The sequence below is a fragment of the Bactrocera neohumeralis genome, chromosome 4 (assembly GCF_024586455.1).
Source record: "Bactrocera neohumeralis isolate Rockhampton chromosome 4, APGP_CSIRO_Bneo_wtdbg2-racon-allhic-juicebox.fasta_v2, whole genome shotgun sequence".
Lineage (NCBI taxonomy): Eukaryota > Metazoa > Arthropoda > Insecta > Diptera > Tephritidae > Bactrocera > Bactrocera neohumeralis.
This window is the reverse complement of record NC_065921.1, coordinates 60,607,058-60,669,296: the sequence shown is the minus strand read 5'-3', so window position 1 is coordinate 60,669,296 and position 62,239 is coordinate 60,607,058. Positions and strand designations below refer to the sequence as shown.

General features: G+C 37.2%; 2 protein-coding genes across 2 annotated transcripts; one reads left to right on the top strand and one right to left on the bottom strand.

Annotated features, from left to right (window-relative positions):
- Window positions 1-1,691: 1,691 nt before the first annotated feature.
- On the top strand, window positions 1,692-22,560 carry LOC126755811 (uncharacterized). Its single transcript, XM_050468536.1, has 5 exons — window positions 1,692-2,161; window positions 2,554-3,271; window positions 6,172-6,686; window positions 7,079-7,796; window positions 22,314-22,560. The coding sequence occupies exons 1-5, from the start codon at window positions 1,807-1,809 to the stop codon at window positions 22,558-22,560; spliced, it is 2,553 nt and encodes an 850-aa protein (XP_050324493.1). The 5' UTR covers window positions 1,692-1,806.
- Window positions 22,561-25,395: 2,835 nt separating this feature from the next.
- Window positions 25,396-27,870, bottom strand: LOC126755810 (uncharacterized). The gene has a single exon (XM_050468535.1). The coding sequence runs from the start codon at window positions 27,868-27,870 to the stop codon at window positions 25,396-25,398; it is 2,475 nt and encodes an 824-aa protein (XP_050324492.1).
- Window positions 27,871-62,239: the final 34,369 nt, after the last annotated feature.

Below are 62,239 nucleotides of genomic sequence, written 5' to 3'. Positions count from 1 at the left end.
CAGATACTCCAGTATATACAAAATACTATCCCTACCCACTAGCGATGAGAGATTTTGTAACTAAAGAAATAGAAGATCTACTTAAAAACGGAATTATCAGACCATCTCGTTCTCCTTATAACTCACCTGTTTGGGTTGTACCTAAAAAACTAGATGCCTCAGGACAAAAGAAATATAGGCTTGTAATTGATTACAGAAAATTAAATACATTGACAATAGCAGATAGATACCCCATCCCAGAAATAAATGAAGTAATTTCACAACTTGGAAACAACAAATATTTTTCTGTTCTTGATCTAAAGAGTGGCTTCCACCAGATTCCCTTAAAGGAATCGGACATTGAGAATACAGCTTTTTCGATTAATAATGGCAAATATGAGTTCACTCGACTTCCGTTTGGACTTAAGAACGCACCCGCTATTTTCCAACGAGCGCTAGACGACATACTGAAGGAGCACATAAGCAAAATATGTTATGTCTACATAGATGACATAATAGTATTTGGCAAAGATGAGCAAGATCACCTTCATAATGTCGAAACAATATTCCATGCGCTACAAAATGCAAACATGAAGGTCCAATTAGACAAGTGCGAGTTTTTCCGCAAGGAAGTCGAATTTCTAGGCTTCATCATTTCACCCACAGGAATAAAAACCAATCCCGCCAAAGTAAAGGCAATCCAAGAATTTCCGTGCCCATAAACACTGAAAGACTTGAGGTCTTTCCTTGGCCTATCAGGCTATTACCGACGCTTCATCAGAGATTACGCCAAGTTAGCGAAACCTCTGACCTCGCTTTTAAGGGGGAAGATGGACGCGTGTCCAAAACCGCCTCCAGTAAAAAGCCAATAGTGTTTGATAAATACGCCTTAGAATCCTTCAGCAAAATTAAATCTTCCCTAATATCAAAAGAAGTTATCCTATCATATCCAGATTTCACACAAGAATTTACTACCGACGCATCCAACTATGCCATAGGAGCCGTCCTCGAGCAAGCAGGTAAACCTATCACCTTTATATCCCGATCATTAAACAAAACCGAAGAGAGCTATGCCGCAAACGTAAAAGAAATGCTGGCTATTATTTGGGCTCTTACATCACTCCGAAACTATTTATACAGATCAGCGAAAGTTGTAATCGTCAAAGATCATCAACCACTCACCTTTGCGTTGAGCAACAAAAACCACAACGGCAAAATGAAGAGATGGAAGTGTATCCTTGAGGAATACAACTACGAAATGAAGTATAAGCCAGGAAGAACAAACGTCGTAGCCGATGCCTTATCGAGACCTCCACAGACTGACATTAATGTTCTTACAACCACTGACCACAGTAACGACAGCTCTTCTCATCTCCTTATTCCAGCTACAGAAGCCCCTATTAATGCTTTTAAAAATCAACTCTTCCTACTATTTGGCAACGAGAACAGTTACACCTTTCAAATACCATTCCCTACTTTTCATAGACACATAATTACAAAACAAAACTATTCTACACAAGACATCATTGACATATTCAAACGGTACTTAGACCCAGCACTTATCAACGGACTACACACGACAGAAACTCTAATGGGCAAGATACAGGAAATATACCCACTTCACTTCAGTAACACTAAAATCCGCTATACGCAAACGTTTCTCAAAGATATCGCATCCGCAACAACAACAAGAGCAAATTGTCATTCAAGAACATAAAAGAGCACATAGAAACAGTAGAGAGAATAAATCTCAAATTTTACGAAAATACTATTTTCCAAGTATGCATTCCAAAATTGAAAAAATCGCCAAACAGTGTTCTACCTGTCATGAGCAGAAATATGACAGACATCCACCGAAACCCCAAATCCAAGAAACATCTCATCCTCACAGCTTTAGATAAATTTTCAAAGTATGCACAGGTTAAAATCATTTCATCAAGAGCAATAGAACATATAAAGGACCCAATAAGAGAATTAATGATTGCTTTCGGAATACCAAAACTCGTTGTAATAGACAATGAGAAATCACTAAATTCTGCTTCTATATCTACCCTTCTCAAAGACCAAATGTCTATAAATGTCTACACCACACCTCCTTACAGCAGCACCAGTAATGGACAAGTAGAAAGGTTTCACAGCACTCTTTCCGAAATAATGAGATGTATCAAAGCTAACTCCACAGGTATGCCATTTGAAGAATTATTATTTAAATCAGTTCAAGAATACAATTCATCCATTCACTCAACGACAAAAAACAAACCCGTAGACATATTTTTCTCGAACAGGATACGCTCTGACCCACAACAAATAGAAAAAGAACGACAAAAAAATATTACTCTTCTGAAGGAAAAACAAGAAAGAGATCTTTCATACCATAATAAAAATAGATCAGAACACAAGGACTATAGCCCAGGAGAAATTATTTATGTTAAAATAAATAACAGATTAGGATGAAAATTAACTTCAAAATATAAAAAAGAACAGTTTCCGAAAATATGAGAACCATAGTTAAAACAGCATCAGGAAGAATAGTTCATAAAGGACTAATAAATAATAACTAATATCTACTTTCAGGAAAAATGGACACCATTAGATGCATACTCCTCTTGACTACTATTACGACCAGTCTCGCTAGCATAGAGATTTTGGACTACACAAACTCTTACCTAGTGACGATAAATAACGGACTAGCTAAAATTCAGGACGGAACATTTAGACTAATCCATATAATTGACATCAACAAGTACGAACAACTTTTGACAGACATACAGGACCATATAACGGACAAAATTCCCAAAGACACTTTCCTTCGCCCAATCCTTAAACATGAAATAAATCAAACCCTTGAAATCCTCGATACACTTAAACCCACTAAAACATCCCGAATTAGAAAGTCAATAAACATATTAGGCACCGCATGGAAATATCTGGCAGGATCACCAGACCATGACGACCTCGAAATCATTAATAAGAATCTTTTGAACCTAAACCAAAATAATAACAAACAAGTAATAATAAATGAACTATTTACTAACAGAATTAACAATATATCAAATGTAATGAATTTAATTTCAAATTCAATAAGAAAAGACGATAGTATAATAAATGAAATTGTAATTGATTTACAAAGTAAGATTAGGTTAATAAAAGAAGAATTAGTTAATATAAAGTATGCCATTCAATGGGCGAAAACAAATGTTTTAAATACATTATTACTAAATAAAGAAGAAATAAAAACTGCATTAGAAAAATTAAGAGAAGAACAAATGCCATTTAACAACACAGAAGAAGCGTTAGAATTTTCAAAAATAAATGTACTAAGTAAAGAAATGTTAATAATTTATGTGATAAAAATACCGCTTACAAATAGCGAAATATTTAGAAGAATAATTATAAGGCCAGTTAAAAAGCCAAAAAACATTGCAATAAATATTAAATATAAAGAAATAATTAAAGGAAAAAATTCAATATATGGAGTTAAGAAACTATGTGAAAAATATAATAATGTAACAATTTGTGAAAAAAAAATGTTTAGTATATTTAAGTGAAGATACATGTTTACCTAAAATAATAAATAGTTTAAATTCTACCTGCACCACAATCACGAGTCACGCTATTCCTACAATCGAAGAAATACAACCAGGAATACTACTATTAAACAATTTCAATGGTATAATAAATATAAACAGAACGCCTCAGATGATAAATGGGACACACGTTATTAAATTCTATAATGCTATGATAGAAGTCAAAAACCAGACATATAGAAATTTTGAAACAATACCTTTCGAAGCCATACCCACAGTCTTACAACTTACGCCAGACGAAAAGAATCACATAAAGCGTTTATCACTAGAAATGCTAAACGAATTGCACATCAACAACACCAGACGAATTGATTTCCTAAGAATCACAACGCTTTCTATTGGAACTCTTACAACAACAGTTATGGTAGTTTTTTCATGCATGTGCATTGCACTTTATAAACGTAGATCAATAAAGATTGAATATGTCGGAAAAGAAGTCACAATTGAAACCCCTCCAGTAAGTCCACCAAACGACATAATCAACAAGCCAACTTACGTAAACTTCAACGACTTGCCATTCTATTGATGATCGAGGACGATCATGCTTAAAGGGGGAAGAGTTAACACAACAGCTCGTAAAAGCTATGCCAATTGACAAAACCAAATTGGCTAAAATAGTTACCCAACTTTGCACGCGCATCCGCATAAACTGCTGACACCAAATAAATTTGGAGCGCTTCGGTCAACGAACCTTACTACTGCAATTCGGCAATTCTTGGGAAAGCTGAGATCGCTGGGAACAATAAATAATAAACAGGGTAATTCGGCAAATCAACAAATATTGCACATGCAAGTGCAACGTGACTTGTGTGCAGAAATAGGTTTCATTAAAGTTAAGAATATTATTGTAATTTAGATTTCATTCGTTTGTAAAAGAAGACGGTCAATAAAGAATAAAGACAGTAAAAGTATACTACTACCGTACTAGGAGAAATCAGGACTTCTTCAGATACTCCAGTATATACAAAATACTATCCCTACCCACTAGCGATGAGAGATTTTGTAACTAAAGAAATAGAAGATCTACTTAAAAACGGAATTATCAGACCATCTCGTTCTCCTTATAACTCACCTGTTTGGGTTGTACCTAAAAAACTAGATGCCTCAGGACAAAAGAAATATAGGCTTGTAATTGATTACAGAAAATTAAATACATTGACAATAGCAGATAGATACCCCATCCCAGAAATAAATGAAGTAATTTCACAACTTGGAAACAACAAATATTTTTCTGTTCTTGATCTAAAGAGTGGCTTCCACCAGATTCCCTTAAAGGAATCGGACATTGAGAATACAGCTTTTTCGATTAATAATGGCAAATATGAGTTCACTCGACTTCCGTTTGGACTTAAGAACGCACCCGCTATTTTCCAACGAGCGCTAGACGACATACTGAAGGAGCACATAAGCAAAATATGTTATGTCTACATAGATGACATAATAGTATTTGGCAAAGATGAGCAAGATCACCTTCATAATGTCGAAACAATATTCCATGCGCTACAAAATGCAAACATGAAGGTCCAATTAGACAAGTGCGAGTTTTTCCGCAAGGAAGTCGAATTTCTAGGCTTCATCATTTCACCCACAGGAATAAAAACCAATCCCGCCAAAGTAAAGGCAATCCAAGAATTTCCGTGCCCATAAACACTGAAAGACTTGAGGTCTTTCCTTGGCCTATCAGGCTATTACCGACGCTTCATCAGAGATTACGCCAAGTTAGCGAAACCTCTGACCTCGCTTTTAAGGGGGAAGATGGACGCGTGTCCAAAACCGCCTCCAGTAAAAAGCCAATAGTGTTTGATAAATACGCCTTAGAATCCTTCAGCAAAATTAAATCTTCCCTAATATCAAAAGAAGTTATCCTATCATATCCAGATTTCACACAAGAATTTACTACCGACGCATCCAACTATGCCATAGGAGCCGTCCAAAATTGGAAAAATCGAGCAAGCAGGTAAACCTATCACCTTTATATCCCGATCATTAAACAAAACCGAAGAGAGCTATGCCGCAAACGTAAAAGAAATGCTGGCTATTATTTGGGCTCTTACATCACTCCGAAACTATTTATACAGATCAGCGAAAGTTGTAATCTTCACAGATCATCAACCACTCACCTTTGCGTTGAGCAACAAAAACCACAACGGCAAAATGAAGAGATGGAAGTGTATCCTTGAGGAATACAACTACGAAATGAAGTATAAGCCAGGAAGAACAAACGTCGTAGCCGATGCCTTATCGAGACCTCCACAGACTGACATTAATGTTCTTACAACCACTGACCACAGTAACGACAGCTCTTCTCATCTCCTTATTCCAGCTACAGAAGCCCCTATTAATGCTTTTAAAAATCAACTCTTCCTACTATTTGGCAACGAGAACAGTTACACCTTTCAAATACCATTCCCTACTTTTCATAGACACATAATTACAAAACAAAACTATTCTACACAAGACATCATTGACATATTCAAACGGTACTTAGACCCAGCACTTATCAACGGACTACACACGACAGAAACTCTAATGGGCAAGATACAGGAAATATACCCACTTCACTTCAGTAACACTAAAATCCGCTATACGCAAACGTTTCTCAAAGATATCGCATCCGCAACAACAACAAGAGCAAATTGTCATTCAAGAACATAAAAGAGCACATAGAAACAGTAGAGAGAATAAATCTCAAATTTTACGAAAATACTATTTTCCAAGTATGCATTCCAAAATTGAAAAAATCGCCAAACAGTGTTCTACCTGTCATGAGCAGAAATATGACAGACATCCACCGAAACCCCAAATCCAAGAAACATCTCATCCTCACAGCTTTAGATAAATTTTCAAAGTATGCACAGGTTAAAATCATTTCATCAAGAGCAATAGAACATATAAAGGACCCAATAAGAGAATTAATGATTGCTTTCGGAATACCAAAACTCGTTGTAATAGACAATGAGAAATCACTAAATTCTGCTTCTATATCTACCCTTCTCAAAGACCAAATGTCTATAAATGTCTACACCACACCTCCTTACAGCAGCACCAGTAATGGACAAGTAGAAAGGTTTCACAGCACTCTTTCCGAAATAATGAGATGTATCAAAGCTAACTCCACAGGTATGCCATTTGAAGAATTATTATTTAAATCAGTTCAAGAATACAATTCATCCATTCACTCAACGACAAAAAACAAACCCGTAGACATATTTTTCTCGAACAGGATACGCTCTGACCCACAACAAATAGAAAAAGAACGACAAAAAAATATTACTCTTCTGAAGGAAAAACAAGAAAGAGATCTTTCATACCATAATAAAAATAGATCAGAACACAAGGACTATAGCCCAGGAGAAATTATTTATGTTAAAATAAATAACAGATTAGGATGAAAATTAACTTCAAAATATAAAAAAGAACAGTTTCCGAAAATATGAGAACCATAGTTAAAACAGCATCAGGAAGAATAGTTCATAAAGGACTAATAAATAATAACTAATATCTACTTTCAGGAAAAATGGACACCATTAGATGCATACTCCTCTTGACTACTATTACGACCAGTCTCGCTAGCATAGAGATTTTGGACTACACAAACTCTTACCTAGTGACGATAAATAACGGACTAGCTAAAATTCAGGACGGAACATTTAGACTAATCCATATAATTGACATCAACAAGTACGAACAACTTTTGACAGACATACAGGACCATATAACGGACAAAATTCCCAAAGACACTTTCCTTCGCCCAATCCTTAAACATGAAATAAATCAAACCCTTGAAATCCTCGATACACTTAAACCCACTAAAACATCCCGAATTAGAAAGTCAATAAACATATTAGGCACCGCATGGAAATATCTGGCAGGATCACCAGACCATGACGACCTCGAAATCATTAATAAGAATCTTTTGAACCTAAACCAAAATAATAACAAACAAGTAATAATAAATGAACTATTTACTAACAGAATTAACAATATATCAAATGTAATGAATTTAATTTCAAATTCAATAAGAAAAGACGATAGTATAATAAATGAAATTGTAATTGATTTACAAAGTAAGATTAGGTTAATAAAAGAAGAATTAGTTAATATAAAGTATGCCATTCAATGGTCGAAAACAAATGTTTTAAATACATTATTACTAAATAAAGAAGAAATAAAAACTGCATTAGAAAAATTAAGAGAAGAACAAATGCCATTTAACAACACAGAAGAAGCGTTAGAATTTTCAAAAATAAATGTACTAAGTAAAGAAATGTTAATAATTTATGTGATAAAAATACCGCTTACAAATAGCGAAATATTTAGAAGAATAATTATAAGGCCAGTTAAAAAGCCAAAAAACATTGCAATAAATATTAAATATAAAGAAATAATTAAAGGAAAAAATTCAATATATGGAGTTAAGAAACTATGTGAAAAAATATAATAATGTAACAATTTGTGAAAAAAAATGTTTAGTATATTTAAGTGAAGATACATGTTTACCTAAAATAATAAATAGTTTAAATTCTACCTGCACCACAATCACGAGTCACGCTATTCCTACAATCGAAGAAATACAACCAGGAATACTACTATTAAACAATTTCAATGGTATAATAAATATAAACAGAACGCCTCAGATGACAAATGGGACACACGTTATTAAATTCTATAATGCTATGATAGAAGTCAAAAACCAGACATATAGAAATTTTGAAACAATACCTTTCGAAGCCATACCCACAGTCTTACAACTTACGCCAGACGAAAAGAATCACATAAAGCTTTTATCACTAGAAATGCTAAACGAATTGCACATCAACAACACCAGACGAATTGATTTCCTAAGAATCACAACGCTTTCTATTGGAACTCTTACAACAACAGTTATGGTAGTTTTTTCATGCATGTGCATTGCACTTTATAAACGTAGATCAATAAAGATTGAATATGTCGGAAAAGAAGTCACAATTGAAAACCCTCCAGTAAGTCCACCAAACGACATAATCAACAAGCCAACTTACGTAAACTTCAACGACTTGCCATTCTATTGATGATCGAGGACGATCATGCTTAAAGGGGGAAGAGTTAACACAACAGCTCGTAAAAGCTATGCCAATTGACAAAAACAAATTGGCTAAAATAGTTACCCAACTTTGCACGCGCATCCGCATAAACTGCTGACACCAAATAAATTTGGAGCGCTTCGGTCAACGAACCTTACTACTGCAATTCGACAATTCTTGGGAAAGCTGAGATCGCTGGGAACAATAAATAATAAACAGGGTAATTCGGCAAATCAACAAATATTGCACATGCAAGTGCAACGTGACTTGTGTGCAGAAATAGGTTTCATTAAAGTTAAGAATATTATTGTAATTTAGATTTCATTCGTTTGTAAAAGAAGACGGTCAATAAAGAATAAAGACAGTGGACGCGAGTCCACTTGTTTTTTAAAAAATAAAAATTATAAAAATATAATTTAACTTATACAAGTATTTCGAAACTAGTATAAATTCAACCAATAATCTAAGCCTGGAGATCAGGCGCAAAATAACTCTACATGTGTTACTTTGGGATCGGCAGGCAATTGTGAAGCAGTTCCCTTTCTCGACGAACAAAAATTACGCTCTATTAGTCTCTCATCATTCCAATCCTATTACACGCCGCAGAAACATGGACGATGTCGAACCAAGATGAGAAAGCAATTGAAGTAGTTTTAATTTTATAATAATTGAAGAGTTTCACTCAAAGTTTACTTAGTGACTCAACAAGGACATAATTACTTTCTAAAACCTTGAAATTTGGAGTTATTTTGAGTTTTCTTCCTTATTTGTTTTCGAGTATATTATGAGTAGTATTTTTTTAGAGATTTTCTAAGCCAACATTGACGAATTTCGATTTTCAATAACCTATGTTTATTGAGTGACTTAACAGGTATTCTTTTACTACTTCATCAATATATTGAGTATAAGTACGTAGGGAGCCTAATTAGATTAAACCACGGTGCGAAAGCTTTTTTCCACTTATGGCTTATACAATACGATCCCTGTTATTTTGGAGTGAAGAAAAATATTGGCTAATCTTCTATACAGCTGCCATTCCCCAGCAGGTTCGGATTGAGACAACTCAGAGCTATCAAATGTACGAATTTCTGACTTTGTAAGAAGTAGTTCTTGATTCCTATTTATGTTCGGAGTAGCAGATAGAAAAGTCCGTTCTATTATATCAAAAATTGGTTGAATTCTTTTAGAATTCTATATATCTTTGAGTAATAAACGTTCTTTTGTTGATAGGTACCCAGAGATTATATTACTAACGGATGAGGATGGAATGAGTCGGAGTCTCTTCAGCATAACTGGGAGTTAGATGAGCATAAGGCATGTCTGACTAAGCGTTAAAATCCCAAGAAGAAAAAACCTTTATATCTGAAAATTTTCTAACTCTAATAAGATATTATCAATCTTTGGGTAAATATTCTTAGAATCCATCACATGCAGAATTCACCATTTAGTGAATAATAACAAGTTGAGGATCAAAGTCATCAAGCTCCGCATTCCAATCTACATTACTGGGACATTAATGCCCGGTTTCACAGTCCATACTTATGTTGTACTTAAGATAAAACAGGAAAATATTGTTTTACAGTTCATACTTATGTAATGCTTAAGTACTGAAAAGGGGAGACTTAAGCAGTGCTTAAATAACAGCTGATTTTTGTTTTGAATTTGCTTTGAATTTTCAGCGACATCTTTCGTAGCGTAGGGCAAGTGTCCGTTCGTTTGCACTCAATAACAGCTTATATCGGGTGATTTTTTAAGAGCTTGATAATTTTTTAAAAAAAAAACGCATAAAATTTGCAAAATCTCATCGGTTCTTTATTTGAAACGTTAGATTGGTTCATGACATTTACTTTTTGAAGATAATTTCATTTAAATGTTGACCGCGGCTGCGTCTTAGGTGGTCCATTCGGAAAGTCCAATTTTGGGTAACTTTTTCGAGCATTTCGGCCGGAATAGCCCGAATTTCTTCGGAAATGTTGTCTTCCAAAGCTGGAATAGTTGTTGGCTTATTTCTGTAGACTTTAGACTTGACGTAGCCCCACAAAAAATAGTCTAAAGGCGTTAAATCGCATGATCTTGGTGGCCAACTTACGGGTCCATTTCTTGAGATGAATTGTTCTCCGAAGTTTTCCCTCAAAATGGCCATAGAATCGCGAGCTGTGTGGCATGTAGCGCCATCTTGTTGAAACCACATGTCAACCAAGTTCAGTTCTTCCATTTTTGGCAACAAAAAGTTTGTTAGCATCGAACGATAGCGATCGCCATTCACCGTAACGTTGCGTCCAACAGCATCTTTGAAAAAATACGGTCCAATGATTCCACCAGCGTACAAACCACACCAAACAGTGCATTTTTCGGGATGCATGGGCAGTTGGCCACCAAGATCATGCGATTTAACGCCTTTAGACTATTTTTTGTGGGGCTACGTCAAGTCTAAAGTCTACAGAAATAAGCCAGCAACTATTCCAGCTTTAGAAGACAACATTTCCGAAGAAATTCGGGCTATTCCGGCCGAAATGCTCGAAAAAGTTGCCCAAAATTGGACTTTCCGAATTAAGACGCAGCCGCGGTCAACATTTAAATGAAATTATCTTCAAAAAGTAAATGTCATGAACCAATCTAACGTTTCAAATAAAGAACCGATGAGATTTTGCAAATTTTATGCGTTTTTTTTTTTTAAAAAGTTATCAAGCTCTTAAAAAATCACCCGATACTTTTCCTTCAGTTCCCATAGGTGCTCCGACTCGCTAGTGATGAAATTTGGGGTTCTTTTGTTGTTTTAATCAATTTTTGATATAATTTTCCTCGCAAATTTATGTATTGTCTGTTATAATTTAAATATTTCAAACATATTTTTATGAATGACATTTGTAAAACATATGTTGCCCATAACGTTGCCATATATCATAATAAAATTTTATAGAAATTGAGCATTGACTGTGAAACGCAAACGACCACTCAGTTTGCAACAATACTTAGCTAAGATTTTATTTAGACTCAACTTAAGTATGGACTGTGAAACCGGGCATAAGTCTCCAGTCCTATGATGATGAAAGTAAATGTATGTGTTTAAATGTATCAAAACAAACGAATATTTTTGTGTTGTGTATGTGTGGGTATCCCAACTTGTTGTTTTAAGAGCCACTTATCTGAAGCGATTTTTCTTTGTCCAAATGAGTGTAATAACAAGTAAGGAAGGGCTAAGTTCGGGTGTCACCGAACATTTTATACTCTCGCATGGTAAAGTGATAATCGAGATTTCATTATTCGTCATTTAAATATTTTTCAAATACCGTATTTTTGTAAAGTTTTATTCCGCTATCATCATTGGTTCCTAATGTTTATACTCGTATTATACAGAGAAGGCATCAGATGGAATTCAAAATAGCTTTATATTAGAAGAAGGCGTGGTTGTAAACCGATTTCACCCATATTTCGTACATGTCATCAGGGTGTTAAGAAAACATTATATACCGAATTTCATTGAAATCGGTCTAGTAGTTCCTGAGATATGGTTCTTGGTCCATAAGTGGGCGGCGCCACGCCCATTTTCAATTTTTAAAAAAAGCCTGGATGCAGCTTCCTTCTGCCACTTCTTCCGTAAAATTTAGTGTTTCTGACGTTTTTTATGAGTCGGTTAACGCACTTTTAGTGATTTTGAACATAACCTTTGTATGGGAGGTGGGCGTGGTTATTATCCGATTTCTTCCATTTTTGAACTGTATATGGAAATGCCTTAAAAAACGGCTCTGTAGAGTTTGGTTGACATAGCTATAGTAGTTACTGAGATATGTACAAAAAACTTAGTAGGGGGCGGGGCCACGCCCACTTTTCCAAAACAATTGGATCCAAATATGCCCCTCCCTAATGCGATCCTTTGTGCCAAATTTCACTTTAATATCTTTATTTATGGCTTAGTTATGACAGTTTATATGTTTTCGGTTTCCGCCATTTTGTGGGCGTGGCAGTGGGCCGATTTTGCCCATCTTCGAACTTAACCTTCTTATAGAGCCAAGGAATACGTGTACCAAGTTTCATCATGATATCTCAATTTTTACTCAAGTTACAGCTTGCACGGACGGACGGACGGACAGACGGACGGACAGACAGACATCCGGATTTCGACTCTACTCGTCGCCCTGATCACTTTGGTATATATAACCCTATATCTGACTCTTTTAGTTTTAGGACTTACAAACAACCGTTATGTGAACAAAACTAGATATAATACTCTCCTTAGCAACATTGTTGCGAGAGTATAAAAATGGCGAATACCCGCTAGCAATCAACAGCCAACAGCCGTCAAGTAACTAACCGAGTAGCTAGGCAACCAAACGACGAAACAGTCAAGCTTCCAAGCTAAAGTAATTTGCTCATAGTCAAGGCATTCAGCCAGTTGCATTTTTTCGATCTAATAAACGAGCAACAACAACTGCAAACATTTTAGAATTTTCCTATTGCATTACTTTCAGCAGGGGTAATAATTAAACGCGAGCTTCACAGAGCTTCCAACGCTTGCAGACTGTAATGTGCACGCAAGTGATTTTGGAGAGGGAGTGTGCGGGCTAAAATATAATTTTGGGATACCTATTCTGATAGATGGATCCAAGGACCTTAATCCTGTTTGCAGACGCAGAATCGACAGACGGTTAGATCCATACTAAATAGGTGTTTCTTGAGATTGCAGTGCCCAGTATAAAATGCGACATTTAGCCGAAATTTGTCACTCAGAAGGTTGATTACATTTTTAAGCCTAAGAGCTGTTGCTAATACCCTTTCCTTAGAGTTTCGTACATGTCATCAGGGTGTTAAGAAAATATTATATACCAAATTTGATTGAAATCGGTCTAGTAGTTTCTGAGATATGGTTTTTGGTCCATAAGTGGGCGGCGCCACGCCCATTTTCAATTTTTGAAAAAAGGCTGGGTGCAGCTTCCTTCTGCCACTTCTTCCGTAAAATTTAGTGTTTCTGACGTTTTTTATTAGTCGGTTAACGCACTTTTAATGATTTTGAACATAACCTTTGTATGGGAGGTGGGCGTGGTTATTATCCGATTTCTTCCATTTTTGAACTGTATATTGAAATGCCTGAAGGAAACGACTCTGTAGAGTTTGGTTGACATAGCTATAGTAGTTACTGAGATATGTACAAAAAACTTAGTAGGGGGCGGGGCCACGCCCACTTTTCCAAAAAAATTAAATAATAATAATAATTTCATAATAATTTTTTTTCATTGAGTTATAAAATTAATAAGAAAAAAAGAATTTTTCCAAAAATAGTCAAATTTCAACCGTTAATATCTTTTAAACGGTTGGGTTTACGAAAAAATCATAAGAGACCATATTTTAGAGCATTCAATTTCCTACAAAACCTAATTAACAAAATATTTTTTCAAGTAGTTGGAAGCGAGATATAAATTTTTCTATCTGATAATAAGAAAAAATAGAAAACCGTTAGGCGGAGGACCTTCCCGTTACAATTAAAAACTCATATTTGGAGAGGCTTTCTTAGAGGTGTCTAGGAACCTATTTTTGCGAGTACCAATTGAAAAAAAAAAAAAATTTTTTTTGAATCCCCCTAATGTATATACATACATATGTATGGGCGAAGACGCAAGTGCAAAATCTAACAGAAATATTGTTGTCGGCGTTATTTTGATTAGAAGTGTTATTGCTTTAGGTGAGCTTTGAGTCAGTTCAGTTTTCTTCCAAAAGTCAAGGCGGCTATTACCAGCGAATACATACATACTACATCGAATTTCAGTTCAGATTCAGATTAATTATTAAAAATAAAATGCCAAACCAAAGGCGAATTAGACGAAAAAGGAGTTTAACAGGTCGAAGAGAAGAGGTGAATGTTATAGATAAAAAGGAATTTTTAATTGTTAATGTATGTATGTATGTATATGACCTGTTTTATTAGAGCCGAAGTCATGCAGGATCTATGGCAAGTTATTTCAAAGCTGCCCTAAACTCCGTAGTTCTTCCGGAGTATAGTTCGCTTGGGGGTTTGACTAATATATGTTTACACTGTAAAGCAAAACATTTCGGAAGTGAAAAGGTACCTGTACTTATCATTGTTTTATATTCGTAATATATGTATATACATACTTATTGTCTTAATATTTGGTTGAAATTGTTACTAGGTAAGAAATGGCTTTACGACATGTTGTCATGGCGGAAAAGTTAAACTTCAAGAATTACGTGACCTGAGTTTTTGAAAGCTGTGTTAGAAAATGATTTGAGCTCTTGGCGGGGACACTATTTGGAGAATATTTGGCAGCTAAATAGTTCGTTTGCGTTTGCATCATTCGAAGCGAAAATTGCGGAGCCTACAGGGCGCGGACCATATTGCTTCCGAATACATGGATCAATATATCATAGAGTAGGTCCATTGCATGCAGATCATCCTTCAGAATCCTCCTACGCCCAGCTGTTTATTCTTGACACGGATCAAGCAACTGATATAAGGGCACAACATACATAATTCAAAGTGCGATAGGTATTTGCTGAGGGAAATCCACGAAATGCTTTCAAATATTAACCCCTTGGCAAATGAGTATAAGCATATGGCGCAGGTTGAACGCGAAGAGGAACAGAGGGCCAGAGAAGAAAATCGCAATGCTCGCCGAATTAGCATGCTACTTTTGCTTAGATCGATTATTACGTGATATTCACCAAAATGAAATACCTTTTGGTGGAAAGGTTATTTTATTAGGTGGTGATTTCAGGCAAGTTCTTCCTGTGGTGCCCAATAGCTCACGCGCCGCTATAGTTGGTAATTGTTTGAAACGGTGCTCACTTTGGAAATTTTTTAGATGTCTCAAACTCTCAACGAATATGCGTTCTAAAGAATCCTTATACAACAGTTTTCTTGTGCGTGTTGGAGAAGGTCGAGAGCTCTCTCCAGAGTCGAAAATCAATATACCAGAAGAGATAATTTTGCTAAATGAAAATTTAGTGGATTGGGTATTTCAGCCTCAGTCTGGTGTTATTAGTCAAAACCATTTGAAGGATCGGGCAATTTTGTGTCCAAAAAATGATCACTGTACGATAATAAATAGCGAAATAGTAAATATGTTGCCCGGTGAAGAATGGGTATATTATAGCGTGGATACTGTCGTTTCTGAAGATCCTCAAGAGCATGTCGGATTCCCTACAGAATTTCTAAACTCCCTTAATTTCAGTGGAGTAGCGCCTCATGAGTTAAGGCTTAAGGTTGGAACAGTTGTGATGTTAATCCGCAATCTTAATACATATGAAGGGTTGGTCAATGGGACTCGCTTGATAGTAAAAGCACTACATTGTAAATGTTTGGAGGTCGAAATTTTAACCGGTGAATCACAAGGGAAACAAATTTTATTGCCCCGTATAAATTTACAGCCCAGCGAATCAACACTTCCTTTTATATTAAAGCGTCGCCAATTTCCAATAATTGTAGCATTCGCAACAACAATAAACAAATCTCAAGGGCAGACTCTAGCAAGAGTTGGTGTTTTCCTCAAGGAGGATTGTTTTACGCATGGCCAGCTGTATGTCGCATTGAGTCGAGTACGATCTTCTCAAGATATCAAAGTTAAGACTTACGACCAAAATAAAACCACTACGAATGTAGTTTTCCATGAAGTACTTGAATAAATTGAGTTTTTATAAAAAAAAAAATTTTTACTTTTTTCATTTTAAATAACGGAGTCACCCGATTATCGGGGGTTATTACTAGTATATTTTATTACACAAATAAACCTCTTAAGCCATCGTACATATTCTCCCATATGGCGGCGCTAGCAAAATCTGTTTGAACACGCCAAATAAAAGTCTTAGCAATCGAAAAAACAGCAATGTTTGTATAAGTGCATAACAAGAGCAACACATAGACGTGCCATTAGGCAAATTAAAAGAAAACGTTCACGCAAACTAAACGATAGATTCAAAGCAGTTATTGATTGCTGCTTTGAATCTATCGTTTGGTTTGAGTAAACGTATATGAAGTGATAAGTAAACGCAGAAAATGTGTAAATAAAGTCTTTTTCAATAATTATAAAGCAAAAATGCGGAAAATAATTAAAAATGCTGAATATTCTCGAACTCTTGACGAGTCACTCGAGGACGATGCGTCGATGGTTGAGAATATAAAACAAGAAAGGAAATATTTTAGTGAAAAAAACCACCAAGTTTTGTGTCTAATATAATATATGCAACAAAGGTTGGTTCTTTATTGAATTTTAATTATTACAAATTACCTCGCTTGTGTAGTGGCGATGCTGATTATGATGGCCGGTGAATGACGTCTTGATGCGCTCAGATCGCTAGGAAAAGTGAAAAAGGGTGACTAGCAGGATCGCTTGCTAAGCCATTGAGTCAAATCTAACGGGAGTTTTTAACGAAACCATTGCCAGTTGAGTGAAAGTTATTAACAGCTAACTGGCAATGGTTTGTTATATACTCACTAGGGTTTGTAAAAAGAAATTAGGCACTGGCCTAAACATACCGGCCCCCTTGCGGTGAGCAACAAAAAAGAAAAATTACATGTCTGTGGTTGACCGCAAGGCAGTTTACACAGTATTTGCCTATGAGTGCCTCCCGTAGGCGCTCTTCCGGTGTCTTGGCCCGGAAGGACGAGCAGAGCCGCAATGGGTGCTTTCCCTTGCGCAGCGTGCAAGCAAGTGGGTACCGGTTTGGGTGTAGCGCCGCAGTCTTCTTCAAGGTACTGTAGCGAGTCATCTTCCTGAAATTACCCTGTTGACGATTTTGTGTTGTTTGTTTTTGAATATCATCTAAGACTGATTGGGTGGCGAGAAAAAGTGCATAAATTATTTGATCGTGTGAACGCTATACTATATTGCATAGTGTGGAGGTGGCCTTATGTGGTGTGAACTGCCTTACATTACCATGGTGTTGCGAATAATAATAATTAAATAAAAAACATTTTGCCTTTAGCATCAAATTTATGTTATCGTTATTGTTTTATTTGTCGTATGTTTTCGACAAAGTGGCCTGCCACCAAAGCAAATGTTAAATACAATTTGGTTTAATAATTATTTTCAATTCTTACTTGTCAATAAAGTACTTCTTGCTCAGTAAGTTCAAGGGCAATGCATACATGTACTGCTGTAGAAGGAGACTTTCGGTTTGCAACTTCGTTATTTGCTAGCAAAACATATTTTTCAAATATGGTATTTGCAATAAAAATTGAATTTAAAATTCATAAGCATGAGTTATGCCTCATAGTTTGAAAGAAAACAGTTTTAGATTCACAGTTGTAAAATTTTTAAGGCGAATTAAAAACTGACGGCATGGCATCACCGTATGTCATGAATGACATTTCGTATTATTGGTTATGTGCAAGAATGATAGAATACAAGATTACGACACTAGTTTACAGTTAGTTTTTTTCGGTTTAGCTCTTGACAATTCTTACAAAAGCAAATACATTGTTCAACAATTTCGTGACGTAACAGTTTTGCGTTGAGAAGAACAAGCATAGAAATGCATACAAATTGTAAACAGAAAAGTGAACACTTTTTGAAATTCCCAAAATAATATTAATTCATTCGTCTTTGCAGGTAAAATTTCAGAGGAATGTTTAGAATATTGTTGCGAGAAAATATGTATATAATTAGTTTTAGGCACATCCACAATAAATAGAGTAGCATGTGTGGAAATTGTTCAAATGAAGAAAACCAGTGTAAGTGTACTGTTGTACTTATTTAAATTTCTAAGCATAAATATATTAATTTTTTAAAACGAAATGTGCAGTGGCTTGTTGTAATAATTATTATGCAATTAAAGGATCGAAAACGAGTTTTTTCAGTTTTCCGGCCGATTTAAAAGTTGCCAAAAAATGGGTGTTATTTTGCAAAAGAAATGATATATTTAATACTAAATTAATAATTTCACAATTCTTTTATCATAATTTCATACATCTGATACATTTGAACTTATAATATATGTATATATTTATATACAGCACAAGAAACGTCTTCTCCATTTGAATCACAACTTAATAGACAATTTTATTATCAATAGGCCGATATATTTCTTTAGAAATGATTCAAATCTTTTCACTCAACAATATTCAATCGCTTCACTAAAACTTTTCATTCAAATCGAAAGAATTAATAATATTTTGCGATTTTACAAAAGTGTTTACTTTTCTGTTTACAATTTGCAAGCCATTTGACAGTTTTTCACTCTTGTTCTTCTCAACACGGAACTATGACGTTTCGTAATGGCGGTCGTCGTAATCTTGTATTCTATCATTCTTGGGTTATGTGCGCAATACGTGCACATTGACAATCGAAACTGGCACGAGGATAGGAAAATGGGAAGACGATTCTGACTAACATAAATTGCGTTTATTGTCCGAAAATTAAGTAAAATAAAAATTAATAATTCTGGTAGTGAACGAGGGCAAGACGAAGTATCTCCTGTCATCAAACAATCGAAACTTGGAACCAGCGAGGATAGGAAAATGGGAAGACGATTCTGACTAACATAAATTGCGTTTCTATTGTCCGAAAATTAAGTAAAATAACTAATTTTCGTGATATTTGCAAATAGAAAATCAGGAATTCAAAAAAGAAAATGTCGTACGCATATTTATTTAAATATGTTATCATTGCGCTTTTATTAGTCGGAATATAGACGGACAAGATCAAACCAAAATTTAATTATGAATAAAAAGGCTAACGCGATGTTTCGTAGGAAAGCAAAACAATCTAAAAGGGACAGCTTAAATAAATTCTCGGAATCTATCAACTATAAAACAAACCCGAAAAAAGCATGGTCCGATATTAAAAAATTATCTGGAATATACCCGCAATCCCAGTTGATCTCCATAAGTAATGCTAATGGGCCTATCGTCAACGCAAAACAGCTATCTAACTACTTCGCAGCATACTGGTCAGAATACTCGCAGGACTCAAACTTTCATGCCACTTTCATTTCAGACAAAAACAAATATCTCAGTACTTCCCCTTATACTTTGTCTAACATCACAGATTGCAATATAGAACATATTGAACTACAGTCTACACTATCCTCTTTCTCAGGCAAAACCCCGGGTGCCGACAGAATATCGTACCCCATGTTGCAACATCTACCTTCATGTTTGATGGCCAGATTAATTAAGTTATACAACAACATTCTAAATAAAGGTATTTACCCCCAAACCTGGAAAAACGCTATTATTATCCCCATTCCTAAGTCAAGTAGTCCTGCAACAGAAGCTTCAGGTTTCAGACCCATTTCACTGCTTAGCTGTTTAGGTAAACTTTTCGAAAAAATTATAGCTCATCGTATTTCGTGGTATGCCATAAACAATAACTCCATTAGTCCGCAGCAAGTGGCTTTTAAAGAGGGGCATGGCACCATTGATGCCTTGCTCCTCTTCGAAAGCTATGCGTCTACTGCTCTTTCCAATAGAAACCACCTTTCCGTGCTAAGTATAGACTTCGAGAAAGCCTTTGACCGCGTGGGAGCTCATGTAATTTTACGTCAGTTGGTAAAATGGAACCTTGGTGGAAAAATCCTTAAAATTATCCAGTCTTTTCTCACTAATCGCAGATTTGTTTCCAAAGTAAATAACACCTTTTCGGATTATTTCTCTTTACATAATGGTATTCCCCAAGGTTCCCCGCTATCTGTCATTTTGTTTACCGCTGTATTCAATGAAGTTTGTCACATAATTGATAAGTATAAAAATATTTTTTATATATGCTATGCTGATGATTTATTATTGGTCTCTAAACTAAATGACCTAAACCTTGTTAAACAAGATTTTACTAATATATTAGCTAATTTAAGTATATGGTCCGAATCATCTGGAGCCAACGTATCTTTAAACAAATGTAAGAATTTCCATGTTTGCCGCAAACACAAATGTAATTACTTTACATTAGTTCATAACAATATTCCAGTTGTAAATGCTAATAAACTTAAGTTTCTAGGTTTAATTTTTGATAAAAAACTAACTTTCAAAGAACATTGTTTATATTTAAGAAATCAGCTGGCTGCTAGGCTTAACATTATTAAATATCTATCATCCAAACACTGCTTAATTAACTCGTCAACACTAATAAATGTAACCAGAGCTCTTATATTATCGAAGATAGACTATGGCCTACCCATCTATGGCAACTGCGCGAAAAGTGTCATCAAGTTACTGTATTCCCCATACCACATTGCTTTGCGCAGAAGTCTTCGCGCTTTTCCGACATCGCCAACACAATTCATACTTGTGGAAGCGGGGCTACCCACAATCGAAGAAAGATTTACACTTAACCTAAAAAAACTCATACCTAAGCTGTTTCTTTGTTACAAAAATATTCTTTACGAAACAGTGTTATCCGAGCTGCCATGGAAAAAGCTCCCAGACTGGAAATTTGTTTTCACAGATGGTTCAAAAACCGACATTAGCACAACATTCGCCGTCGTTGACTCCGAGGGAAGAACAATTACAGCAGGAATACTTCCCAGCTACGCCTCGGTTTTCACAGCTGAAGCTGTCGCTATCTTCAACGCAATCATCTTCGTCGCAAAATCTAGTCTTAAAGCAGTTATCTGCACTCATAGCAAGTCAACCATACACTCGGTAATAAATACAAACAACAAGTCCTACTTAATTTCCTGTATTCGGAGCAAATTAATCGAGAATAATAATCGCTTGAAACTAATGTGTGTTCCAGGACATGCAGGCATAAAAGGAAACAATCTGGCAGACGAACGGGCTAAACTCGCAGCAAAAGAACCACTAATAACTTTTGACTATATTATGAAAAAAGACTTGTATAAGTGTATATCGCAGCTCCAATATAGCTCACATATGGAGACTTGGAGATCTATCCAGCACCTATATACTGCGAATAACCCGAACAGGATAAAACCAAGCTATCCCTCCAGCTGCCGGTGCAACGACATCAAAGCATTTATCCGATTACGCCTAGGACACACAATTGCTACACATGCGCACCTCCTAAATCGTTCTAGTCCGCCAGTTTGCCAACACTGCCCGTCGTTAGCTTTAACAGCCTATCATTTACTCGACGACTGCCCACATTTCGCAGCGATTAGAAAAAAATATCTTCGACGACCAAATACCGTCTGCTCTGTTACAAACGAGTTCCTCCGAAAACGTAACAAAAATATCAGCATTCTTAGTAAAAACAGGATTAAAACCACAAATATGACTATGTTTATAAACTTCCCATTACTTATTATTTATTTTGTTCTTAATACTTTTCTATTAGCTACAGAACATTTTATTAACTTTTACACCTAAGACTTAACTAAGCAATAACTATACATTTTATATTTACATCAGCGAGCCGAAGGTCCTGGCAGCCAGTGCTCCTTTTGTGGAAAAGTAATTGTATTATTGTTTCACGTTTTATAAATAAATATTATCATTGGCGATACTGGTATCGGAAAGTCATGCCTTCTTCTTCAGTTTACCGACAAACGTTTCCAACCTGTGCACGATTAGACGATTGGCGTGGAATTTGGGGCACGGATGATTACAATTGACGGCAAACAAATCAAATTACAAATCTGGGACTCGGTTGGCCAGGATAGGAAAGACCCAAACATCCAGTGCGTAATTTACCAAAGCTAAATAGGTGAGAATAACTTGGTTTGAAGTATTAATTGCTATCATTTTTACGGTTGCATACATAATAACCTTATAAAGATATTTAGAAGAAAAAATGGCTGACGAACAACCAAATCTTGTTGCTGGAAATCCACCATCAGATAAAGCGGTTGGCATGCGCATTGTACAACACAAAACTCCTGCAGCTGAGCGTCCAGCTAAGGATGCAGAAGATTGTACCGGATTGACGCAACCAGTTGCTGTTAATATTGGCGTAGTGAGCGGTGCTCCAGTGAAAGGAAATATTGAAAAACCTCGAATCAACATTCAACAACCCCGCAAATGAGTGTACGCCACACGCTCCAGCCGTTCAAAACTACAGCAACGGCAACAGCAACAACAATTACATAATCAGCAGCAAAGTAACAAACTCAACCATTGAAACAATAGTAACAACATTCCATTTGAAATAGCCAGCAAAAAAAAAAGGATATATGAAATATAAGAAGTCCTAAATTTATTATTAAATAACTTTTCGAAACGAATTTTGCTCATCCACATTTATCATCATGTATTACTTCACGCACTTTGCTTCCAAATATGCACTATCTAAATGCAGCACTGTAAGTGTCATAATATGTTGTACCAGAGAAAAATTTATCTCTGCTTGTACTTCAATGCTTTGAATTGTATACACTAACCACCAATAGTGGCAGATTTATTGTAACTAAAGCTTTTTGAATCAATCTCGTTCCAAGGTGAATTATTTGCACTTACATCTTTGAATACAATCTTTGTACAATAAACAAAAACCAATAAAATGTGATTTTATATAAAAAATTAAAAAAAAAAAACAGATTAAGAGACTACTTGAGCGTTGACATATGCTCCGGTTGTTTTGCTGTTATCAAAGAAAATTTCAAATGTGTGAACAATTGTAATAGAAACATAAAATGTAATATCGAAAATTTGCTGAAATCAAAGAAAAGATTGATCGTCGTTCCGGCAAGACCACCGAAGAGAACCCCAAATTCATCAAATCTGGTGATGCTGCTATCGAGGTAAATACAATACCATACGCGGATGAGAGATAAGTTGTTCTATTGTCATATATTTTATTTATATATTATTATTATTTAAATACAATCGCCTGAATTTTTAGAGGGTGTATATACAAAATATTGTTTTTTTTTTTTGAAGATTTTGTACAATGGTGGAATTTGCAATATTTGTATCGTAGTGAGTGTATCGGAAGGCTAGGCTTCCGATGTGGCTAGGGAACTGTTGAGTAGGGTGTGCATCCACGTTTTTCTCCTCGTAGGGCGGTAGTAAGACCAATTTGGCAAGCGGTCTTGTAACTTGGCCTTTTTCAGTGATGATGTCAACTACTCGCACTCGGGTATCAGCACCTGGGTGTATATTGACAATCCTACCCAATCTCCACTCGTTCGGTGACAAATTGTCTTCCTTGACGACGACAAGCTCACCCGTCTTTAAATTGGTTTTTGGATGTTTCCACTTAATGCGTTTCTGCATTTCGTTCAGGTATTCGGTTTTCCACCTTTTGCAGAAGGATTGATGTAAGGCCTTAAGTTTTTGCCATCTATTTACGAAAGAGGCACTGCTTTCATTTATATCCGGTTCTGGTGGGGCCATCAGATGTCCGCCGACCAAAAAATGTCCTGGAGTAAGTGGCTCCAAATCAGTAGGTTCGTTTGAGGTTGGGCTTAATGGTCGCGAATTAAGGCAAGACTCAATTCGGCATAAGAGTGTGTTAAACTCTTCAAGAGTGTATTTGTGCCCAGACGCAATCTCGCGAAAATGACTCTTAAAGCTTTTCACACCTGCTTCCCAAAGTCCGCCCATATGAGGAGCTGCAGCAGGTATGAAATGCCATGTAAGAGCTTGGTGACTATACCCTGAGATAGCATTGTTGCGAGCATCGGCTATGAAGGCTTTAAGTTCGGACCTTAGGGATCTCGATGCTCCAACGAAGTTTGTACCATTGTCCGAATAAATATTCTTGGGGCAACCTCTTCTTGATACGAATCTAGAGAGGGCTGCTAAAAATGATTGTGTCGATAAGTCGGTAGTTGCCTCCAGGTGGATGGCCCTGGTTGTAAAACAGACAAACAGACAGACATACCCTTTGGATACACGGCATCCTCTTCCACGGTAGCTTTTTATTTGGAACGGACCCGCGAAATCTACCTCCGAATTCGTAAAAGCGCGTGAAAATGTGGATCGTTCGGACGGAAGTGTACCCATAAGTTGCGTCTGAGCACGTTTTTTGAAGATCGTGTACGTCTTACAGTTATGGATAATGGATCGGATCAAGTTTTTCACCCTTGGAATCCAATACTGAGCCCGCAATAGCCGTAACATCAGTTGATTTTCTTCATGCAAAGAGACTTGATGAATAAACTGGATTATTAGACGAGACAATACGCAGTTGTATGGAAGGATAATTGGATGGCGCTCATTGTATGACAAATCGAGAGACGCACCGACACGGCCACCAGTTCTCTTCACTTCATCTTTATCGAGGAATGGATTAAGAGAGAGGACTTCACTTTTTGCATCGATGGGCTTACCGGATTTCAGACAACCATATTCTTGACCATATTTCTGCTTCTGCGTATTTATTATCAAACGTCTTGTCGTTGCTTTAATTTCTTCGGATGAAATTAAGCAAGACTTTTGTTGAAAGGAAGCCTTTGTGTTTGGATGAGTTCTTTGAGAGAATCTCATAACGTATGATAACACTCTCAAAGCTCTCGGCAAACTAGAAAAACGGTCAAGAATGTCGTTAGAATTCCCCTGTATAGTTGTTCAAGCATGTACACGTACCTGTTTTTCCTCCATTGGCGTCTCGTAGTCGTTTTGTTGTAATGGCCATTTGGATTGTTCTTCTTGCAGCCAAGAAGGTCCCTGCCACCGCAAGGTGTTTTCCACCAAATCCTGTGCCATAAGTCCCCGACTGGCTAAGTCTACAGGATTAGATCCTGAATCGACATGATTCCAATTTGCGTTGCCGACCCTTTCTATGATTTTTGTCACTCGATGGGATACAAATGTTGACCATGAACATGGTAGCTTGCGAATCCATGCGAGAACGATGGTCGAATCCGTCCATAGTTTAAGTTTAAGATGAGTCAGCTCCAGGTTGTTGACGACAGATTCAACTGTTTCGCCCAGTAATACGGCGCCGCACAGTTCCAGACGCGGTAAAGATATAGTTTTGACAGGTGCTACTCTGGTTTTTGCCAACAGTAGGCTGACGAAAACTTTGTTGCTTGTCCTTACGCGCAGGTAGACCGTTGCTAGACACATCGTCCGTTGGCGAGAAGTGGACCCATCGTGGAATTTTAATGTTGTTTATGGACCTGTGGTTATCCATGAATGTGTGCCAACGATCCAATGTGGTAGGAAATACAACCTCGTCCCATTGTGTTCCTTCTAACCAAATGTGTTGCATTATCATTTTGGCTATGACTATTATCGGTGCTAGCAATCCTAGTGGGTCAAACAGTTTGGCGATATCTGAGAGGATAGCTCTCTTTGTATAGGATTCTGGGCTGAGTATTGGTTTTATTTTAAAGTAGAAGAAGTCAGTATGCGCTTTCCACCTTATCCCAAGAGCCTTGACATCACTTGTGTCTTCGAAGTCTAAAGACTCTTTGTTTAGCAAGTGGTCTTTTGGAAGGCCTTGTAAAATTCTTCCACAGTTGGCTGTCCATTTTCTTAATGGGAAACCTGCCGACTCCAATGCTGTTCTTATCTCATTTCTAGCTTTAATTGCAGCCTCTATAGAGTGTCCACCTGCTAAGACATCATCAACATACATGCACTTCCTGAGTATGTTTGAGGCTGCTGGTAGTGAGCTTTCAACGTCGTCAGCTAATTGAAGTAACGTCCTTATTGCCAGATAAGGAGCGCAGTTGATTCCGAACGTTACCGTCTTCAATTCAAAGATATTGGTTTGTTCGGTCGGACGGTTGCGGAAAACGATTCGCTGGTACTTCGTTTGATCAGCCTTCAACAGGATTTGGCGATACATCATCTCAATATCGCTACTGAAGACATATTTAAATAATCGCCATCGCAGAATTAAGATGGTGAGGTCTGCCTGAAGAACTGGACCGGGGAGAAGGATGTCATTCAGCGAAGTGCCGTTTGAAGTGGCTTGCGATGCATTGAACACCACACGCACCTTTGTCGATGTGCTCTCTTCCTTCTTTACGGCGTGGTGAGGCAGGTAATAGTTGTCACTAGAGTCGGCCGTTTGATTGGTATGTATCTTTACCATATGACCCAGCTCAACATATTCATTTAACACCCTGTTGTATTCCTTTTGCAGGTTTTTATCTCTTGACAACCGAGCTTCATTGCGATAAAACTGGGAGTACGCAATCTTTAAGGAACTACCTAGACTAATGTTGACCGGATAGTCTTTCCTGAATGGTAGCGATACATCGTACTTCCCGTCTTCATTTCGCTTCGTTGTCTCTTTATAGAGCTCTTCACAATACCTGTCCTCCTCGATTAACTTCCTTTCCTTGGACATCTCTTCCAATTCCCAGAACGAAGCTAACTGCTTTTCCAGCGATATTTCGTTATAATACGAGACGCAAGTGTTGGTTGGCTTAATTGAATTAGCACACCCCGTGACTATCCAACCGAACACTTTCTCTTGCGCAAGAAGTGATCCCAGTACGTTCTTGCGTATGCCATCCAGCATAACCTGGGGATAGACGTCACCACCGAGTACGACGTCCACGGGTTCATTGACGAAGAACCTCTTATCCGCCAACATGAGATCTGGAAAAGCCTGCCGAGTTAGTGCGCTAATATGGCAAGTCGGCAAGTTTCCCGTTAATTTCGGCAGAACCATCATGTTCGTTGTGATCGATATAAGTGGGTCAATTGGTGACCGCAACTCGACACAACATGCTTCCTTCACTTGCGCAGATACGGTGTTGTTGATGCCTGACACCTGGGCATTTATCCTCCTAACTGGTAAGTTGATTCTGCGCTTCAGCCTTTCTGTGATGAAAGAGCACTCTGACCCGGAGTCGATGAGTGCTCTTGCGGCATAAGTAACGCCGCTGTAATTGATGTTTATTTGTGCCGTTCCTAACAAGACACCTTTGTCGCTGTTAGCGAAGCACGACTGTACTTGAGTCGTTGGCTTGCCTTTCGACTTGTTGAAGTTGCGTCTCTGCTGCGCTTGCCTGGACGTAGACGGAATCTCGTCCGATGGCATAGATGAGCCTCTTTGGCTGCTAGGCTGCACTGTCCTCACATGTAGTAGTGAGTGATGCCTCGCATGGCACGTGCTACAGTTGAATGCACTGGTGCATTGCGACACCAAATGCCCAAAGCCGAGGCAGTTAATGCAACGATTGTTGCGCTTAGCGAACTTGATCCTGTCCGCCGGTGCCATGTTAAGAAACATGGGGCAAGATCTTAATTTGTAATCTGCGCTTTTGCACATCAGACATGTTGATTTCTCAACGCTTACTTGGAAGGCGCCGAGTCTGTTCTGATGGCTATTGTTGTTGTATTTATTCTGTGTGGGTGCACTGACAGGCTTTGCAGAATTGGACGATTTCTTGGCACGTTCTATTGCCTCTAAATCACGGTATCTATCCATGAGGAAGTTGTCCAGTCCAGTTTACAGACTGTTCCCACAGGGCCAATGTTGCTTGTGGCAGTCTCTTAGAACAAATATGGATTATGATTGGGTCCCAGTTCCCAATATCCACTTTATTGGCAGTCAGGCAAGAGGTGCAGCTGTTGATCTCCCGCTGTAGCCATTTGGTCGAGCTTGAACACTCTTTGTCGATTGACGGTAAGTCGAGCAGTATGTCAACTTGGGTTTCGACCAGTATTCGCTCATTTTCGTACATGTCCGTCAAACCCTTCCATGCCATTGCAAAACCATCATTTGTAAGAGGGCATTTCGACACAATAACCTTCGCCTCCCCTTGAGTCTTTTTGTTGAGGTGGTATAATTTCTCAACCGGTGAAAGGCGCTTGCTTTTGATGTATACGGCCGTGAACATATCCCGGAATGTTGGCCATGAAAGGTAGTCCCCTTTAAACACATCAGTATCGCAAGGTGGAAGGGAGTGGTTATTATCTACCTCAGCAGATTTTTCTGTGCCTTTGGGGGTTGAGAGGATCTCAGACATATCCTTCATTGCCCCCATGCAAGGTATGTAGCACTGACCACCTAACTTGAATTTCTTTTTTATGAGAGCATAATCCTTCGAAGACATGTCCCGTTTACTGTTGAGGTCGTCATGGGCAGCTTTCGCTTTGCACCAAATTTCTCTCAACTCGTCTTGTTGCGTCACAAGAGCGTTTTTTGAGATGTCCTTTGATGCGGCACTGAATTCAGACTCGTATTCGACAACGTAGCGCATGAAAGCTTCCATGGTTTGTTGATATAAGTGACCACGAAGAATTGAAAATAAATTTTAAATTTAAAATAATAGAGTAATACTCAAGACTGAGCCGAATTGCAGCACACCACTGCCAACCAAACGAGAAAATAAAAAAAAGAAAATTTTTTTGACTGTTGTAGCCGATATCGCAATATATCTGGCTTATTGTACTTTATTTAATATATGTGAGTTGCACCACACCACTGCCAACCAAAACGAGAATATATACATATGTAATTGTACGTAAGTATGTATGTATATGCAACACTTTATGGCTCGCCACCCAAGATACGCCAACGAAAATCAGTTTGTAAAAAGAAAGTGTTTGTTTCTCAGTGAAAAAATTACATACACTTATATTTCCAAAAAAAAAAAAAAAAACAGAAACAGAAATTTCGTGAACAAATTGAGAAAAAATCAAAAATCAGTGCCGTAAGTGATATATGAAAAAAGTATTACCGCACAAAATCAAAAAAATTGAGAAAAATCAAAAATTAGTGCCGTAAGTGATATATGAAAAAAGTATTACCGCACAAAATCAAAAAATTGAGAAAAATCAAAAATTAGTGCCGTAAGTGAATAGTTGTGAAAAAATATATGAAAAACGTATTACCGCACAAAATCCGGTAAACGTAACCGTGCACTTACAGATTTTTTTGTTGTTGCAATTATTTCACTAAAACACTAAAAACACTAGTCACTTTGTCTCTTTTCTTATATAAAAGATTTATAAATGTCACCAATATTAAAAAAGTGCGATTAAAAAACAAATTTGTTTCTTTTTTTTTATAAAACGATTTATATCAAAGTGCTATTAAAAACCAATCACGTACCTGTGATTTGCCTGAGTTGGTGTGCAGCGCCAAAATGTATTTATGTTAAAAAAAAGAATCCCTGTGTGCGGTGTTAATTTACCAGTTGGTGTGCAGCGCTTCGTTTGTGTTTGTGCCACAAGAATCCCGGTGTGCGGTGTTAATTGTCCGTTGGTGTGCAGCGCCTCGTTTGTGTTTGTGCAACAAGAATCCCGGTGTGCGGTGTTAATTGTCCGTTGGTGTGCAGTGCCAAAAACTCGCTTGAAAAATATGATTGTTTAATATCCGGCTCGAAGGACCAATGAATATTCTCGAACTCTCGACGAGTCACTCGAGGACGATGCGTCGATGGTTGAGAATATGAAACAAGAAAGGAAATATTTTAGTGAAAGAAAACCACCAAGTTTTGTGTCTAATATAATATATGCAACAAAGGTTGGTTCTTTATTGAATTTTAATTATTACAAATTACCTCGCTTGTGTAGTGGTGATGCTGATTATGATGGCCGGTGAACGACGTCTTGATTCGCTCAGATCGCTAGGAAAAGTGAAAAAGGGTGACTAGCAGGATCGCTTGCTAAGTCATTGAGTCAAATCTAGCGGGAGTTTTTAACGAAACCATTGCCAGTTGAGTGAAAGTTATTAACAGCTAACTGGCAATGGTTTGTTATATACTCACTAGGGTTGGTAAAAAGAAATTAGGCACTGGCCTAAACAAGGCAAACATTTACAAGGTGGGCGGCCGCGTATACGTAATCTATTTAAATTTCGGTCGTGGCGCAAATTTGCTTTGCCGGTGCAGTAACTTTATACGCTCGAGGTGTTCATGTCATATTAATGGCCTGTAAAGATTTGACATTGTTGTTTTTGTTGTTGTATTTTTAATGCTGCCACTTTTATTATCAGTGCTGCTGTGCGCCGCGATTCAAAATACTTGTATGTGCTTTATCTCTGCTTATTCGCGCGTTGCCTTTCGCCATTTGCGCCTTTAAATGACGATTTATGCGCTCACAGCTTGCGAAATTCTTGTTGTAGGCGGTGTTTTTTCCCTCTTGCTTTTATTATTTTTGCATTTTGCCTTTACTGTTTGCTTGGGTTGCTGCTTTCCATTTGCCAGTCTCACAGCTTCACGCTTTATTGGTAGCCATAAAAAAATATTTGTAGAAGCTTACACTTGCACACACACATCTGCACTCACACACGTGCATGCAAGCGTGCAAGCGCAAATTACACAGCTACATAAATATCTCAGTTTTGAGTAGATTTTCATAATTTATTTATACCGTAATGTTTGCCGAAATTTATTCAAAGTTGTTTAAATGTAAATTATTGCCTTGGCAATTCGGCCTCAATAGCGCCAACTACAAAATGTAGTGCAGCAGCGGAGAGCAGACCAAAGCGGCGTGTAGTGAATTCTCCGCTCGGCTGAAAAGCGTGTGCATTTTAAGTGGTCTTTAAAATTTATATTTATTGCAGGTAATGCTGAAAAGTGTTTATGACTTCCCACATATTTTTATATATGTATATAAGCTGTCTCTATGTATTATATGGTATAACAAAAAAATGTTAGTAAACTATCATATCAAAAATTATAGTACCTTTCTTAGATGCGTTTTGTATAGCTTCAAAATTTATAAATGGATCTTCATTTTGATTTTGATCTATCGGTTTAAATGTAGATATATACTTTAGCAAACCGATCTCAATAATAATAATATTTGGAAATTTGCAACTAGTACAACTAAACATATTTAATAAGTAGTTATAAGAGTAATGTTTCTAAACTATTCAAGAGATTATCGACCTTCTTAGAGAGTGCGTACCAAAGTCAATATAATTCCAGGTCAAATGAAGTCATAATCCTCATCAAATATACATGGTCTAGTAAAAAATGGGGATGAATGTCTATTTCCGATTTGAGGGAGAAGTCACAGTAGCGTGCTTAGACAGTTAAATGCTGTCTCTTCTATTTCCAGTATTTCTGTGGTGCACTAAAGACAACCCCAACAATGGCAGTCAATGCCATTTTATACCTTGCACCTTTAAACATAACTGGTAGGCGCTTAGCGTCGAAGCCTGCTATTACCTTTTCATCGATGGATCCAACTTAGTAGGAAGAGTAAGTGGTGGATTCTTCTGTCGGGAGCTTTCTGTCAACTCTAGTTTCGGACTATCAGACCACTGTACCATCCTTCAAGCGGAGGTGGCTGTCATGAAGGTAGCAGTATATGAACTGCTCAGAAATTCAGTTTCAAGCTTTTTCCATATTAGACTTGTATAGCGGAATCAACGGAAACTGCACCGCAGATGAGCTTGCTAAGGAGGATATCTTTTCCCCAATACAGTCCGATTGGAAGCGAGTCGTTTTTCAGATGTCTTCATGTGTTCTGTCGTTAGAGCTTTAGTCCGCCAGTGAGCTCAGCAAGCTCTGGTCAACATCCATCTTAGCAAAGTTAATCTCGCCAGGATTGTTAGTGTTCTGACTGGACACTGTCCAATAGGCTTACATGCAGTGCGACTAAATATTGTGGTAAACACTCTTTGCGAAAGCTGCATGAAGCAAGGTGACGGGAACTTATCTTGTCAATTCCTCCTCTATTGCTGGGCTTTTGCCAGACGGATATTGAAATAGCGCGATAGACACACTTTTGGCGAACCTACCACAATTGCTGAGATTGATATTTTCCGCCTTGTCATACAAATGTATCCTCAGCCGATCTGTGCATATCTAAGCTCTGGCAGACAGTTTCATAAAATCTAACCCAAAAATGCTCGAAAATCTTTAGAATTTTTAGTCTTTAGATTTACAAAGAGCGTTGTTGATAAATTTATAGAAATTAATATAATTTTAGCTCGTTTTAAACTGTAGCTTCAGCGGTATTTCTAAGATTTAGAACTCATCTTAAAAATATTATCTTTACGAAATTTACTAAAATGATGTTCATTCAGAACTCCTACTGGCATTGGATACTTGAAGCATTGAGGTGTTTTAGGTGAAGTACATTTTCATATGTATTTGTTAACTATGCATAGTTCTAGGTGCATGAGCAAGCTGACTGGCTATGCGTGACCTGAACTAATTTATTAGTTTAAATATACATCTGTATATGTTAGTATGTGTGTGTATAGGCTTAAATGAATGTGTGCGAAACTGTATAAGCGGACCTATGCAGGGTTATTAATTTGCGAAGAGCACTCTAAGCGAATTTTATTAATCCGTAATCACTGCTTAGCTTTGTGGACACCAGTAGCTAAAACAATTTCTTCATATGCAAACTTATACGGGGAAATATTCGTAGAATCCTAGTAACCGGAATTAGCTCGGATTTTTACCGTTCCCGCAGTAGTCGGATACGGATTTCATTAGGGCCGTGGACGGTTATCTCGGCATCATTCTTCGAAATTACTTCAGAAATGTATTCTGCCGCCACAACAACAACTACTAGGCTTCAGAGTCTCCGAAGAACAACTCAATTTCGTAGCTGACACAATTTTCGATGAATATCTTTTGATAACGAACTGTGACATCTGATTATATTTATCATAAATTGGGTTTAAATTTATTGTTCAATATGCATATTCGGTATCATATTTAAGGTTATGAGCTTATTCTTCTTGAGAGGTGACATAATTTGACCCGCATATTTTTTAACTCGATTTCTTATGGGACGTTAAAAGGTTATAAACCTTTATACAGCAATGATTAGAAGCAATGATCCAGTTATTCGCTGACGTACTTTTTATGTTACAATATTTTATGATTCGATGTTCCCAGAAATCCTCTTTTCTCGTTTTATGATTTTGCAATAAATCTGGAGCACTGGTTTAAGGTTAAGAGTCTGTTATTCATCAATAATTTGAGATTATAATCGCTTTGTTAGCAGATGTAATTTGTATTGGCATCAACATTTTAGAATCTGCTTTATTATAAATCTTCCGTTGACGTTTTTGCAGCAATGATTGCAAATTTGGAGCCTCCTATTCAGAAATAGTTTGAGGCTATGACTCTAATAATTGCAGGGTTGATTGGAATTTTGTCTAAATTCATTGTGCTTAAACTGCAGTGGACTTTTTCTTAGAGATTTTATGAAGATGCCGGACGATACCTCACTAGATATAGCGTCCAGTAACATTCATCATCAGACTATTATGGCTGCCTGGTTATAGCGAAATTGCGAATCGTAGGGGTTCATACTGAACATAGTACAACAAAACACCTTGACGGTCTCTAGTTGTCAAAATTGTAGGAGGAGGGTTTAAAGGATGGAGTTATGTGCAGAAATTTACGCAAGTGAGGAAAGTTTTTGGGGTGCCATTCACTTATGAGCCGCTAGAAACGATTTTTTGCATATGGCTAAAGCAGCTCACGACTTCCGGTCTTAACCAAGTATCCTCTTGGTAGCCAAAGAACACCCGCTTGAAGGTGAGCTAAAGTGAGAAAGCGAACCATCCCTCCTTAGGGTTGTGCGCTGGGTTTGAGACCCGCTATCAAAAGACATCCCCAATGAAAAGAAGAAAACAGCCTCGGATGAGAGACCCCCGTTTTGATGACGCCCATGGCAAACGCATTTAGGAAGGAATATGCATCAGCTTCTGTGTAGAATATGGTCGGGCGAAAGCATACCAGAGGTTTGGAATTCAAGTGTGCTCTGCCCAGGAGACTCCCTTTCATTCGACTTTTTATAATCTATTAAATAGGAGTATAAGGTAACACAACGCACATAATGTCGAAGTGAGATCTTTGCTTTCAACCTAACTTAACCTAGGGCAATCTAAGTCAATTATTTGAGGTTTTGACCTAACTATTCCCAGCGAGGATGTAAATTATAATTTATCATGACCACACACTATGTATGCTTCTAGAGTTTTCTATTAATCATGAAGTCAGTCAGTTGTCAATGAGTCAGATTTTGGAAAAAGCTTGCTGAAATCTATTTTAAAAGCGACCCTTTTTAAGTACCCGTTTGTCAGTTTCTGCGGCAGCTAACCGGAAAGACATTTCTAGACAAGGCGAAGGCAGTTAAAACGCGGCAACAGCGCAAAAAAGGACACCCAATGCCAGCGTGCAGCTCATTTGCATTATAAAGAATGCCGAAGCAAGCATATTTCTGCATGTGCGCTAGTGCAAATAGCGGGTATATCCTATTTATTAACGTGAAGCTGTAAAGCCTGAGCTAACCGAACGCTGTTATGTATTGTATGTATGCTTGTCTGTGGGTATGTGTGCCTGAGCTTGCTGCAAGGGTTTACTTAAGCGTATGTGCGCGCCCTAGCATTTGCATTAATTACCAGGATCGGATGCATTTATTAGAATTGCGAATAGCCGCGTTACGCCCCAACGCCTCCGTACCGTTAACCGACACAAGTGGGCGGCAACGCTGTTGCAACCACATATTGCTGTTGTCGCATATGCTCGCTTGACTTGGCGGTTGTGCAAATCTGTTGCATCATCACGTTGTTGTTGATTTTACTACTACCCCAACTTGCTCTAACCCCACGCTTACAAAATCTTTTTGCTCTTGATCGTTGAAGGCATCGCTTACAAACTGTGTTATTATTACTGCTGTGTGTTGTTGTTGTTCTTGGCTTCCCTCAACTGTAGTGTGCCGCTTGGCTCGGTTTAAGTAAGCATTTTGGCTGATCCATAATGATTACAATTATTCGGGTCACATACTTTGGCCTAAGGAAGACGGCACGACGTTGCATGTTGCCACAGCTTTTATTGCATGCAGCATTCAACGTTGCCAGGCTCCACCGTATATTGCAATAATTACTGGAATTTCCTGTGGCATTGTTTGACTCTGTGGCAAAGATCGGCATGCAATTGTTTTTGTATACCGAAATTGCGGCAACAGATTTTAATTGCATTTTTTTGTTGCGCTGTAATTGTTTTATACATAAGTAACGGTCAAGAAGCTTCTAATGAAGAGAGCACAATATATTTTAACAATTTTCGGCCGTATCACAAGTTCATATCTATGAATATAGAGCTAACACTCTTTCTTCAGCAGCATTTGCGAAAACTGCTTGGAAATTATTTATAATATATACTATATCATAGTTTCAATAGATCGCATTTTAGGTCACTGACATAGTAGATTTCATTTCACAACTTGACGAGTTTCATGAAGACATTTAGATTGCAATTAGGTCACACGGTCTAATGAAAATATTTTCCAGAAACCATTACTCATCTCGTAGTGTTGACAAAATTTTACTTTGTGTTGGAGAAAATGCTTGGAAAGTTGTTTCAAATTCTTTAATTCTATAGCTCTTTTTCGCCATATGTAAAACTTTTTAAGGTAAGTTATAGCCACAATCGTAAGGGTTCTTACTAGATATTGTTCAGTAGACATTCATGCGGTGAGACTAAACATCTCGGCGGACGTTAGTTGTCAAAGTTGCATAGAGGAGGGTGAGGTGTAAACATACAGTCACTTTCTCCTCCTTTGCCTCGCCTTGCAAGACTTTTGCTGAAATATCTCGGCAGTCTTAACTTCGACGAACCAGAAGACATAGCTGAAACTGATATTCGCTGTCGTTACAAATTTGTAATATGATAAATGAATTATCATATAGAAGTTTTAGGTAATACAACTAAGCTGTCTAAGTGAGATCCTTATTCGGATCGACCTCAAAATTAAACTAATCTCACCGGGATACCTTAAACTGACTTTACAATCACGCCTACTGGAGACCCATATACATACATATATGTATATATGAGTCATTCTATAGAAATTTCCATTAAAATTTGTTTCGTACGTTTTTGTGCTCTTTGATGCAAAATATTGGACACGTATTTTTTTAGTTCGACTCAGTTTGAACACTTTTCGAATTAAGTTTCAAGTTTTTTAAATTTAACTATTAAAACTTTCTGCAAGGAAATTTTGTTTATTTGACAGAATATCTTTACGAAATTTGGTACAAATATTTAGCATATAAACGTCATTCAAACTGATAGATCTAACTAGAGATTGAGGTAGCTTCAAACCCTTTATGACACAGGAAATATATATATATATTAACATTTTTCTTTTTAATATAAATATTTATTAAATTGTACTTGCTATTAATATTCAATTACACTCTTTCAGTTTTACTTATTTAGTTGTCAGCTGCCGTCGCTTCGCCTGTTTTTGTAGCTTTCGACTTGGTTTCTGCCATTGAGATTTAGATGTTGTTTGTTCACACCTGTTTTGACTAAGTAAACACATACACACATTCATCTTTTTGATATCTTGCCTTACGGACTTCCCCGCACTCGCTTCTATGCTGACTATTTGTCGCATCGTCGTCTGCCTTCCAAAAACAATTAACTGTAATAAGATATACATTATACATTGCTGCTTGCCACATGCTGCTGCTATCGCTGCAAGTTACATGACAAACAAGACAACGGTAATAGTAGTTGTAGTATGGTTAGTCAACGCTTTGTCATGTATGTTGTACGCCTAAAAGTAGATCTCATTTGTGGCAGCTTCTACTGGCAGTTATGCAGAGACGTTAGTTTCTATTAGTGTCGGTAATTGTGGGTCGCTTGCTCTTACGTAGTTGTTGTTTTTATTGTTGGTGTTGTTATATTTGAATAGTTGTTGTTGTTGTATTTGCATATTTGCTGTTTCTGATGTCCCATGGTTTCTCTAAAATTGTAGTTTTCGATTTATGTTGCGATTGTTGTTGTTGTTGTTAAATAGCAATTGTGAAATTGTTGTTCTTTTGTTGTTTCCGTTATTGCCTTATGTTGTTTGCGTTGTTGCTGGTAGCACATTGTTGTTGTTTCGGTTATATTTTTGCTGTTGCAACAACAATCAATTGCGTAGGTGCCGTGGATATACTATATACGAACTTATGTTGCGATTCTCCATGAATTTCCATGCACTGTGCATGAGCTCATAAGTGTGTGTATAAAACTTACATATGTATGTATATGTATATATTATATATCGCTTGTGCCGCATTCTGTTGAATAAGCCTGTTCATTTCTTTAATTTAGTATAATTAAAAGATAAGCATTGCGTAAATATCCGCTTGAATAGCACTCGGCTGCATGTTAGTACGCACAATATACACACACCACTATTATTTTCACTACCGTTTTGGTTTCCACGGCTTGCTCTATCTTCCACGCTCACTATATCTTTGCCGTTCTGTCACCTGTTCACTCTTTTTCTCTCACTCTTTGTGGGCAATTTGCAACTGTGTCACGCTTGTAAATATTACACGGGGGCATACGATCAGAAAGCTGCCATAAAATACTTCCTTCCACTCTAGGGATTTCTGATTTCGTTTTCCAGTTGCATTGTAAATTGCATGTTACTGACAGACATACACACACGCACAGATGAATGTGGAATATTATATTACCAACTATTTATGGAATATTTATCATACGAAAAATTTCTCAACATTTCAATTTATTTATGTGCCCCAGTTTAATAAGAAAAGCACGCCGCAGTCAAGTTTCCAACCACATTTCAATAAAAACGGAGGAAATAATATTTTGTGATGTTAAGTTGAAAGTATGTTACCATGTAAGGCTATATGAGTTGGAAGATATGAAAAGCTAAACTTCAGCTATCAACGATATACCATAACAGAGTGAGATTGATGTAAAGACGTGTTGTAAAGAGACCTTTCAAGTCAACAATACTACAGAGAAACCTAGGCCTTAGGATCGCATAATAGAAGAAGCTGAGTAAAGTAACCCGCTTGCCGTTTTGTGTAAGTCGCAAGATGCAAGTTAATTGTAATCGAGATCACTTAATGGTAATGCTGTTGCGATGGGGTCTGAACATAGAGAAAGTTGTGTAAGGTGAGTTGGTTTCATGGGACATGCAAATAGAAGGTTCGAGTCATGCGGAGGACATAGGTGTGGCCTGTTGGTCGATTCTGGATAAGAAGGAGGTTGACCTGTTACAGTAGTTCGAGCGCAGTTGCTCGTGGATACATCTAAGGCAAATCGCGCTTCATGTTTCACATGCTTTGATTAGCGGTTTACACAGGCACTGCTCATATTATTAACCTCCACGTATGATTTTTTACTGTGTGAATAAGTTTTGGTCCCCTCAGACGTTCTCAGATCGCACCGATTTTAATTAAACATAATACGTATATTTGAATGTATTATCCTTTCTTGATGTTTTTATGCTTAGTTGTAACATTTTGGCAAAAACGTAGTTTAACATAACTCGCGAACTACTATTATCTATATTTCCAATCCATTAGACGGCACAGCTTTTACACACTATATTTGGTACCCAATTTTCGTTCACTATAACATTTTGGGAATAAGGAAAAAATTTAAAAGGTCATAAAAAAAAACTGACACATGCGAACGCCAAACCGTTTGAGGGTTTTACTATACTGACCTAGTACCATCACCCTGACTTGGAAATTCTCACCCCCAAGATTAGCTGTTGTACTGTGATATTATTTTGATATTGACTTTATATGTTTGTAGAAAAAAATAATTTGTCGACCCTTTCTGAAGCTAGTCCATCGATTTCCGAATTTATTGATCAAAAATATGATATCTAAAATCTACTAGAACGGCAACAAGTCGGCGGTTAATTAATTAAAAATAATATTTCAATATAAAAAATTTGAATCAACTACCATTATTACTTCAACTCAGAAATAAATTGTATTTGCATTTTCTCATTGAATTCTTTGACACGTCCGCACATATTTTCAAAACGCCACGAATTTGCATAATAAATATGCATTTATCGCCATATTTCTGGTAAATTTAAATACTAAAAGTTTTCAATTTAAGATAATTATTTAATAATATAAATTGAAATCATCACTCAACAGCAGCTCAACTGAAAAGTAGGCCAGACAAAGAGTGAGTTTTTGTTAAGAAACTCAACAAGAAAGCCATTTGTGGGTGACATACATATGTAGTTAATGCCTATATTATTTAACAATAATGAAATATGTCAATATAATACTTGTATATTAGGATGACCGAAAAAATTCTAATATCGTGTATGTGGTTAACATGAACCTATTATATACGTTGAAAAAATTATCCTCGCAGGGATGAATTTGTAGCTTCATTTTAAACTTGGCTGTGGGTTAATAAAAAACACAATTTTCTTGTAGAGCGTAAAATTTCCCATAAAACTATCTTAGGGTACTTTTTTCAATTCAAAAATTTGTATATTCGAAAATTGAAAGCTTTGATTCCATACGGCAGTGTCCAAATATTGATAGGGATATTTTGTCTATATTTTTCATGAAAAATAATTTATGTACATTTTAAACCGCTTGGTTAAGTTTTTTTACATCTCGGATTCTTATATACATACATATCTTCTTCTTCTGTACTGGCGTAGAAATCGTTTCTTCTTTTCGCTACGTGCGAAAGCTGGTCTTTCCAATGGAGTGGAGGTCTTCCTCTTCCTCTGCTTCTCCCAGCGGGTATTGCTCTTTTACTCTGAGGGTAATTTTTCTACCTTAGGAATGTATTTTTCAATTAAAAAATATCTGGATTTAGAAGCTTTTAAGAGTGGACATATCAAAATAAACTTGGCAGGGATAGGTTTTCTGTGTATAAAGGTTCATTTATCCCATAAGTTCGTCATTGGGTTTTCGGCTCACCAATCCATACCCTTATTTTGTATTACAAGCATATAAAAATAAAAATTAATGCCAATTTTGAAATCACTTACATCGACCATTATTGATTGTTCATTTGTTAATAAATATCTGTGTCTCTGTGGCTCTCGGAGACTTCGACAAAGACATAATTTTGATCATCAGGTAGATATTAATTGCAACCCAATTAGGCGCCTTAATGCGCAAAGTAATTATTAGCAAATACAAATCTATTCATATATCGGGCTAGAAAATGTACCTAAATACAGTCATTCATGTATTTGATTGGATATAGCGGTATAATTGAGCGGTTGTATCTGTATGCATAGCAATTGAATGTAAATCTCAAACGGCCAAAGGGTACAATCTTGTATGCATTTAAACAAACTGTATGTACCTATGTGTGTATGTGTATTTGTGAGTAATATCTATGAATATAACTAAATTTGTATTTACGCACGCACACACATACCCTTCATACGTACCTACCTATGTATATGCAGCGATTTATTTGCATTCTATTATATGAATAAGCGTTCAAAGTTTAGTTTCAACAGGATACTCCGTTGCAGATATAAATTTGTCGGTTTTTTTTTTAATAGGAGGAAGCATCAAAAGCCGAAGTGCGGAACTTTAATCCGCTAAACCTAACCAATCCCCAAAGCCCAGACTCTCCCACGGAACCACCTGATTAGGTATTACTTCACTTCACAAATAAATTTGTCGGTATGCTTGCGAGTGTGTGGGTAAATTTCACACTTGATTAAGCAATTTGTTAAGAATGTGGAAATTACTTTGAGTTGGCAAAGTATTTAATTGAATTGCAAATAGAATATACATATGTATTTATAATGTAATAAGTTTAAAGCTCGAGTAAATCGCGTTAAAGACTTGTGCATTATATTTGCTTGCAGTTGGCATAAGCATAATCCCGAAAAGTTCTTTGTTTAAGTGAATGTTGAATTAAACACTTTCAGATGTATATCATTAAAAATATCAGATTTTTGGTAATCCCGAAATTTCGGATTCCCGTGTAATTTTCGGGACTGTTCGGGATTATATTATTTTTACTGTATTTTAATTAAAAATCAAATATAGTGTACAAAAAATAGTAATTTTGGCTTCGGGATTGCTCGGGATTATATTATTTTTGTTATATCGTGATCAGCAAAGAAATATAGTGTACAACAAAAAAATCGTCAACTTCGGTTGCGCCGATATTGATCGGTCGGTTTGTATGACAGCGACATATGTATGTACATAGGTATGTATGTATATGCCATAGTGCTTCGGTCTGCACAACATCTTCGTGGATTGCACCGTTCCCTTAGAAAATAGTCTATGCAAAATTTCCTGAAAATATCTCGTCAAATAAAAAAGCTTTCCGTACAATTTATTCATTAAATCGATTCTGATAAAATAACAGATCGATATCAAAACAAGTAAGGAAGGGCTAAGTTCGGGTGTCACCGAACATTTTATACTCTCGCATGATAAAGTGAAAATCTAGATTTCATTATCCGCCATTTACATATTTTTTATTTTGCTGTAAAATTAATTAGATTAGATCAATTTGTGTACTTTAAGTATTAAATTGTATTTTCATTTAATAATGTACTTATATATTATACAGAGAAGGCATCAGATGGAATTCAAAATAGCGTTATATTGGAAGAAGGCGTGGTTGTGAACCGATTTTACCCATATTTAGTACATGTCATCAGGGTGTTAAGGAAATATTATATACCGAATTTCATTGAAATCGGTCCAACAGTTGCTGAGATATGGTTTTTGGTCCATAAGTGGGCGACGCCACGCCCATTTCCAATTTTTTAAAAAATCCTGGGTGCAGCTTCCTTCTGCCATTTCTTCCGTAAAATTTTGTGGACTCTATAGATTTTGGTTGACATAGCTATAGTAGTTTCCGAGATATGTACAAAAGACTTAGTAGGGGGCGGGGCCACGCCCACTTTTCCAAGAAAATTACGTCCAAATATGCCCCTCCCTAATGCGATCTTTTGTGCCAAATTTCACTTTAATATCTTTGTTTATGGCTTAGTTATGACACTTTTTATGACTTTTTTTTCGGTTTTCGCCATTTTGTGGGCGTGTCAGTGAGCCGATTTTGCCCATCTTCGAACTTAACTTTCTTATGGAGCCAAGAAATACGTGTACCAAGTTTCATCATGATATCTCAATTTGTACTCAAGTTAGAGCTTGCAAGGACAGACGGACCGACGGACGGACGGACAGACAGACATCCGGATTTCAACTCTACTCGTCCCCCTGATCACTTTGGTATATATAACCCTATATCTGACTCTTTTAATTTTAGGACTTACAAACAACCGTTATGTGAACAAAACTATAATACTCTCCTTAGCAACTTTGTTGCGAGAGTATAAAAATACTGCATCTAAACAAATAGACTGACGGACTTAGCTAAATCGACTCAACTTGTCCTCTGATCATTTACATATCTAATTTATAGGGTCTCCGAAGTTTCTTTTTGGGTGTTACACACTTGGTGGCAATATACAGTTCAGGGTGTACCATTATCGAGTTTACAGATTTCTCCATGAAAGCAGGTATTGTTTAAAGTCGGACGAATGGAATAATTTGTAGAATTTTCGCGAATACCAATACAACCGGAAGAATCGCGCGAAGATGAGGTTGACCTTTTGAAAGGATAGCTATGTTTCCTCATCCTCAATCTCATTTGTTTATTTTTGGCGTTAGTTCACTTTTCATATAGCATGAATATATTATTTTTTATGCTTTGAGGATTAATTTTCGGCAATAAAAAAGATTAAAAAAAAAAATTGCTGAAATTACGTAAACAAAATTAGTAACGCGGCTTCAAGCAGCCACCAGCTAAAGAGACATTTCGTTTCATTTAATTATGCACAAATATGCACTCAACTATGTGTTGCTGCATGTTGCATGTTAATTTGCGATATCCAAAGTAAATTTACACTTTTTTATATTTATGCAGATATGTATGTTGAATGAGGTTTTGTTGCACATACTGGGATATTAACACATCGCTTGCCACACAAAGCACCACAAGTTCGTTAATGCTTGTGGTTGCTGCGGTCCAAGGACATACTGACTGAAACTAATGATATGTGTCATGAATGTGTTTGTATATACATAAATACGTGTTCACATTCATATATAAATAATAACATGTAACACAAATTCATGCACAAAAAGTGGCTAGGACGGGACAGTCCTTATACAGTCTGGTTCACTTGATTAGAGGCAACAATTTTTGTGAAAGAAAATGTTGATTAAAGTTTCTATATTTGATCTTTCAACAAATAGTTTTCTGCTAACTCAAGCTAAGACTGTACTGGTTTAAAAATACAAACACATCGAAATATTATTTCAGCTAACGGTATTTCGTAGCGGTAAAAGTTCGGCAGCTGCAATATTCTGCTTGATTTATTGGTTCACTTGAATAGAGGCACTTAGTTTGCTTACATCATTTGCGCAATAAAGGTGTGAAACTAAATATTTTTTTTAAGCATTCATTGTGTTAAGTCGTAAACTTGTAAATTCGAATAAAATGGGAAAGCGGAAAAGTTTATCAAAGCGAGAAAAAGGACAAATTGATATATTGACCTCTGAAGGACTTTCGAATCGCCAAATTGCCAAAAAGATTGGTCGAAGTCCAAATGTTGTTGATCATTATGTGAAAAAGAGTGCCTCCTACGGTAAGAACTACAAAGGTAGGACTGCGATGGCTTTAACACCAAAGGAAACCCGGAAAGTCCTTAGGATTGCATCCAATTCCGCACTTTCAACATCAAAAATTATAAAATTAGCTGATGTTGCAGCTAGCAAATCCACAGTTAGAAGGGCTATTCTGAAAGCAATACATCTGAAATATAAAAAATTACAAAAAAAAACGCCTTTGAATAAACTTCGCAAGCAAGGTCGCCTCGATTTTGCAAGAGACCACATGGCTTAGAAATCTGTCACAAATAACGACCCTGGTGAATGGAAAAAAGTTGTATTTAATGACGAAAAGAAATTTAATCTGGATGGGCCGGATGGATACAATTACTATTTCCATGATTTAAGAAAGGAGGAGAAGTACTTGAGTCGCCATCACAGCCGTAAAGGTGGAGTTATGGTATGGGGAGCAATATCGTACTATGGCGCGTTCGAGCTGAGAATTGTAGACTCCAGAATTACGGAAAACAGCTATAAAACGATGTTGGAATCATCTTTTCCAGAGATTCGGAAAACATTTGGACCAATTCCATGGATCTTTCAACAAGATAATGCTCCTGTTCACACTGCAAGATTGGTCAAAGCTTGGATGGCGTCCCAAAACATTGAAACCTTAGCATGGCCCCCGTATTCCCCAGATCTCAACATTATAGAAAATGTATGGGGATGGCTAACTCGTAAGGTTTATGAGAACGGACAACAATTTGAATACAAAAATGGTTTAATTCGAAGCATTAAAGCGGCCTGGTCTGAAATTTCGGTAGTCTATCTCGAGAGTTTGTTCAAATCCATTCCCCAACGTGTTTATGAAGTAATTTACAAACAAGGTGGCAGCACAAAATATTAATCTTTAAAAAATAATGTTTAAAAAAACTTTGTTCTTGTATCTATTTATATATTTTTTCTAAATTTGTAAGTGCCTCTATTCAAGTGAACCAATAAATCAAGCAGAATATTGCAGCTGCCGAACTTTTACCGCTACGAAATACCGTTAGCTGAAATAATATTTCGATGTGTTTGTATTTTTAAACCAGTACAGTCTTAGCTTGAGTTAGCAGAAAACTATTTGTTGAAAGATCAAATATAGAAACTTTAATCAACATTTTCTTTCACAAAAATTGTTGCCTCTAATCAAGTGAACCAGACTGTATATGCGTAATTTTATTTTTTTGCATTTTTTCTATGTGCTGCTTAAGTGAGTGTGGTAGAAGTGCATACAAATAGCGAGAGAGCATTTCGGAAACTCCGCAAGCGCTCGCTAGAAATAAATTGGATTCAGTGCGAATATAACAGTTTCATTTTTCGATATTTGCACAAAAGTATTAGCCACAATATTTTTTGGAAACCTATACCAGATTTTCATACATATTCTCCAAGGTTTATTAAATGCGTACTACAGTTTGTTTAAAAAATATAATATATACATTATCTTGTACTTTTCAATGTTGATTAAAAATATATATATCAAAAAACTTTGGATTTTCAAAATTTCTTAGTTTCTAAATTTATTACCTATCCTTAAAATATATATGTATGTGCATACATGTAACTATATTCAAGAATTCTAATTAGGAATATTGGAAGAAAGGCCTGAACATGTTCAACATATATCTACGTTATAGCAGACAATTTACTTAAAATTAATAATTGGAATAGAGTTAGAGTATTTTTTATTGGGTTATAGAAAGCTCGTGAAGTATATCAGTTTCCCAATCTACTAGCATTACTTGGACTCATTCTCATCTATACCTCTATAAACAGAAGCTGTTTAGAGTAGCTCATGGTTTCGAGATTATATTTATAGTAAGCAGATCCTTTGATCAAAAATCCTCAACTGGAATAAGCAATACTTGTTATTATGGTATGTTTTGCATTCCTCCAGTTGCTATCAAAAGCTCAAAAGCGTCTATAAAATCGAAGATGTTCAAAATATGTAGTCCAGGAAATCAAAATTATATTCATCGGATTTCTCTGTTGTAGTTCTGAATGGGTCCGAAGTTTTAATCTACGAAGCCTGGGTATCATTGGATTATTTTTCATAAGCATATGTACGTCTTCTTCCTCTTCTTCTTCCAAATTGGCGTAGACACCGCTTACGCGATTATAGCCGAGTTAACAACGTTTCTTCTTTTCGCTATGTGGCGCCAATTGGATATTCCAAGCGTAGCCAGGTCCTTCTCCACTTGGTCCTTCCAACGGAGTGAAGATCTTCCTCTTCCTCTGCTTCTGGAGCTGGAGTGTTTTCGTCCATCCGGACAACATGACCTAGCCAACGTAGCCGCTGTCTTTTAATTCGCTGAACTATGTCAATGTCGTTGTATATTTCGTACAGCTCATCGTTCCACCGAATGCGATATTCGCCGTGGCCAATGCGCAAAGGACCATAAATCTTTCGCAGAACCTTTCTCTCGAAAACTCTCAACGTCGACTCATCAGTTGTTGTCAACGTCCAGGCCTCTGCACGATATAGCAGGACGGGAATTATGAGTGACTTCTAGAGTTTGGTTTTTGTTCGTCGAGGGAGGACTTTGCTTCTCAATTGCCTACTCAGTCCGAAGTAGCACCTGTTGGCAAGAGTTATCCTGCGTTGGATTTCCACGCTGACATTGTTGGTGGTGTTTATACTGGTTCCAAAATATACCAAATTATCTACAACTTCAAAGTTATGATTGTCAACAGTGACGTGGGAGCCAAGTCGCGAGGGCGACGACTGTTTGTTTGATGACAGGAGATATTTCGTCTTGCCCTTGTTGACTGCCAGACCCATTTGTTTTGCTTCCTTGTCCAGTCTGGAGAAAGCAGAACTAACGGCGCGGGTGTTGATGCAGATGATATCAATATCATCGGCATACGCCAGCAGCTGTACACTCTTATAAAAGATTGCACCTGCTCTATTAAGTTCTGCAGCTCGCATTATTTTCTCTAGCAGCAGGTTGAAGAAGTCGCACGATAGGGAGTCGCCCTGTCTGAAACCTCGTTTGGTATCGAACGGCTCGGAGAGGTCCTTCCCGATCCTGACGGAGATTTTGGTGTTGCTCAACGTCAGTTTACACGGCCGTATTAGTTTTGCGGGGATACCAAATTCAGACATCGCGGCATAAAGGCAGCTCCTTTTCGTGCTGTCGAAAGCAGCTTCGAAATCGACGAGGATTTATACACTACGTAGGCAGTGGCCCATATATGGTTTATATGAAGTTTGGTTGAAATGCGATAACCCGTGTGTGTGCGGTGCGTATGTGAAGTGAGTGTGTTTTTGCCGCAGGCATTTTTTGTACCGCATACAGCATTCATTAGTATTGAATACATTTTGGTCGTTTGTGGATTGGAGAGCATTGCACGGAGTGATGCAAATAGCGATTGTTATCATTTCTCTTTTCTCTTTGGACGTCATTGGTGATTCATCTTATCATAATCGATTTTTGAAAATATTATTTTCTTCGCATTTTTTGGTGAGTATTTTGATAAAAATAAATTAATTTTCGTTCTAATCATCGTTTAAATTTGAATATTTTGTTAAAAAAATTAAAAAAAAAAACAAAGATTAATGAGATAAAAGTCGATTGCTTTGCTAAACAAGTGTTCTGATTGTTACAAGTGCATCATATGAGTTTGTGGCATAATCTCAAGATTTATTAAATAAAAATTAAAAAATTGAGTTAATTTTTTAATGTCCGATCAGTGAGCTAAAAATTACTTGGATTTTTTGGCACATTTTTAATTGAATTTTGTCACATTTTCAGCAGATTTTCCTGTCTTTTCGTCACGTTTTGGTGCGTTTCGAGTGCAGACGATCTCGAACGTTTCATTTTCGATTCCGAACGGTAAGACAAAAATTATTTCGATTTTTTGGCCAATTTTTAAATAAATTTTGATACATTTACAGCATATTTTTAACAATTTTCGTGTCTTTTAGTGACTTTTTGGTGCTTTTCGAGACCAGAATTTGCTGGAGTTCATCAATTTATTCCTGAAGTTTTTATTGTCTTTGGTTTAGTTTCTTCTAAAAATGCCACGAAGAGCAAGAGCTGACATTGGACGTCGGTCGCGTAGAACGCAAAATAGATCAAGCGAAAGGGGAAATCAATCGCAAGAACAGCGATAACAAGAGATTGCAAATACAAGTGAACATGCAAGATCGCATTCAGATCGTAGGCCGACAAGTACGAGTATTAATCAAAATGTTCAAAGGCGTGCCGCACAAATCACGCAATTGATTACAGTTTGCATAAGTTTGTGGTGATTGGTGGAATGAACAAAGTATGCCAACATTATAATGCACTGAAATTTCATAATGAAACATCTGGAATGTGTTGTGCCAGTGGCAAAGTAAGATTATCAGAATTACAATACAATACAATACAATTACAAAGCACTTGATCAGATGCTGTCTGATGATCATAAAATCGTGATTCGTGCTGATAGAAGACCAATCGGAGAACATGAACGAAGATTTAATGCACCTATAAATAATGAAGTTGCTGTGGTGATTGTCGGCGATGAGTTTCAATCATGTGACATTGTATTACGGATACTCTATTAATTTAAAAATGGTAGATCCCGCAAACCCACGTGAGTGTTTGTTGTGTTTAATATACTCTTCTAATTTTGTTTAACAAGAATTAGTATGAAATGAATTAAATTTCCATTTGTTTTTTTTCTCTTCAGAACGTGAAGTCAATAAAACTGTCAGCGCTATGAACTATTATGCACATTGAATTATTATACGACAAAATCAGCAAAATCATATTTTGATATGTCGGAGACTCTTTCATCAATATGTCGTAGACATGTATGCGAAGATAGAAACAGGGCGTTTGAACTTTATTCGATTCAATCAACGGAAGATGCGATCAGAAGAGTATATATATATATGTACATCTCCGCGATGCAATCAATAATGATGGAAATGTTGACAATGTTGGACAAGTTGTTATTTTACCAGCAAGTTACAGAGGCAGTCCAAGGCACATGCATGAATATGCACAAGATGCCATTTGTTTACTTGTTTATTGTTAAACATGAAGTTTTCGGCGAAGTTCGATGTTGGATGTATTCGGTGGAATGGCAAAAGAGAAGATTACCACATGCTCATATTTTGGTATGGTTAGTCAACAAAATAACAAGCGATCAAATAGATGACATCATCTCAGCAGAATTTTCTGATCAGAAAATCGATCCAGGTTTATTTGATGTTGTTACAAAAAGTATGATTCATGCACCATGTGGTGTTCTAAATATTAATTCGCCATGTATGAAAGTTGGGAAATGCCCGAAGCGGTATCCCAGAGATTTGATATCCGAAACAATTAATGGAAATGATGGTTACCCATTGTATCGCCGACGCTCAACAGATGATAATGGCAAATTAATCAATCTACGAGTCAATAATCAATATATTACAGTTGATAATAGGTGGGTTGTCCCCTATTCGCCAATACTATCAAAAGCACTCAAGGCTGATGAAATAACACAATATCAAATGGGAAGGTATATCAGTAGCAATGAGGCAGTTTGGAGAATATTGTGGTTCCCAATTCATGATCGAAATCCGGCAGTTATTCATTTGTCAGTACATTTGGAACATGGACAACGTGTATATTTCACAAGTGATAATGAACAGCAAATTGCAGAGCGACCACCATCAACTACATTATTATCGTTTTTCGAATTGTGTCAAAATGATCAATTTGCTAAAACATTGCTTTATTCACAAGTACCAACATATTACACTTGGAATGCATCTGGAAAGAAATGGAACGGACGTAAGTAAGGAAGACCAGTTCGAGGTTATGCTGGCTTGAAAGTGATGCCATTGGACGTCTCTACAGTCATGCTGAATGTTTTTATTTGCGTCTATTATTGATTAATGTTCGTAGGCCTTTTTGAATTTGAAAAGAGTTAACAGCCTACAGTGTCACACTTTTCGTCAAGCATGTCAGGAATTGCATTTACTGGAAGATGATAGACACTGGGATGCGACACTTAGGGATGCATCAGCAACAGGTTCTCCTCATCAAATAGGAACATTATTTGCTATTATTATTGCAACATGCAACATCTGATCCATTGCAATTATGGGAAAATTTTAAGGATTTTATGACCGAAGACATTTTGCATCGAATGCGCCGAATTGCAGGAAATAACGATTTAATGATTACACTTGAAATGTTTAATGAGGCATTGATTATCATTGAAAATATTTGTTTGGTAATTGTAAATAAAGCATTGACACAATTCGGTTGGCCAGCTCCAAATCGACCGATGCATGATGCATTCAATAAATTCAATAAATTGAATCCAGAACAGAGACACGCATATGATACCATAATGGAATCAGTACGAAACGAAACTGGAGGAATGTTTGTTTTAGACGCTCCAGGGGGAACTGGCAAAACATTTCTGATTTCCTTGCTATTAGCGACTATAAGATCACAGAGTAATATAGCATTGACATTGGTCTGGAATAGCAGCGTCGTTATTAGATGGTGGTCGGACAGCCCATTCTGCACTTAAATTACCACTGAATATGAATGTAAATGAAAATTCCACCTGTAATGTTTCCAAAAATTCGGGAATGGGCAAAGTCTTGCAACAATGCAAATTAGTAGTGTGGGATGAATGTACAATGGCCCATAAGAAATCAGTGGAAGCGTTAGACAGGACATTGCAAGACTTGCGTAGTAATGATCAACAGATATTTGGTGGCGCTTTGATTCTGTTGGCTGGTGATTTTCGTTAGACATTGCCTGTGATTCACCGTTCAACAACAGCAGATGAATTAAAAGCATATTTAAAGTCATCTTATTTATGGAGAAATGTACAAATACTCAATTTGACTACAAATGTGCGAGTACAAATTCAAAACGATACATCGGCCGACACATTTTCAAGGCAACTGTTGGCAATAGGCAATGGTCAACTTGCTGTTGATCGTGAAACTGGCTTAATCACTTTACCAGATAACTTTTGTAATATTGCACCGACAAAAGAAGAATTGGTGTCAAGTGTTTTTCCAAATATTGCAGAAAATTATCGCAATCATAATTGGTTAGCTGAAAGAGCTATACTGGCCTCGCTAAAAATAAAGACGTTGGTCGAATGAATGCAGACATTTTAACCCATGTTCCTGGCGAAGTTGTAACATATCAATCAGTTGACACGGTTACGAATCAAGACGACGCTGTTAATTATCCGACAGAATTTTTGAATTCATTGGATTTACCCGGATTTCCACCTCATCGTTTACAATTGAAAGTGGGTGCTCCCATTATTATGCTTCGAAATATAAATCAACCACGATTATGCAATGGGACAAGATTAGCGGTTAACAAGTAAGGAAGGGCTAAGTTCGGGTGTCACCGAACATTTTATACTCTCGCATGGTAAAGTGATAATCGAGATTTCATTATTCGTCATTTAAATATTTTTCAAATACCGTATTTTTGTAAAGTTTTATTCCGCTATCATCATTGGTTCCTAATGTTTATACTCGTATTATACAGAGAAGGCATCAGATGGAATTCAAAATAGCTTTATATTAGAAGAAGGCGTGGTTGTGAACCGATTTCACCCATATTTCGTACATGTCATCAGGGTGTTAAGAAAACATTATATACCGAATTTCATTGAAATCGGTCTAGTAGTTCCTGAGATATGGTTCTTGGTCCATAAGTGGGCGGCGCCACGCCCATTTTCAATTTTAAAAAAAAGCCTGGATGCAGCTTCCTTCTGCCACTTCTTCCGTAAAATTTAGTGTTTCTGACGTTTTTTATGAGTCGGTTAACGCTTCTTTTTCCGATTTCTTCCATTTTTGAACTGTATATGGAAATGCCTTAAAAAAACGGCTCTGTAGAGTTTGGTTGACATAGCTATAGTAGTTTCCGAGATATGTACAAAAAACTTAGTAGGGGGCGGGGCCACGCCCACTTTTCCAAAACATTTGGGTCCAAATATGCCCCTCCCTAATGCGATCCTTTGTGCCAAATTTCACTTTAATATCTTTATTTATGGCTTAGTTATGACACTTTATAGGTTTTCGGTTTCCGCCATTTTGTGGGCGTGGCAGTGGGTCGATTTGGCCCATCTTCGAACTTAACCTTCTTATGGAGCCAAGGAATACGTGTACCAAGTTTCATCATGATATCTCAATTTTTACTCAAGTTACAGCTTGCACGGACGGACGGACAGACGGACGGACAGACAGACATCCGGATTTCGACTCTACTCGTCGCCCTGATCACTTTGGTATATATAACCCTATATCTGACTCTTTTAGTTTTAGGACTTACAAACAACCGTTATGTGAACAAAACTATAATACTCTCGTTAGCAACATTGTTGCGAGAGTATAAAAAGATCATGAACAATTTGATCGAAGCAACAATTTTAAAGGGGAAGTTTAAAGGTGAAGATGTATTGATTCCACGAATTCCAATGATTCCATCAGATTTACCTTGTGAATTCAAAAGACTACAGTTTCCAATACGTCTTGCATTTGCTATTGAGATAAATAAAGCGCAAGGGCAATCGTTGGAATTGTGTGGAATTGATTTAGAATATCCTTGCTTTTCACACGGCCAGTTGTATGTTTCGTGCTCACGTGTTGACAAGCCTTCAGTTCTCTTTATCTACACAACAACTCATGGCAAAACCAAAAATGTTGTCTACGAAAGAGCTCTAAGATATTTAAGTGATACATAGTCTAAGTTTGTAAGAAACTAGAATTAAAAGTTGAATAAAAGGGAACAAGCCCAACTTTATTAAAAACAAGTGTGTTTCTTTTCTTATTTTGTTTTGCCGTGCGAAGCAGGCACCGGGCCCGCTAGTAGTATAAAAATTAGTTTTTAAAGGTAACTGAAGACATATGTACATATGCTTACCTCTTACCAAACTCTTCCGCAATCTCTGTGGCGATTTTTGGTGCACTTAAGAGGGGGTTTGCCTTTATTTTTCGTTCGATTGCCTTCTGCTCTCTCTCACTGAGTTTCTTAGGCTTACCCGGTTGTTTCAACAAATGTTCTCTTCCTTCATTTTTGTAACGCCGAACAATATCTCCCACTGTATTGACTTTCATGTTGGTCATTTCTGCAATTTTTTTATAAGATTCTCCATTTTTATGATGAAAAATTACTAACCGAATTTGTTCCAGAGTAGATTTTTTTCCTTTGCGTCCCATTGGAATTTTCTGTCTGAAATCAAACTATTTGAACAATTTCTAAATCAAAATTAATGTTTATTTATAATACCTTAAACAATTTTTTTTAGAAAATCACTTTTAGCTCACTTTTTACACACATAAACTCCAAGCGCGGGGAAAAACCGAATAATAATGGCTAGTCGTTTTCTAGTAAACTGTAAACATTACACGGTTGCATTTTACAGAGTGATTCAAATACTCCAAAAATGTCATGAACAAGAAGTATGGTCATTGTTTTTTAATTGTTGAAAAAAAAAATGACGCATTTAATACTTATATTTGAAAATGTGGAGGTATTAAGTTAAAGAAAACTAAAACCGAATATTAATGACTCTGACTGTACATATGCTTATGAAAAATAATCCGATGATTCCCAGGTTTTGTAAGTCGGTGTAACTGACACATTTGGTTAAAAATTCCGAAGAACTTAAATTTTTCAAGTTTTCTCTTCTTAAACAAAAAAATTTCAAAAATAGCTCGGAACTCATGGCCTTCGTCAGTATGGTTTTGCAGCTATCGCAATGAGTCCAAGCTACCTGTAAGTACTCAATGAATCGAATTATTCATTTGTGCGGACACGTTTTACCTCTTTCGGCAAGTGGTAGGTGCTCGTATGTGCTAATGTGGCAGCCATTCACGTTGTCCCACCATTTTTTCACCACAAACTTTGCCAATTTTAAATGCAGCTTTTGCTTTAACGTTCTTTTTTCTTTCAGCTAACGCCCGCAAACACTATCAACGCATTAATGGTCGGTGTGTCTGTTACATAGTTGTTTTTTTGTTCACAAAGCACAATTTTTTTAGGATCTTGCAAGTAAAAAACTGGGCAAAAAAAAACGACTGGTTAAAAACCCAAAGCCTTGACAAATTTGAACTCAATCACCCGTAAGTGTGTATAAAAAACCAATATATGTAGATACGAGGGAGGTTTGAAGGGTTAAGTTGACTTATTGAATAGAACAATATTTTCGGGAAATGGTATTCTTGGATTGGTTTTGAACCGACAAAAGTCGCTTTCACAATAATCCCAAGGTGTTTCCACGAACCTTAACTCTGGTACTCGTATTTAGTGTGTAACGAAAATTTTTCCTAGAAAAAAAGGACTCATTATATTTTATCCCTATTACAGGATTTTGGAAAAGCTCTACATGCCAAATTTAAACGCATTTAAATTTAAATTTAAAATCATCGATTGACTGGCGGATAATAAGGTCGGATATTTTTTTATCCAGTTACTACACTTTCTTTTCGAACCATTTCGCTCTTTCTTGGCTTTTGGAGCCGATTTTTCGGCCGTATAGTTTGTTTCAGAATCTCCAAGTAGTTCTGGCGAACTTCGGCGAAAGCGATAGTCTATAAACGAATAAATTCATTTTTATGTTATTTAAGTTTTACAGAACCAACTGATTTTGGTGCTAAGCTTCTTTATTGGTTTTAAAGTGTCCAAGTAATTAGGATGGATCTTGACTAAGCGAGAGTATAAAATCGAAAAAAGCTTCCATTTTTCTTTGGTTTACAGACCCAACTAATCTAGGAAACGTAATTTCTTTATCACTCATGCCTCATACACATCTTTTTGAATTTAATTCTACTCTTTGGGTCTGGTGCTTCGATGTTGTACTTAGTTTTAGAGTCTTCAAGCAGTTCTGACGAATTTTGAATAAAGCGATATTACTTAATCGAATAAATATTCCGTTATTTTTGGTAACAAAGCCGAGTGATCTCGGTAGTTATTTTTTAGTTGGTTTTAGAGTCTCCAAGTAGCTCGGATGGACCTCGACCTAAGTTTTACCCTACAAAAGTATACATCCTCTATTTTTCTTGGAGTTACAGACCCTAATGATCTTGTAAGCATGATGCTTCTATCACTCATGCCTCAATTTTAATTTTCAATTCAAAGGTTTTCGCTGTTTTTTAATATTCGGAAAAATACTTCAACAATTTTTTTTTACAAAATGTGGCTTTTAGTTCCTAAATTTTATATAAGTACTTAATATCGAAGATATTTTGTAAAAATTCACTTTTGTTCGAACCACCTCATGAAACTTGGAGGTAGGTAGATAAAGGGGAGCGGCAGAACATCCTTGGCTCCGCGCGCCCGAAGTTGTAGCTACTCCACTGTTCCAACGAATGGAGGTCTTGCTCTTACTCTGCTTCCCTCGGTGGATACTAAACAGGTGAACACTTGTTTCCAATTTCATGGAAAAATTCGCAGATTGTCTTGGTAGATAAACCTGAGAAAGGCTTAACACATTCTTCTACCCTGCCTTTCTAAAGTATTTGAAAAAGTATTACTATCAAAGATGTCTCCTTTTCTCCACGAAAATAATACAATACCAATTCATCAATTCGGATTTCGTGCGAAACATGTCACAATAGAGCAAGTAAATATAATTACTAACGAAATAAGGAAAGCATTTGAGCACAGGGAATACTGTTCAGCAATATTTCTAGATGTAGCTCAGGCGTTTGATAAGGTGTAACGAAGGTCTTTTACATATGATTAAAAAAATTCTACCTTTAGAATTGTATAAAATAGTCTTATTTAAAAAATTGAAAATTTATTGTAACAGTGGGAGATTCTATATCTGATGAACGACAGTTAAGGGCTGGTGTACCATAGGGTAGTGTTTTAGGCCCAGCACTATACATCATATATACAGCAGATCTTCCAACAGCTAACAATGTATTAATTTTAACTTTTGCGGATGACACAGCTATAGTGAGCCGTAACAAATGTCACATAATAGCATCAAGAATATTAGCCGAACAATTAAGGACTGTCGAAGAATGGCTAGCCAACTGGCGTATAAATGTGAACCAACAGAAGTGTAAACATGTTACATTTTCGCTTAGACCAAAGATGTGCCCGGCAGTAAAAATAATCAATATTTTAGTACCCCAAGCGAACGAAGTAACATATCTTGGTATTCACCTAAATAGAAGGCTTATGTGGAGAAAACACATCTCTAGTAAAATAACATATATGAAGATTAGAGCTGCAAACTTAAATTGGCTTTTTAATAAAAACTCTAAACATAGCCTAGACAACAAAGTGATTTTATATAATGCGGTCATAAAGCCGATTTGTGGGTACGACCTGTGCAACTAATATTGATATAATACAAAGGTTCCAACCAAATGCTCAGAACAATCACGTGTTCACCATGGTACATGCGTAATGAAAACATCCATAAAGACCTTGGTATTTCTATGGTGAAGAAAGAAAGAAAGAAATAACCCTTTGGCCTTGGTTATAAAATATACGAATCTGAATATTCAAAGTGCCACTGACCTATAAAACTATCCTCGTTCACACTCATATATGTATACACTTAAGCCGGTGAACACATTTAATGGCTGGCCGCATTTACACTCAGGACACTTTGTTGCGATTTTTGTGCGGTTATACGAGTTGGAGGATGGAGAAGTTCACGCAAGTGAGGAAAGTTCTCTGATCGCCATTCACTTGGGAGTGGCCTGAAACGATTCTCTTACACATGGCTCTAGCAGCTCACTACTTCCTGTCTTTGACCAAGTATCCTCTGGGTAGCCTAAGAACATCCGTTCGAAGGCGAGCTAATGTGAGAAGGCGAAACATCCCCTACATAGCGTTGTGCGCTGAGTTTGGGACCCGCCACGTAAAAAAAACACCCCCAATGAAACGAAGCAACAAGCCTCGGATGAGAGGCCCCCCTTTTGTTGACGACCATGGCAAACGAAATAAGGACTACGATTTGAGGGCATGCACCTGGGATGTCCGGATCCTTAATTTGGAAGGTGCCGCTGCCCAGCTGGTTGATGTCCTCGCGAAAATAAAGGCTGACATCACCGCCGTCCAAGAAATGCGATGGACTCAACAAGGACAAGGACGAGTAGGTCCTTGTGGCATTTACTACAGTGGCCATATAAAGGAGCGCAAGTTTGGTGTGGGATTCGTGGTGGGAGAGAGACTTCGTCGCCGAGTACTATCATTCACTCCGGTGAATGAACGTCTAGCCACAATCCGCATCAAAGCGAGGTTCTTCAACATATCGCTGATTTGCGCCCACGCCCCGACGGAAGAGAAGGACGAGCTGACCAAAGATGACTTCTATGAGCGCTTGGAGCGCGGTTATGAGAGCTGCCCCCGCCACGATGTCAAAATCGTGCTTGGCGACTTTAACGCCAAGGTGGGCAAAGAAGGTATCTTTGGCACTACGGTCGGTACATTCAGCCTCCACGACGAAACTTCCCCAAATGGGTTGAGGCTGATTGACTTCGCCGGGTCCTGAAAAATGGTTATCTGTAGTACTAGATTCCAGCATAAGAGGATTCATCAAGCTACCTGGCTGTCTCCGGATCGAAAAACTACCAACCAGATCGATCATGTTGTAATAGACGGAAGACACGTCTCCAGTGGTTTAGATGTGCGTGCGCTATGAGGTCCTCACATCGACTCGGACCACTTTCTTGTTGCAGCTAAGATTCGCACCCGCCTCTGTGCAGCAAAAAACGCACGCCAACAAACACAAGGAAGGTTCGACGTCGACAAGCTGCAATGACAACAGACAGCCGAACGATTTTCTACTCGGCTTGCACTCCTGCTCTCTGAGAGCACTCGTCAACAACTCGGTATAAGAGAACTGTGGGACGGCATTTCAAACTCCTTACGTACAGCTGCAACCGAAACCATTCGTTTTCGGAAAGTGCAAAAGAACAGCTGGTACGACGTGGAGTGCCGCGTCGCAGCGGAGAGAAAACAGGCTGCCTACCTCGCAACGTTACGATCGACCACTACACGTGCGGGATGGGATAGATACCGAGAGTTGAAGAGGGAAGCGAGACGCATTTGTAGACAGAAGAAGAAAGAGGCCGAAATGCGTGAATACGAAGAGCTTGATAAGGTGGCCGAAAGGGGTAATGCTCGAAAATTCTACGAAAAAATGCGGCGGCTTACAGAAGGTTTCAAGACCGGAGCATACCCTTGTAGAACCCCCCAAGGTGATCTTGTCACCGATGCCCAGAGCATACTTAAATTATGGAGGGAACACTTCTCCAGCCTGCTGAATGGCAGTGAACGCACAGCACCAGGAGAAGGAGAACCCGATTTCCCAATCGATGACGATGGAGCAGACGTTCCATTGCCCGACCATGAAGAAGTTCGAATAGCAATTGCCCGCCTGAAGAACAACAAAGCGACAGGGGCCACCGTCAACGAACTGATTGGACCTTATCTGTGTGGCTTCAGACCTGGAAAATCAACAACCGACCAGATATTCACCATGCGCCAAACCTTGGAAAAGACCCGTGAAAGAAGAATCGACACACACCACCTCTTCGTCGATTTCAAAGCTGCTTTCGACAGCACGAAAAGGAGCTGCCTTTATACCGCGATGTCTGAATTTGGTATCCCCGCAAAACTAATATGGCTGTGTAAGCTGACGTTGAGCAACACCAAAGGCTCCGTCAGAATCGGGAAGGACCTCTCCGAGCCGTTCGATACCAAGCGAGGTTTCAGACAATTCCCAATCGTGGACTTTTTCAACCTGCTTCTGGAGAAAATAGTTCGAGCTGCAGAACTAAATGGAGAAGGTACCATCTTCTATAAGAGTGTACATCTGCTGGCGTATGCCGATGATATTGATATCATTGGCCTCAACACCCGCGCCGTTAGTTCTGCTTTCTTCAGGCTGGACAAGGAAGCACAGAAAATGGGTCTGGTAGTGAACGAGGGAAAACGAAATATCTCCTGTCATCAAACAAACAGTCGTCGCACTCGCGACTAGGCTCTCACGTCATTGTTGACAGTCATAACTTTGAAGTTGTAGATAATTTCGTCTATTTAGGAACCAGCATTAACACCACCATCAATATCAGCGTGGAAATCCAACGCAGGATTGCTCTTGCCAACAGGTGCTACTTCGGACTGAGTAGGCAATTGAGAAGTAAAGTCCTCTCTCGACGAACAAAAGCTAAACTCTAGAAGTCGCTCATAATTCCCGTCCTGCTGTATGGTGCAGAGGCTTGGGCGATGACAACCGATGAGTCGACGTTACTAGTTTTCGAGAGAAAAATTCTGCGAAAGATTTATGGTCCTTTGCGCATTGGCCACGGCGAATATCGCATTCGATGGAACGATGAGCTGTACGGATATACGACGACTTTGATATAGTTCAGCGAATTAAAAGATATCGGCTACGCTGGCTAGGTCATGTTGTCCGGATGGATGAAAACACTCCAGCTCTGAAAGTACTCGACGCTGTACCCGCCGGGGGAAGCAGAGGAAGAGGAGGACCTCCACTCCGTTGGGAGGACCAAGTGGGGAAGGACCTGACTTCGCTTGGAATATCCAATTGGCGCCACGTAGCGAAAAGAAGAAAGGACTGGCGCGCTGTTGTTAACTCGGCTATAATCGCGTAAGCGGTGTCTACGCCAATTAAGAAGAAGAATAAGGTACGAGTTACAAGCATAAACACTCATACAATATACGTATATGTTATATGATGGAGATATATATGTATATTTTTATGACAGGAAAATTAACATAATATATACATTAGGGTGATTCAAAAATTTTTTTTTTTTTTTTTTCATTTGGTACTCGCAAAAATAGGTTCCTAGACACCTCTAAGAAAGCCTCTCCAAATATGAGTTTTTAATTGTAACGGGAAGGTCCTCTTGTTAATTAGGTTTTGTAGGAAATTGAATGCTCTAAAATATGGTCTCTTATGATTTTTTCGTAAACCCAACCGTTTAAAAGATATTAACGGTTGAAATTTGACTATTTTTGAAAAATTCTTTATTTCTTATTAATTTTATAACTCAATGAAAAAAAATTATTATGAATGATGAAACACATAGTTTTGTAGGAAATTTACTGCTCTATAAAAATGGTCTACGATGATATTTCGATTAAGTTAAGCGTTTACGAGATATTCTTCGTCAAACATCAATGCATATTAGGGTGGATCAAAAAAAAAAAATTTTTTTCGTTTGGTACTCTGAAAAATAGGTTCCTAGACACCTCTAAGAAAGCGTCTCCAAAAATCTATTCATAATAATTTTTTTTTATTGAGTTATAAAATTCATAAGAAATACAAAATTTTTCCAAAAATAGTCAAATTTCAACCGTTAATATCTTTTAAACGGTTGGGTTTACGAAAAAATCATAAGAGACCATATTTTAGAGCATTCAATTTCCTACAAAACCTAATTAACAAGATATTTTTCAAGTAGTTGGAAGCGAGATATAAATTTTTCTATCTGATAATAAGAAAAAATAGAAAACCGTTAGGCGGAGGACCTTACCGTTACAATTAAAAACTCATATTTGGAGAGGCTTTTTTAGAGGTGTCTAGGAACCTATTTTTGCGAGTACCAATTGAAAAAAAAAAAAAAATATATTTTTGAATCACCCTAATATACATATATTATATGTATGTACATGTGCATATACTTATGTATGTTCCCTCACCCATGTACAGTAAAAATATCCACACGTCAGAAAAGCCTTTGTAAATTCTGCTGATAACTGATAAATAGATTAGTGTGTGTTACAAATAATCATGCACATGTGCATATTCGCACCGACACAAGCCTATTCGTATACATACTATATACAACCATAAACACTTCCTTATACAAGCATGCAAGCTCTCCAAAGAAAACTCAACTGGCTCATTCACACCAAATGTGGGACATAAAAATTCACACACATATTTATTTAGCAAACTTATATTGGTGTGCGATGTGTGTGTGCTTTCACTATTCTCCACCCTTATGCATTCTGTTGTCCTTGCGGCTGCCACAATTTGCGTAGTAACAAAAAAAATAAGGATTTGCTTACACGAATTGAGTTAAGTCAATAGTTTTTATACCCTGAATATGTTAAATTAAGTTTGCGAGAAAGTTTGTTATACCAAGAAAGAAACTTCGCAGATTCAATAAGCTGCTCATTAGTCAGGTGCGCTTATATCAGGCCAAATTGACGGACCGAAATGAAGTTATTGTATGGAAAACTATTTTGTTTGGCAAGATATCTTCGCGAAATTTGACATGAACCATTGTCCAAAAAAATTGTGTAATTACTAAACAAATTGTTCAGATCGAATTTCTATATCATATGGCTGCCATACAAACAGATCGATCAAAATTAAATACTTGTTACGAAAACTTTTTATTTCATGATAGATCTTTACGAAATTTCGCACAGCTTTTTGTTCAAGGCGGCGCTACAATCTCCGGTAATATTGTTCAGATCGGACACTGCAGCATATAGCTGCCATACAAACTGAATGCTCAAAATTAAGCTAAATATCTTTTTAAACGCATTATGCCATAAGAAATACACCTGTATAGGGTATTATAGCTTCAGTGTAACTTACTTTAGTGTTTTTATGCTTGAAGGCGCAAAGCGGGTGCTTGGGCTGCTGCGTGGGGTGTGTGCTATGTAGGTTATAATCTAGACAAGCAGCCTAACGCTGACGCCGTAGCAGTGATTTCCAACTGATTATTGAATTTTTTTTGTGCGTTCACTTAAGCTGACATAGATTTAAGGAGAATTTTGCTACTAGACACACTACACACACTATGTATGTTAACATGGCATATGTTAACATTGCCGAAATAATAAACTAATTCATCAGCAATACTTACTAATGCAGGTAGAGCGGATATGGAACCCAAGTTACACAATGTTTCCCACAGCACAGCCCAGACGCACTGTCAGCACACGCGCCACCTAAATTAGCGAATTCGTGGAATTTAATTATGTTTTGCCCGGTGCATTTAGTTAAGCTTTTAGATTAAGAACATTGTAAAAACTTTTAAAAATAAAGTCATAACGAGAAGGTCGTGCTGACCAAAGACGATTTTTTTTCTTTCAATCAGTAGGAAAATCGTTAAGATGTACCCTGCCAACCACGGCTACCAACTTTTGTCAAATATTTCAATATTCCAACGCACATTTTCGGGCTATTTTTTGCTTACATAAATGCGATGAAAAAAGTTTCTTTCATTTCTTGATTTATTTGAATGAGTGCGAAGGAGAAAACATAATTGTCAATAGTGCCAAAAGAAAATCCTAAAAAGGGTAATAAAAAAACGATTGAAAGACGCATGTCATTCGTGCTAGTACAACAAGAAGGTAAGTAAGTGAACTTTAAGTGATTTTTTTAAATAATTTGCAATTAATCACTTCATTTGTTTTTATAGCATTGGATAGCAGCTGCAGAAATA

Excerpts from the sequence above, each read along its gene's own strand:
- LOC126755810 (XM_050468535.1), bottom strand. The coding sequence starts at position 27,870 with ATGGATAGATACCGTGATTTAGAGGCAATAGAACGTGCCAAGAAATCG.
- LOC126755811 (XM_050468536.1), top strand. The coding sequence starts at position 1,807 with ATGAGCAGAAATATGACAGACATCCACCGAAACCCCAAATCCAAGAAA. Across the intron at positions 2,162-2,553 it reads TATCAAAGCTAACTCCACAG|GAAAAATGGACACCATTAGA; the intron begins GTATGCCATTTG and ends ATCTACTTTCAG. Across the intron at positions 7,797-22,313 it reads TTTAACAACACAGAAGAAGC|ATATTTAGAAGAAAAAATGG; the intron begins GTTAGAATTTTC and ends AACCTTATAAAG.